The sequence below is a fragment of the Aplidium turbinatum genome, chromosome 7 (assembly GCF_918807975.1).
Source record: "Aplidium turbinatum chromosome 7, kaAplTurb1.1, whole genome shotgun sequence".
Classification (NCBI taxonomy): Eukaryota; Metazoa; Chordata; class Ascidiacea; order Aplousobranchia; family Polyclinidae; genus Aplidium; species Aplidium turbinatum.
The window spans coordinates 218,892-290,980 of NC_137478.1; the positions used below are offsets into that span (position 1 = coordinate 218,892).

At 37.8% G+C, this 72,089-nt stretch overlaps 1 protein-coding gene across 2 annotated transcripts; it reads right to left on the reverse strand.

The window, feature by feature from the left end:
- Window positions 1-10,862: 10,862 nt before the first annotated feature.
- LOC145774122 (uncharacterized) lies at window positions 10,863-57,990 on the reverse strand. Of its 2 annotated transcripts, none has more exons than XM_082585276.1 (12): window positions 57,907-57,990; window positions 35,305-35,387; window positions 34,687-34,741; window positions 33,733-34,247; window positions 33,276-33,330; window positions 32,885-33,038; window positions 14,842-14,888; window positions 12,687-12,814; window positions 12,458-12,587; window positions 12,145-12,384; window positions 11,452-11,554; window positions 10,863-11,249 (listed from the first exon to the last, which is right to left on the reverse strand). In XM_082585276.1, exons 1-12 carry the CDS (start codon window positions 57,926-57,928, stop codon window positions 11,210-11,212), a joined length of 1,572 nt encoding a protein of 523 aa, XP_082441402.1. In that variant the 5' UTR covers window positions 57,929-57,990; the 3' UTR covers window positions 10,863-11,209. The 2 variants fall into 2 exon arrangements, with proteins under 2 accessions (XP_082441402.1, XP_082441401.1); XM_082585275.1 differs by having other exon boundaries at window positions 11,452-11,557.
- Window positions 57,991-72,089: the final 14,099 nt, after the last annotated feature.

Consider the following 72,089-nt stretch of genomic DNA (forward strand, 5'->3'; position numbering starts at 1 on the left):
CAACAGCGTACAAAGAGAAATGGAGACGTTGTGAGCAGGGGCGGCGCCAGTCAAAAATGAGTGGGGTGGACAAAAATATTTCGAGATACCGGTAGGCTCAGAGATGGAGGAACCACGTGGGCCTCGTGGGCCTGGGCCTACCTACTTTATTTTCTGGGTGGGCCTGGCCCACACACTTTTGAAAGCCAAATTTCTTTGAAAAGGTAGTGAAAACGGAAAATTAGAGAAGAAGTTCCAAAAAAAAGGTCTTCACTTATTTGATACACACTAGTTTGATTGCACAAGCCAACAAACAAAATTTGGCACAAAAGGTGAGAGTCATTTTAGAGTATTTCAGGGCCCCTGTTTTCAAAAATGCACTTAGTTTTTTCGAATTTTTGAAACTACCAGGAATTGAATTTCGAATCATGATTAGGCTACATTCTTCCGTAACAAGGATAAAATTTTAAGCAGCTACTTTATTGAGCAACACAACTTTGTATTCTGTAATTATATAAATGGCCTTCGTACTTTGATGGGTGTTCGTACTTCGATGGGAAACGATCCGTTTTATAAATCACAAAGGTAGGCTATCAAAAATCACCAAAATTTTGGTGACATATCAAAATTCACTTCTCGCGGGGATGACCAATGTTTTTAAGACGTTTCATGAGGCGAAATGCTCCAATACATTTCCTCTATGGTCCATAGAATTGCCGACTACGATCTTGATATTAGCAAGTAGGCTATGTAGTTATTTCATGTGATTTAGCTGCTGCAATGTTAAGCGGCCTCATAAAAAATTTTTGGGTGACCCCTTAAAGAGAATTAAAAAAACCCTGGCTATTACCCAATAATACCCACAGCCATAGGTTAAGAATCACTGCACTAGAGTTTTATTTTGCGCTCGCAGGTCGGTTTAAAAGCTTCCACCAATTTTTGCAGATCAGTGTTATCGGCAATGTCACGCTCACTGCTGGTCTGCACCAGAAGTTCAAGTCTTTGTGATGACATGGCAGCTCGTAGATAATTGTTTATTATCTTAACTTTGCTGTGAATACGTTCACAAGATGCCATAGTCACGGGCAAAGTAGCAACAATAGCAATAATTTAAAACAAATCGCTGTAGCCTACAAATGATTAAGATCGTTTTGTCAAAACGATTTCAAAAGTGAAGGCAAACACAACCACGGGGTTAATCCATTTTGGTGCTTTTCAAGTTCTAGTTTCCACTTTGGACAATTAGCTGACCTTAAAAAAGAAAGATATTGCTGCCCAAACTGATTTTTATCGAATTTATAGAATTTGGCTAAATATTCAACTTTAGGCAAATTTGATAGAGACATGTGCGTGGGATAAAATGTCGTTGCACTTGACACTAATTCACAGGCTTGATCCGAGTAACGCTTTTTAAGTTCATTTAGCATTCTATTACGAAAGAGATCAAAAAAATCTCTTCCTAATATTTCTGAAATGGATTCAACTCCATGGAAGACTGTTGTAACCTGTCAATAATGTCTGACCATCTCAAAAATGGCTTGGCAGGTAGCGACATTGCTCAGCCGGCCTGTTGGTTTCACTGTTAATTTGATTTCGATCTGCAAACAGGGATGAGTTGAAAACCAATTTGTTAAATTCTTCCTCTAAACGTAGTGAGTCAAATGCTCTTGTCAAGTCGTTGATAGCAGCGACACCAGTGGTGATTCATTTCTTCACTTCGTAAATAATCTGAAGCATGTTTACTTAAAGGGGTACTAAAGGAAAAACCTGACTTGACGATTTTCCACGTTCTTTGTGTTTAACATGCTACCATAAAACGATTTTCAATAAAATTTTGCCCCATTGCGGTCTGACCACCATTGTGCGCGTGCTTTTGTCAGAGCTTTCAAAATGAGATTGGGCCTGAGCAACGAAGCGTGCGACTGTACAGTCTACGTAACAAAAGACTAGCAATCAACCGATCACGCAATAATTGTTACTGCGGGCGATTTGACTGTAGGTTATGTATGTATGTACATCAAAACAGCGCATTTCAACATCAAAACAGCAGACAGTTTGCTCAAAACATCAGATGTGGTAACGTGGCTTTTGTTATTGCTGTCTTTTATTACGTATTCTCGAGCAGTGTTTGCACGTTTTGGTCATTTTGAAAAAAATGAAAATAAATGAAACACTGGACTTTGGGCCTTGCCAGCACCATTGAAAACAATTTTTTTTGGGTAATTGTTTTTGAAATGTATTCTTGAATGTTCAGTTTACTCATTTTAATGCTTAATTCCGGTTTGAAATTTTCATTTAGTATGCCTTTAATTAAAAGCATTTATGAAGAATAAGACTAGCAGTAACAACTTCGATTTGCTTAATGCGGAACAACAAACCAGCAGCTACACCATCATCTTCGTTTGGCATTTGTTGGAACATTGACAGCAGTGCTGGATATATGATAACATCCAGATTATCTGAACGTGCAGACCATCTAGTATCAGATAGCAAATGCAATACAATTTTTCCAGACGTGATTCCCTCCTTTTGCAAATGCTCTACATAGGCTACAAAAAATGTCTCTTGGGAGTGCAGTCCATAAAGCGGTAGATGTCACCAATTTTTTCAAAATTGTTTTGACTGTCGCCACGTTTTCAACACTGTGCTCAAGCACAAGATTTAATCGGTGTGCAAAACAATGAAAATATACCGACAGTTTGGCACCCGCTGCAACTAGATGTTGCTGTACACCTTCATCCTTGCCTGACATGTTGGCGGCCCCATCAAAACCTTTGCTTGTTTGGTCTTTCAAAGAAGTTTAACATCACTCAAAACTTTTACAATGACATTCGCTAAATATTTTCCAGTCAAACTGGATATCTGGGTTAGGGTAACCCTACAAGCTTTAAACATCGTTCTTGTATTTGAACATCTGCCACATAACGTATTATAATAGACACATTTTAAGGATGCTTTTCTATCCATTCTTTTAGAGGCATGTGGTATTTCGACAGAAACTGAAGTTCTTCAAACAAAAGTTTCCCTTGTTTTTAGATGAGTTTGATTCGTCATGTCTTCGAGAAGCAATAATGTCCACGAAAGGCGACATTCTGCTTCGCTAGATGGCGTATAACGTCGAATATTACCTCCACAATATGACAATTTTTGTGCCTTTCTCGTTCTTGTCTCCACCTCGTCGCGAGCTGCTTCATTTAACTCAGGAGTTCTTAAACTTTTTTTTAACGCAGACCTCTTAAAAAAAAATTTGGTTTGCGTGGACTAGTCTTTGTGGCCTAGTCCGAGAAACTTTTTTGATCAGCATGAATTGGACATAACGCAATAAAATTAGAATGGTTGGTAACAAAATTTATGTTTTACAGTAGAATTCGCCTATAGTGACACTTCGCCTATAGTGACACCTGTTGCAAAGTCCCGTTTGCAAACCATATGTTTTGCATAGGAATGACTTCGCCTATAGTGACTTCGTGTATAAGAACACTTTGCTTATAGTGACGCCACATTTCTGTCCCTTGGGCTCAAAAATTTCCGTATAAGGACACTTTACGGTGTATTTCCAGTTCAAGTTGGAATCATATTTTGTCCTTATCAGCATTCGCCAGTTCCCAGCCAGCAAATCCATCTTTTTACATTGATTTAACGTATGCAGAGGTTGAACCATAAAGGATTGATTTGCTGACTGGGTTTGAATTAAACCAACATGGGATGCGCATGCGCAGATACTGCACAAGTGACGTTATCAACGACGTCATCATTCGTCTATAGTGACACTTCGCTTATAGTGACACTTTTTCCGCGGTCCCTTCAGGTGTCACTATAGGCGAATTCTACTGTATTAAATTTAGGAAATACCGAATGCAGATTGTTTTCAATATCTTCGATTTAATTTCATTAATGTGAAGGTGGTGCTGTTTGTCTTCAACAAGAACATGAAATTGTGACTTCGTCTTTGACAGGGCAACACGCATGTCATCCTTTGCGTCCAACTGGTTTCGATTCTTTGTTTTGATAGTTACCAAGGATGAAAATTCTCACACACATAAATATGTAGTCGCAAAAGGGATTAAAGCAGCCATGGCTCTCTTTACCAAAAGATGATAGGCTATGCTTGTGCTAACGAACTCCATAAATCTCCAATAGGCTACTTTTCGAATTGAAGGACATTCTTAATGATTCCATTGCCCTTAGTTCAATGAACTCATCTTTTGCAAGGTCCTCATTACTAAGATTCCAGTTCAACGAGGAAAGGGTAACGCATCCATGCTGTATTTTAAATAGGGCTATCCTCTGCGGCTAAGCAGTAACCTCTGAAAAAGTTTTGCAATGCTTCCAAATGTCTGTCAGAGAAGATGCAGAGTTGCACGACAATATTGAAAAAAGTAGGGGATAAATCGATATCCAAACAAAAAAGTAGAGAAATATCCGATTTCGATAGCCTCCCAAAGAAGCAGAGAATAAAGAATAGGCTAATCGATATTAAACGGCATTCAAAAAAATACATATCAAGTATCTGATTTTATACAGCCTACCAGTGTTCCCTCTAAGAATTTAGCCAGGGGGACAATCAACTGGCTGGGTTTATTTGCATAACTTCAAACAAAATGCTTATCCTTTCAACTCCGCTTGATCGGTATTGTAGCGATCCATTATTTCAACATATAAGTTTTCCTGCCTTTTACTAAAGTTTCTGTAATTTTCCATGCAACTGCTCCCAAAGAAAATAGAAAAAAGGGCGCACACAATAAAATGGTTTGTTCGTCCTTTGACGAGAGCTCTATCACATCAAACCAGCTCAATTAGACAAAGAGCTCTATCACATAAAACCAGCTCAATTAGACAAAGAGCTCTATCAAATCGGACTAGCTCACATCAACCAGCTCAGTTAGACCAGTTCAGCTCTCAGAAAAACATTAAATTGATTGTTTAGCTAAAAATGTAATGATTTGTAATAATGTTTCCCTGTTCCGTAATTTCAATAATGTTTCCCTGTTCTGTAATTTCACTATCCTGTAATTTCATTATTCTGTACTGTTTAAATTCAAATTGTGTTATAGACCTACAACATTATACGAACACCTTCTGATAACTTAAAATTACAATTCGAATAACAATTGTGTGGAAATTATTTCATGGAGTCAGATAGCCAAACTAGATAAATTAGATAGATAGAAATTTCATCAGGCAGTTAGACAGCCTTCATCTTAATTCAACTTATAAACAAAACATTCTCATACTTAAGCTTATACTTAAATAAGCTAAATAATATGTTACCACATTGGTTACTCCGCACGTAAGTAGGTTTTTTTAAAAAATAAAAAGTAAGTTTACCAAGATCACCAAACTATCAAGAATCTGGTAAGTGCATTATTATACAAAATTTTCATTTCTACTGTATGTCAAAAATAAAAACAACACGAGCTCATAATTATCTTTTAAAAACATGTCACCTTTTATCATTTCACGCGTTGGTTTGCCAACAATTTTTCTGCAGTTCATTGCAGACTACTTTTTAAAGCACCTTGCTGGCAATTTATTGCTTGTTAAACGTAACTGATTTTTGTTGTCCGATCAATGGATGTTATGAAGCGAATTGTTCCGCGGCAGACAGCCCATTCAGCAGCCGATGTCGACAATTTATTTCATTTTATGCCGAAGTGCCATTTGCCAATTTTAATGTTTTTAAACGTTGCTTAGATAAAGCCTACTAATTGCCAACAAGTTGCCTTTGCAGGGAAACATAATTATGTAATTTTTTGTAGATTTATCGCAGTGTCAAATGTTACTTAAATCCTTAGCTCATTTTAATATATATTTTTTTATTTTTGCCTTAACCTAATCATGCAACTAGCGTGCGAGATGGCGAGGTTCGAGCCTCAATCTCACTTTTTATACAGACGTACACGTGCAGGCACAGCTCTGCAAAGCGTTATGGTGTCGCTTCCAAGCAACCATCCATGAGTTTGTGCGTCTTTTTACTCCGACAAGGAGATCTCTAAATAGGAGAAATCATTGTGAAGACTTTGCTTCACAACTTTGCCACCCTTATGTTCTCAGCTGAAGCATCAGTTTGTATAACTCTGTGGCGCAAAGACAGGGGAAATTATGCGAAGCCACCCAAAGAGGTTGTACTTTTCGTGTGCCCCAATTTTTTTTAAATATTACTAGGAGCTAACATGATTTAAGAAACGTTGTTTCTGTTTTTTGTTTGCATTGCACTACTGTCTATGCACAGTTTTTTTTTTTTTTACCCTGTAATGGAATTTTTTGTGTAAGCTTGCTTGGCATTTGGACATATATATTTTTTTTTGTCTCTTGAGAAGGCAGAATCGCTGTCACGTGTTCTGGTGCTGAGATCGACAAAACAGCACTATCCATCACACTTAAACTTTTACTCAGCAAAACAATCCATTGATGACATCACTCGCCTCGACTCAACTGACACTATATAATTTCTTTCCGTCGTAATTGCGTATCGAAATATAGCTGATCAACGTTGGATAACCGTCTTGTAGCATATTGCTGAAAATCTTCCCGACAACCCATAGGGTTGACTGCAAATCTTAGTGTTCAGTGTTCACGTTGGGTGAACAGTTTTCGATGTTTTAGTTGTGTTACTGTATAAAGTTTTTTTTTAACAATGCTATTATCGCCACAAATGATGTCACATGCTGTGAACGACAGTGATGGACCTTCGAACCCCAGAAATGTTGCTAAACAACAACACAATCAATCAGTGACGTCATCCGCCGAACAGTCGACGGGCAGCTCATGTGATTAAAAGCTGCAAAACCTTGCGTTTACGTTGTATTTTAATATTGTAATTACGTAACTTTTTACTGTAGTGTTTGTGTCTTTTTAACAGCGCCAAGCTGTTGTGCTAAGACGAATGGTCTTAAGGATTGACCACTCCAGAATTTGTCCATTTGTTTATTTTACAGTCTGCAGTAATCGCAGAATTAGGTTATTTTTGTTTGTTCTAAATACATGTGACTGCTTAATCAACCATGCAGTTCCTTGCAGGAAAGTTGCAGCTTCTTCCAGTATAGCCATTTCAAGTACTTTGGAATGAGGTGCACCTCAGCCACTTCGGCAGTTCTTCGATGTCTGTCTATATAAGATGGCCTACCTGCGTTTCAAAAGTTCTTGCCTCCACTGCAGGTTATATAACTTCGTTGCAGGAAAAATGCAAATATTGCATTAATACGAAATCGTTGTCTTTTTCTCCACTGTCTGCATCTTTTCCAATGCAGATCCAGTGGTTGTCTATTTCAACCTTTCTCTCTTTATAGGTTGTCTGCTAAGCGTTTTTGTTTATTGTGTATGGTTGAGTATGACTGCAAGTCTGCAACTGAGCGTGTGGCATGCAAATGCACATATCTAACGGTTGGCATGGCATGTTACTAACCTATTTAACCTATGTTGGGCAAGCATGCATATGTCCACGAAACATTACTTCAGAAACAAATACTGCATGAAACAACCGCATGGTTTTGAATCATGTACTGCATCTTTTTTTATTTCTGTGTTTTATTTGCAGTTGCTGAACGACTGTTCAAACTTATGCACATTTACGATTTTGTGAATGGTATTTAGACCTGTCGATGCCTATGTTCTTTTGTTTTAATTAGTTTTGTTCGCCTTTCAAATCGTATCTTTACATTTTGTACAGGTCGACTTATAAACCAAGTCGCTAAATATTTCAAAGTTGAACTTGTAATCAATTTGCTTTGCCTTTTTCAGAAATCTTACATCATATTCATGAACACCAGAAGGACGTCATTATGCGTACTGCCGCCTGAAACGAAAAAAATGCTCCAGAGCCACCTGCACTCGACTCTCTAGCGCCTCTCAACGAATACAAAAAGCCAAATGCCAACAATTAAATGCTACGACTACGTCAATAATCTCCAACTGCGATGATCTCTAGCAAGCAAAAAGCAAGACAAGGCTACATTTGTATCAACTCAATCGGCATGGTCTGCTTTTCAACAGAAAGAGCCAGATAAACAATGAATGCCTGCTACGGTTTCCAACGGCGCTTACAAAACAATTAATGTTTCTACGAGGTGGACTCTTCAACACAGCACAAACTCAGACATTCCTTTGTGGAAGGCGGTGGAACCACGCAGAATCACTTCGCGACACGATATCACAATCACAACACCACATTATTATCATAAACACTAAACATAGCTATTTCACACTATGTCTGTTACAATTGTGTTAACGTTTTAACTCCTTGAATTTGAGCTAAACTTGGTACCCTTGTTTCCAATTTAGCCCAAATTTGGGGGGGCCTCTGTAGCGATCCATTATTTCAACATATAAGTTTTCCTGCCTTTTACTAAAGTTTCTGTAATTTTCCATGCAACTGCTCCCAAAGAAAATAGAAAAAAGGGCGCACACAATAAAATGGTTTGTTCGTCCTTTGACGAGAGCTCTATCACATCAAACCAGCTCAATTAGACAAAGAGCTCTATCACATAAAACCAGCTCAATTAGACAAAGAGCTCTATCAAATCGGACTAGCTCACATCAACCAGCTCAGTTAGACCAGTTCAGCTCTCAGAAAAACATTAAATTGATTGTTTAGCTAAAAATGTAATGATTTGTAATAATGTTTCCCTGTTCCGTAATTTCAATAATGTTTCCCTGTTCTGTAATTTCACTATCCTGTAATTTCATTATTCTGTACTGTTTAAATTCAAATTGTGTTATAGACCTACAACATTATACGAACACCTTCTGATAACTTAAAATTACAATTCGAATAACAATTGTGTGGAAATTATTTCATGGAGTCAGATAGCCAAACTAGATAAATTAGATAGATAGAAATTTCATCAGGCAGTTAGACAGCCTTAATATTAATTCAAGACATAAACAAACATTAGACCTTAAATAACAATAAACCTAAATATATATAACCACAGTATTGTTCAATTATCGTTTTTCTTGCATAAGCGTAAAAAATGCTATGATATCTTTGTCCGTCGCATGTTATTACGTAGAATTAAAGGCTTGAAAAAAGTCGCAAAACAATCAAATAAATAATATCGATTCAGTCAAAAAAAAAGTAAAGAAAAAAACCATATTGACGGAAAAAAGAAAAGACTTGGACGTAATTGATATTGAAAAAGTAGAGAATAGCGCTATCGAATAGCGATTTGGAACCGATACTTGCAACCCTGAGAAGATGGTAGAGCATTAGGCTACAAACTGCAGTTCCATGTTGAAGCATCAATTCTTCCAACGTTGAGAAATTAGAATAGTTGTTAGTTTCCAATCTCCTTTACCACAGAGATAACTTTTCCTGAAAAGCTTTAAGTTTTTCAGAAGCGTCCATAGTTGTAACGGCAGGGCCTTGAATAGAACGATTTACCTCATTCATATGAATAAAAACATCCGCCAAGTAAGCTAACCCTTGAATAAACTCTTCACTGTTAAACTGCTTTGAGAGTTCAATGTTTTTGTCTCTTAAAAAAAAAGAAACTTCCATTCTAAGTTCAAATACGCGCTTCAAAACTTGTCCCCTTGACAGCCAGCGAACTCCTGTATGAATATGATAGAGAAGAATTTCATGTTCCGCTCCCATTTCTTGACATAAACTCTTGAATATTCGATGGTTCAAAGCACGAGCTCTGATAAAATTATTACATTTTTACACTAGGCCTACCAGACAAAATTTCTTGGGAGAGTTTTCGATGCTAATGCATAGCGATGTAAAAAGCAATGAGTAACGATGACCTGAGGAAAATCATCAGCGTTGTTTGAACTTAATCTTTTTTTTTGAAAGATTTATTCCATTTTTGAAATTATAGGCCTACACTAAGATTTCCATTGGGCCTTTATGGACCCCAGTTTAAGAACCCCTGAGTTACCTGTACTTAAAGATTTCACTACCGGTATGTAACACAAGTTTTGTTTGGCTACTTTTTTGATGCCTCTTTATGTACTTTTGGGTGCTGAGTTCAAACATGCAGTTAGTTTTTTCGTACTATTGTCACTTTTTGAGATTTTCAATTTTTTTTCTTTTATCCGATGTAGCCGTAAATTGTGTTATACTCTTGCAGTTGATTTCAACTCGACATCAAAGTCCCGTTTGGTTTATTGAACACAAAATCTAATTTAAGTTCATAAAGAAGGCTTGAAGATAAATGTAATATAGTTTTGCAAACAGTAAGTGTCATTCAAAAATTTACTTTTGGGTGATCGTTTCTTTTATGACCGCCCCTGTCTCTTAAAACAATTGCTGCGCGGAAACAATCGGCCACCCCCACTAATGGGGAACAAACCGACGATGGATTGATGATGAATGTAGCGCCTGCGCCTTTTCTTACGTTTCCTTCTCATTGCCGTTGTAAAATCTGTGTTTGTTGGGAATTTGAAACGCTACCTAGAATTTGTACCACTTAGTAGGGTTTGATGTAAGTTATATATACGTAGCTTTACGTCGTTGCAGCGTTGTGCATCTGCCGCATTGCTTGAAACATTTTAATCACACTGAGCTTCCTTAAAATCAACTGCTCAATGTTAAACAAAAAATATCAGTATGGTTTTGTCAGTCAATTGGGTGGTGCGTTATTTTAGTCACTTCACCATGGATTCTTTTTCTTGGAAGTCACGGTGTCAATTTAGTTTTCATGTTCTGAATCAGTTCAATTCGTTCTATTTGTGATCAAGGCATTATTTGGCTGTAACGTTTGATCTGGAAGCTCGTTACTTTCCTTACAATAAACTCACAATCGCAGAAGAATAAGGTATCATTCTCAGATCATCCCCACTACCAAACTATACCAAACTGGAACTCGGGATGTTGCTGTAGCATTTACAGCTAGATATGGGCGAATGCTCAGACAATTCGACGTCCGCTACAAACAATAACAAGTTTGGAGATTTTTTTATTGACAATTTCAGCCTCAATTCTTCACTATAAAAGTGAAGTACAATAAGAAAATGAGTTTATCCCGGTTTGCAAAGGTAATGCTTATAGCGATGACGTAACTGCCTCCGTTAGGAGCCATCGGCTGAAATGTTCAAAGATGGCGGTTGGCGATGATAAAAGAGTGTAAAATGAAAACTGGCTTGTGACACCACATAGGTCAATGTCCTGGTAGAACTAAGTGACGTCAGCCGAATGGAAACGCGATAAACGCGCTCGATTGCATGGGAGGGGCAGGTTCAAAAAAGCCAAAAGTCACTGGTTCTCCGCAAGTGGTGACGTGATGCTTCAATAAGGACCAGGTCTTCCTCGGGATGATCCACCGCGCCTGTGACGTCAGTTTTTAACTTAAGTAAAATTGTAAGTGTTCTTCAGGTGACTGCAAACTACGCGACTACAAAATGTTGAAACTAATAACTATATTTCCGACGTGTTGTCAGTTAACAGGACTGATCTTAAAATGGAGGTTGAACAGGAAAAAATTATCAGTTCAGCAGCGAATACAAGACGTCTGCACGCGAGGTACTCACCACTTTCCTCCTGAATCTCTTCGATCACCTCCTCCTCTTCCACCGCGTCCACCACGATCAAATCCTCCTCTTCCCCCACGATCTCCTCCAAAACCTCCACGGCCTCCTGAAAAGAAACATTGTTTCCTCAAGACCACGGTTGCAAATCTCAGGACTTTTGCAATCCTACATCTTAGTTCAACACTTAACGAACAACGCTTATTTTCCATCATACAAAAATCAAAAGATTAAGTGGATCAATCGCAATCTACTTTTCCTTGCATTGATCAGAGTTGTAATTTCATTTTCAAAACCAGCAGTTTAATTTGTGACCTAGTTACAGACAATGCACATCGCATGTGGCATCACATTTGCAAGTGTAGAAAAGCCACTTCTACACAAATAACGTAACAACCATTGTTCCCGAACAATAGACTAAACTAAAACCGCAAGAACAAGCGCTTGGAGGTAAAGGCAAAAGTAGGCTGCTGAGTTAGTCAATAATCGTGACACAAGGTAAGGTGTTACCAACATTTCTGTTACGACTTGTACAATACAGCAGCATACTAATGCAACAACCTATCACCCCTTGGAGAATCTTCATGCCCCCCAGTTTAAGAATCACTGGACTAGATTAAACATTTGATAAATTGGAAGCCGCTTCTCTGTCGAGTTAACTCAAACCACTTTTGAAATCTAAAATCAAGATCCTACCTCCACCTCTTCCTCCTCTGAAATCTCCACGATCTCTTCCACCATCGTCACCCCCATATCCTCCTCCAAAACTTCTCCCACCACGATCTCCTCCAAATCCTCTTCCTCTTCCACGATCTCCACCACGACCTCCAAATCCTCTTCCCCCTCCTCCTCCTCCTCTACCTCGTGGAGCCCCCAACCCCCCAGGACGCTGTTGCGCGAAGCTGACACTAAGTGATGTCCCATTGTAGTCTTTGTCTGTGAAAAGACAAGACCGGTATGAAGCGTTGATACCAACGAATGTAACTTGCCGTGGGGTGATGGGACTCACTGTTAAACCAGCTGATGGCTGCTCGGGCCGACGGGGGATCATCGTACGTCACAGTGCACTCTCCCTTCGGCTTTTGGGTGACCTTGTCCTTGTACACGAAGATTCGAGGTTCTTGGGTACGTTTGTCTTTCTGGAATGAAACATTGGAATCGTGTCATGTCTTTCTGGAACCAAACATTGGAATCATACGTCACTTGCAACGAGACCAGAGGGAATCTTCAAGTCTCACCTTGATGATCCCGATTTGGCCAAAATACTCGGCGATTTTTTCCTTTGTGATGTTCTCTCCGAGTCCCTGAACAAAGATCGTGTCACTCTCCGGCCCAGGAGTTGTGTCCACTGGAGGAGCACCGTAACCTGCAAGAACGAAACTTCAACAACAAAGAACAAGGTTCTAGATCGTTTATATCCCTCATGTCGGCCCAATTCATCATGATTCTTCATATCCCTCATGTCGGCCCAATTCATTATGATTCAACAAAAATATTTTTCTGGCGGGATATTCCGAGGAATAACCCTGTCGGAGGTCACCGAACTTCCAGGCGTACAATGATCTCAATGCATCCCATTTCATGGCAAAGCAAATTTTGTAATTGCCTAACCCCTATTTTGTTACGCACAAATTAAGATAATTGTGAGGAGTCTGCAAATTCTTGCAACATTGCATCTCACGAAGCAATCAAATGAAGTTGGATAGTGCAGATGGGATTGTTTCTGTGGGAACTAAATCTTCCTCTCAGTATCAAATCTCACAACGGGTGACTAGATTTGGTGACTCGTTAACTGTATAGCCTTGCTGGGGAATTTCATTATAAAAGAATGAATTCAATCCCAATCATTTAGTAGTTTGCAATCTTTGTTAGATGTTACAATGAAACATTAGGGGCTTTCCCTGATATTCAAGGCCGGTAGCACTTGGGATAAGACAACGATGCAATTTGTAAAAAGCATCTGTGCAAGTGCCACGTAAGATGAATTAGACAAAATTGGGGTTAGTTGTGGCACAATAGAGAAAATTTGCATTTATTTTTAACAAAAGTTGTGCTCCTTAGGTGTGTGGACTGTGGAGGCACCTTCGGCCAGAATCGTCAGGTGGTGCAATTTATTCAGAACAAACATTCTCAAACTATTATCGCTGAGCAATGACCCGTGTTCACCCACCGCGCTGAAGCGTCTCGCCAGCAACACTCAGCACTGTTAGGCGATTCAACTAATCAGAACAAATACCAATGATTGTCCGGGATATTTCTACAGTCACCGTCGGGGGCATGAACAAACGGGTAATATAGAAACCAATTCATAGGGAAAGTCCCGCACTCATTACCATCTTTATTTCTTATTTTATGACATTCTTCATTTGGGGACAATCTTTGATAACGATGCGATATTCATAATCATGGAAACAGCTTAAAAAATCTTACACATCGGTATTGAACATTGAGTACGTTGCCTTAATTATAATGGTAGTAAGGCTTCTTTCATGGTCAGCACCATTTTGAACAATTGTAACATTGGTCATATCGAGTATAGCAAGTTGCAAGTGACAAGAACAAGTGTGAAAGTTTGTTTCGATTTCATTTCAAAATGAAACTCTGCGTTGTTAAAATCTCGACATTCTCAATAGCTGCAACCGCACGAAACCCTACGAATGAGCTAGTGCCTGATCCTTGTCATGGGCAGGCAGCTCCCCATCGATTTACCGACGTTTCAACGACGTAAAGATCCCAAAATAAAATTGATTGGGAATCATCTTAACAGGTTTTGTCTCATAAACATTAAAATGTTGAGTGGCAGAGGTCATGGGAGTCTGTTCAGCGCTGCAAGCCGAACGTTTCACACAGCAGGCTGCAGTGTGCCAAAGAAACATAAAACCACATTTCCAATAAGTGATGCCCTGTCGCATGTAGCATTGTAGCAACTAACCCTAAGAGGCCACAGGTGCCAACAAACTTGTGATTGGCACCAAGATAATGGGAATCAACAGACACCTCAATACAAACGAAGCCCTATAAGGACCGGTCTGCATAGCGACCGAAACATCACCCCCTCTGCACGCGTTATGACGCCATTAAAGCGTAGACAAAATTCAGTGAACTTATTTTTATGTCATAGGCCTGTGCTTCATACGTCATAGAACTTGAACACTTGTTATGGGATTTGCTTCAATGACTAAACATTATCACCAGCATTGCAAAGTTTCTACATGTATATATTTTTTACCCTCGACATCAAATAGTCGCTCAAAGCAAGTTGGTGTTTCGGTACATGGGCAACAATTTGTTCTGGTGTCGACTACTAATTATGCCAATGCAAGCAGATAGTTTAAGGATTTTATTCCAGTAGAAAGTAAGGACCTGGTCGTCCAATCAACAAGCGGGACTTACCACCTCCCCCGCTTTCTTGTGGCTTGAAGCCTCCATCGTTGCCTCTTCTGTAAAGTAGTTGTTACTCCAATACCTTCTTATGTAATATCAATGTACATCCAATAATCATAATACCAAGGCAATCTTGTAGATATTAATGGGACACTTTCTATGGGTGAAGGTAAAAGTAACCCGATCAGCTTAAATCACAAACTTTATTAAATCTTTAAACATAGCGATATATATTTGGCAAACACAATAGGTGGCGGGCGCACTGCAAATACATAAATTAAAACCAAACCACAATGGTCCTATAACTTCACCAACAGGCTCATGGGTTGGCGTGCGTATTTATAACCTGCAGGTCGTTGCAGCAACCGCTTGATATTGTGAGCGTCTTTCTCGAAACTTACTGATAACTTAAGTAAATTAAACGAGCGACTTGCTTAGACGCAGATTAGCCGGAATGGCCCGTTTCGGTGAGTCCGATTTGGTGAGTTCCCTATTCGGTGAGAGCCTTTTTCGGAGTTCCCTATTCGGTGATTTTTTGATTTTTTTTTTATAAAATTATCGGGTACCGTAGCCTAATTATCATTGCCGTTTTAGGGTTAGGCGTTAGGGTCTTATTTTAACGTTTAGCGACGTTAAAACGATGTAAAATCGGCAATGATAATTAGGCTACGGCACGCGATAATTTTCAAAAAAAAATTCAAAAAATCACCGAATAGGGAACTCTCCGAAAAAGGCTCTCACCGAATCGGACTCACCGAATAGTAGCAGACCCCAGATTAGCATAATGGTTTGGTCTCTGGAATTTGGGAGGTAATAATGTTGATGACGTGGATTTGATTCCCACCACTGCCATTACTTTTTTTTCTTTAATTACTAAACAAAGTTCAAAGCAAGAATCCATTCTCTATCTGAGTGCTAGTGGGGTCACAAGGACTGCAGTCAGCTCGTTCATAGAGAAAATTGTGGTATCTTTGAAGTGTCTACTGGTCAAAACACTCCATCTGCTGCAGCGACCTACAGATTACACATACGAGGTCGGTGAGACCTGGCATAAAATACATTGCCCGTTTCTTTTAGCATTTCACAATATGACGCAACAAGTGCGTAGTTTGTTAAAGCATATCCTGTTTCAAACGTAATTTCTATGTTAAGTAACTTTAATGACATATCCAGCTTGGGCAGCAGTGACAAAATCGTTATCATCTTCAAACTTGGCTTTAGTTCATCTATTACAACACTAGATGAAGCCCTTGATGAAAACAATGAAAGTAATGACGCGGTTTGTCTGGAATACTGAACATGACGTATAACAGCTTGAAGATGGGAAAACTATTCAATGACAAAACGACCGAGAAATTTATATACAAAAGCAGCAATTAAAAAGTAGTGAATTTTTGGCAACTGCTCACTCGTCAGTCATCATCTGTGGGACTTCCTGCAAATTGATTAAGGAATTCACACACTTTGCAACAAAGTCACATTTGAAAATTACTGACTAAAACCCCACCGTGGCTTTCTTATCCATACAATGCTTACGTTGACAGAGAGCAATCGCGCTGCAAGCTAAACTAATATCTTCTCATCACGGTATTGGCCGCACCGGTCGTGAGTTACCTTTATACTTCAACCAGGGCTATAAGCAAAAACAAGTCACCAACAAGGCAAACTAGTCTCGGGTATGCCCCATTCATTGTCGTCGTGTGAGCCTCTGGGGCCCAGGGTCTATCCTTTTACCACCCTACCCTAGATTCACGATGTTCCCGAACTACACTGGAAGGCTACTAGAGAGCAGCCTGTCTTTGGTTTCATTATCTAAAACGCGCTGAAATTCCACTCCGTTAAGTGGCTTGAAGACGGTGTAGTCATTGATGTTCTGCGGTCTGTTCCCCAGCACTATATTTAAAAGAGGATTAGGCGATTCCCCATTGGTGCAAGGTTGGCCAAGGCCATGCCCCATTGGCAACAAACCAGCTATGTTGAGTTTGCTCGGATATGTTGGATGAAGCTCACAGGGAGCTATGACATACAAACAATACTTAGTGTGAACACCACCACGGAAAGAGTATTTTTCCACGCAATCTGCCCTGGAAAAATTCTGTTTAGTACATCGCTTGTCGCTTGAGTTTACTGGCAAGAGGCCGGCCCGTTGGTCAATGAAGTTTACCTGAAACTCGTATTTCACCTAAGTTGCTAGTGTGGTGGGCCAACACGCCACGGACCTGTTGCTATTCAATGTACAGTGGACAACTGAGTTCGTTTCGTGTTAATTTTGAGATAAACAAAAGTTTTCTTTGCTATGCACAAAAGTTGAATAAAGCCAACCATAGTATTTCAACGGGATGTTTGTAGTCCTTTAGGCTATCCACAATCTCGGTTTTAAAATGTGCTACTTCGTAGGAATATCACCAAAGAACAAGAAATCAAAGAGATACTTTTTACTTCAACCCCAGGGTTGGATATGTCCTATGCCACATATTAACCCTTTGCAGCACGGGTCTGCTACTATTCGGTGAGTCCGATTCGGTGAGTTCCTAACCTCTAACCCTAACCTTAAAACGGCAATGATAATTAGGCTACGGTACCCGATAATTTAAAAAAAAAATTGAAAAAATCCCCCGTTAAGGGATCGAACTCATCGAAACGGGCCATTCCGTTGCAGCACATCCCCATTTGCTTAAAATATTTACTACCTGTAACTAATTGGAACAATCTCAGATTATGGAAGTGTACATATTTAATTTAGTTCAAGTGAGCAGCTTGTAGTAACAGTAGTAAAGCACCAGTAACAACATTCAGAACAGAAGCAAGGAGTCGTTTAGAGCAGTGGTCTCCAACCTGTGGGTCGCGACCCCATGTGGGGTCGCCTTAACTTTTCCTGGGGTCGCCAAAACTCACCATATTCAATTTATTACCGAAAAAAAAAAGACTACGATGCTAGTTTAGATTAACTTTTTGTATTCATGGTGACTCTAGAACAGTGGTTCCCATTTTTGGCTGTTACCCTAATCTCCACCTAGAAGTGAGCCAATTACCCCCACGACCAATTTTCAAAAACAAAAGTGTTCATTGCTACGTATTTCAAAGGGCTAACTGTGACAATCAAAATGCAATGCAATACTGAATACAAGATAACAATGCGTTGTAAACATTCAATGCGAAGGTTGGGCTTGGACTTCAGCCGCCAGCTTTGTGATCCTGGGCTTTGTGGTAGGCTACTGAGGGCGATTCTTGTGTCGCTTTCGGCATCCTGGCGATTGCGCTTTTTTGTCTTCATTCCCAAGACAGTTAAAAATCCTTGTTCACAGCGATACGTTGTTGAAAAAGATGTCAGGATATTTAATGCCCGTGTCGCTAATGTTGGTGTGTCCTGGAGTCTGCTAAACCAGAAGGGTTCCAATCCAAGCCTTTCCCCTTGAAATCAATTTTCAACGCTTTGTTCATTGATTCGGAGAGTGATAAGTTTTTCTTTGGCCGGAAAGTCGTCATCATCCACCTGGCTGTCATCACATGTGAAAGGCTCAGTGCACCATTGGAGACCAGCCGTGTTCAAATTCGGAAAGTAGTTGTCCATCTTCTTGGCCAGCTGGCCTAAGTGGTAAGCTCAGCTATGTCCTCCTTCAACGCCCCTGTCAACTCAAGTCCATTACCTTCGAGATACATGTCATGCGTCTGAAACTGCACCTCTTCCAACTCGCTTGTTCCACAATTTAACATTTGCGATAAATGCTGCTCTGGGTACTTTGGTGTCGATCACAGTTACATTCTTGCCTTGAATTAAAAGATTGCCTTAGTTCAATTCACCAAAGATATCAGCCAGGTAGCACAGTTGGGAAATCCACTGTTGGTTAGAGAAGTATTCAGCCAAGTCGGAATTCTTTTCTATCAGAAAAACATGGACAGCCTTACGAAGTTCGACCAGGCGGGTTATCGCTATGCCACGAGACAGCCATCGTACTTCTGTGTGGTACAGTAATACTTCGGATCTATAACCCATCTTCTTGCACAGTTCCTTGTAAAGACGGCTATTCAATTCATTCGCTTTTATAAAGTTTACAACCTTCACTTGCTTCACTGTTTCTAAATCGGGTCTCGTTACCCCCGGAAAATAGGCAAATTACCCCCTGGGGGTAATTTACCCCCAGGTTGGGAACCACTGCTCTAGAACGAGCGAATAGTTATTTATGCAGGTGTAGTGTGCAGACATTTCATCGGCTGTTTTCGGTTTGCTTTGCAGTTAGTACGGTAATGTTAATTTGTAGCTAGTAAGAAAAGCTAAATATTACATAAAAATGGCAGCATAAAATACCAGAAAAAGATCATATGACGAGGCTTTTTTAAAACTTGGTTTTACTGATTCAAATCGCAAACCAAAGTGTCATAAAGTTCTCGCAGAAGAATCGACGAAGAAAAATAAACTTAAATGTCATTTTGAAAAAAAAATCATCCAGGTTGCTTGCATGGATAAACCATCTGAGTTTTTTGAACGTTAATTGCAATCTCTTGAATTCAATTTCACTATCAGTATAACGTAGGATTGAAGATATACCCAATGACTTTTTTGACCAAATTGAAACCATCGCACAGTGCAAATTAAATGTTGAAACAAATTGATAATTTTGTGTTCGGGAAATCACGTTCATGTGTTATGTGAAACTTCTTAAAAACAATCATTTGGAATACTTTTGTGTAGCCACATTTCTCTGTAATTGTGCATACTTACTCGTATTAGGCCTATTTAGTTTCAGCATTATTTAAAATATTTTTCTCTGTATTGGAAAACAAAATGGGGTCTCATGTAAATGCTGATTTCGTTTTCGCTTAAATTGGGGTCGCTTCTTAAAAAGGTTGGAGACCACTGGTTTAGAGCAACTCCATCCGGAGCTTTGAAATAAAGTAATACATGTATCTGCTTCATAAAATCAACTTCAACAGCCAACTAAAAAGTTTGTTATAAAGCACTCATATAAAGGGCGTTTTATGAAAATGCTTGGAATCCTTTAAAAAGGTCCATTTAAAGGAAAAGTTTGGATTAGATTTCATATTTGGAAATGTCAGGACGGTTGATTACAGGTTATTCAGAGACAAATTGCTGTGATTGGTAAGAATAACATCATGATCGTGAGATGATACTTGATTAGGATCAATCTCCAATTGCTCGCTACTATCGATCAAGTAAAAAGAAGCTGTAATGAGTTTAAAAAAAATATATGTTAAGCTTGCACACTGCACAGCACATACACCTCTGACATGACTGAAACCACTACAAGATCTAGTTTGCCTATTAAAAATGACAAGAGGCGGTTCATCACTAATAATACACTAATGCAGTGTCATGTTCATTTTGTGAGATGATATCGTGCCGTAACAAACATATTTCACAACAGACAGAAAGCAGCTAAGAAATCATGGAGTTAGCTGCTTCTTGTCACTGATGTAAAGCTCTGGATTATTGTATCAGTGTGCCTGAAACTAAGTTTTAACCAGTTTTATAGTATCAGAAATCGCTCCAACTTTGCTTCCACACCTTTCTTGCCTAGCCGGTCGCTGCAACGCGCTCCATAGCTCACCAGGTTGAAGATAAAGAAATCTCTCAAGAAACCCCTTTGTTGCTCAAGCACAATCCTTCCTGGAACGTAACAAGAGTGCTGACCCTCAATGTGGAATGTAACATCTTGGACCATTAACGCCTGGAAAGAGGAGTGGGCACACACTTCCATAGTCCACCCTTTTTTCTCCAACACTAGACCCATGCCACCAGTGTGCAATGTGCATTGTGCATGCATAAATAGTTGCTTTGGCGGATTTAAATTTACAGTTTCGGACCAACTATTTAGTGTTGGCGATCCGATAACCGGGTTGATTGTGTTATTAAAACTGAATACAGTGTAGCATTGCACCAACTGTACTATAGAATATTTAGGATTGCGCTGAAGTGGCCATGATAACGGTGTGGTCTCGTAATTGGGGTTCTACCGTGGTTGTAGTTAATTCTTTTGTACTCACAACACGTTCATCATTATTCCTGCATAAAGCTAACTGACAAATCACATTCATTTGAACGTGGACAAAGTTTGACATACCAAGCCTCACTTGAACCATGGTGGCCTTAATGTGCAGCAGTCGGGACCAAGTTTAACTGCAAACATCACTCTGTACTGAAATGAGAGCGGTCAGTTATACTGATTGGGCAATGGGCATGGATGAAGGGCAACTGTATATTACAGAAATAGTGATTACAAGATCCAATGGTTACATTTCAAATTTCAAGGGAAAACATTGTATGAGGTAAGCACCTTCATTGTAATACAACAAACATATAGTACGGTGTAGTAAACGGGGACAATGAAAATCAGAAAGTGCAAACTTTGATATAAACTATGCTGGGAAAGTTGAAGGCCGCTTTACTGTAAAGGGAGTGTTCTTCCTGGCTATCAGCACAAGGCTGAGTACATTACATAAGATGCAAAAATATCAACTTTACTAAACCATACTTGTGATGACTTAAACAATAATATGAGGAATACTATCTCAGCAATCAGATTACAACATCTGAGAATCAACCAGTTTTGACTATACGTACACTCGTACAGGCCATGAATTATCCTCATGCTGAGGGTGTGGCCTGTCTGTCTGTCGAGAGCAAAGTCTTTATCTCCATACCTTGCAGTTAAGAAAAATGCAAACACTTTCTGCACTGCAATCACCAGTTTAAATATATAACAATCTATCAACTTCCAATGTGATTTTTAATTCAGGTTTTACTGGTGGCAACATAACTTCTTACTCTTGTGTTGTAATTATTTTTCTTTCGGAAAACGTCACAATTAAGGCAATGTGTCTTTACTCAGTTGCTTGCCGATTGACTTCCAGTAAAGTTTGTAGTTTGCTAGGGAGACTTATTGATTATTATGAGGTAGACTGACTTAACTTATGTGTGTTAATTTGTTGGCCTTGCATCTATGTATTGCTTGATGAGTTATTAAAAACACTTGCAATGATAAATACAATCCACTAGGGCTGGTGATTTTATGATGGACTTGGAAGATGAACATTAATAACTTAACGCCTTTCAAATTCAAACTTTATTGAATGTACATTCTCATAGTAATGTGGATCTTTGACAAGTGTCACTGTTTAAAGCAGGGGTGCCCAAGTGCGCCTGTTAGAATAATATCTGCAGCCCGTCTGAGCTCATATTATATTTAAGTTATATCGCTTATTACAAGGGCCATTTTTATGACCTAAAACTTGAAAAATATGACTTTAATTTTTGAAATATATGACTTTATTTTTAGAGCATCAAACTGATGCTAGTCTCGGCAATTAATGATCCGTATGCAGTTTTTACATGTATTTTGAACAAAACACTTCTGTTTTGCTTGAACAGGGGTCACCAAACTACGGCAGGCAAGCTGATTTCATCCAGCCACGTGCTGCGGAAATAATTTATACCATTTTTCCACCAGGCAGCCGATATGTTGGTGTTCTGTTTTCATCATTAAGCCAACACAAATGGGGACAGCCTAGGCCAAATTTGGAAAGATTTAATGTTTTTTCAAGAGCACGGTGCCCTGTAGTGTATCACGTCAGGGGATAACTTTTCCAGCAACCTTTCGATTTTCATCACAACTTTGCTATTCCACTGCTTACTTTTTTATTTATTGTGCTCAATTCAAATCAATGGAGATTCTAAATAGTTGTATATCTTTTCACAATTTGCATCTGGCCCGCAGCTGTTAATCTCGCAGCAATCCGGCCCTCAGAGAAAAAAGTTTGGTGACCCCTGCGCTTGAAAATCACTACAAAAATTCAAATGTCTAATGCATGTACCTACCAAACCAGCTACTAAGTAATAAGAGTCAAAGCTCTGAGCTCGAAAAGTACCCTTGGCTCTTAAGATCACAGCACTGGCTGATCTACTGCAAGTGTTCATAATATTCAGAGACTGGAGTGTGTGTTGCAAATAATGTGTCAAGATGATGTCACAATGCAAATTGACATCAAACAGCAAGCGCAATTACTAGGCTACAGAAAATAATGAAAATGTTGCTTCCAATGTTTCGGGAAACTCAGCGCGAGAACTCTCACTGCCTCCCCTATCCACAAATTATCAAATTTCAATGTCTACAGGAGCTGTTTGAAATGCATTTACAAAGTTACTAGGGTTCAATCTTTGCATTTAAAAGTAAAAATGAAAAGTCATATTTTATGATCTAAAAGAGAAAATATAACTTTTTAATTTGACCCCACAACAGCGTCATTGTTGTTTCACTGTTACTGGTTTGACAACTGTTTTACTGGCCATACTTATGACGAAGTAAATTTAGTAGTTGTGAGCGGATTTCCAGGACATTTTTGAATTTTTTGAGTTGAAGCGATATGAATTCCAAAATTTGTAACCCAATACAGTATAAAAGTACTTTATTAGCCTGCAAGACCAACATGTTAAAGTAATCATCCTGTCACAAAATTATCATATAAAACTTATATAATTAGTTAGGCAATCGAGTTAGGCTGCAGTACCCTACAATCTTAAAGCTCAGGCCAAGTTTCAAGGACAAAAATAAGTTCATTAAGCCCACAGTTAATAGGACCATAGGCGTCGATTTTTTCTTAGAAGAGAGGAATTCTGGGTGGGCGAGAGTTTTCAAACAGATTTCATTGAATGTGTATGTTCGCAAATTCGCAATGGTTAGTCTTTCTCACAAAGACTGCGTTTAGCGTCGTTGCAGCAATTAAGCTTTAATAGGTTTGATGTTTGCTTTCTTGCGCCTTGATCTTATGAGCGCTATTAATCTAAACAAACTTCTTTTATGTTTTCCTTTGAGACCTAAAAAGCGCGTGACTCGTGACCTGTTATCTTTAAAGTGGCGTCTTCGGATTTGCCGCAAAATGTTTGGACAGGTGACTACAGTAACAAGTACCATCAGGGTTAAGACGCAGGAAAATAAGCTTCCTTTGCAACACACGACCTTCCCGAGCCGGAAGCTGATCCGGCAGCATGCTAAAGTGAAATGGAGCAGGCAGAGATCCATGACTCATGCTGCTTCTACAACTACCGGTGCATTGCCTGAGACATTCACTTCACCACTGTCCATCCTTGAAGCACTGCTTTCTTCATCAATGTCATCTCTACGTTCATTCGTGCTGAATATGGCTTCTTCAGCGTTATCATCTCGACGCCTTTTGAAAGCTGGTTTTAAGAATGCGCGAATAGATGTTTGACTTTGCTTCTTGTTTAACTTTTCAATAAATAATGAAATGACAACATCGCGCGGGGCCCCAATTTATACCCAGCAACAAGTTTGTGAGGAAAGATTTGTAAAAAGCGATTGCTTCAGTACGTCTTTAGTTTGTATCGGTTATTTTATTGTCATGTTCATTATGATGTCATATTCATATTCCCTTACGCTGACCCGGAACTGAAGTTTGATTATGACGTACGGTAACGAAAGTGAGACCATTCGGAGAAAATATCAAACGTGGCTTTCTCTCACCAGGAATTGCCAACGTGTGGCAGTTGCCGTAGCAACAACAATAAAGTGAGTAGGCTGCCGCCTTTTTTCAACGCAGCGTTGTTGCAAAATTGCTTTATTCTGTCGCATACCTAGCGAGAGACATAGCGTAAAACAAGAAGTTGCGCTGCAGTTGGTTGGATAATTCAGCGTTTAACAAAAACTGAAATAATTGTAACGAACACTTCATAAGTGTCATGAAAACAGGGTGGGCGAAACATATTTTGCCCACCCTCGTTTCACGGCAGGGTGGGCGCCGCCCACCCGGCCCACCCTATTTCGACGCCTATGAATAGGACCACCAACTTATTGAGCCCAATTTAGTCCGGTCATGAATTGCTTGCTATTCATTCCCGTAATAAAAAAATGCTTAATAAGTTCAAAACCTTAAAAGGCTAATTTTCGATTAAATTTGCTTGGAATTGTGAAAAAATGCAACACAATTCAATAATTTCGTCATGTTTGCTTACAATTTCACGCTTTATTACACTGCTTACTCAATTCTTAATGTTTTGTGATCGTTGGGTTGTACAAGACACTGCTCATTGCTGACATAACTCGCAAAATACGCTATTTTCGGCATGACACAAAATAGTATGGTGTATAACAGGAAAGAACTCATAGTTGTGTCTTGTGTGCAGTTGTTAACAGATTTAGTAACTTTTATAAATAATGCAGTCGGCCATAGTCAATTAGTATTACAGTTATAAGAGTGGCAGAAATCCGTTCCCACGCTTAATAAGCCCAAAATTGTCCAGCCCCGAGGTGGGCTTAATAAGCAGGGACTAAGTGTATTTAAAAATCCATATATATATATATAAAATAAATCACCTAAGATATCGTCAGGGACAGGCAGTTGGGGCACCTTTAACAAGTGGATGAAGAACATTTCGTCAGAAAAGTGCAAAAGTAGTGACTGGGAATACAAGACAAAACCTGAGACAAATCTGTTAAAGATCAGCCTAAGATTAACCATATACTGAATAATGCAAATAACCGAACTATTATGGTAAAATGGAAGCGTTACTGCAGAAAAACTCTTCTTTTATGGTCGCACTTGATTCCAAGCATTGACTGCCTCTTGCATGAATAGTTTCCAAGATTCTCTGTTGTTTGCTTTGTGTATTAGGTGTAGGCTATGTTGGTGTTAGTTTTGTCGGTTTGTTGGTTTAAGTAGGTTAATCTTTGTCTGCCTGGGCAATGGGCACTAGGGTGATGACTAAATTTTTTTTGAGGAAATCGAAAACGCCTATATGGATGAACTTTTTTATGTGTACCAAGAATGTGAAATTTTTTTTTGAAAATTTTTCAAAAACCTCGGCGACTAGGTCGTCGAGGCGGTGTCAAGCGCATTTTCGGCTTAATTTACGAAGAAACCCGAGACGTGTTGAAGGTCTTCCTTGAGAACGTGATCCGCGACGCTGTCACCTACACGGAGCACGCAAAACGAAAGACCGTCACCACCCTCGATGTCGTTTACGCGCTGAAGCGCCAAGGACGAACCCTGTACGGTTTCGGCGGTTAAAAGACTCATCAATGACAGCAACAACAACCTTTTCGTTGTTTCCAGCTCTTATAACACTACGCCACACTGCGATGGAGTAGGGAGAGTAACCCCTTTTTCATTCAGAGTGGAGCACACACCCGATGCTTTGTGCGTGGACAAAGAATGGCGAACCACCATTTTTGTTGCTGACAATGTTGACAATCTCATCTTCTTTTCAAACCCATCTTCTTCTAATATTGTGCTCTCAGAATAACTGGAGGCCCTGTCACTTTCAGAATCGCCATCTTTGCTGGACAATTCAGCTATTGTTGAAGCAGGAGGAATTTGTAACTTTAGCCTTTTTGAAGGGTGTATTGCAGAGAGTGGGGAAGGTTTCAGAGTGGTGTAGCCAACTCTTCCAAGTGACTTAATTTGCTTTTTGTAAAGCTCTTTATCTTCATTTGACAGCCACTTTCCATCACTCTTAGTAATATCAAAAATGATAGGTAAGTCTTCTTTAAATTTTTTTGTTTGGCCTTCGTTTAGATTTTTCGTATTGTGAAACCAACTTGTCTAAACGGGCAATGATTGCCTGTTTACTGAGAACTGGAAAACTAAATGTTTACCACAACTGGGTCAGTTCTTCTTGCATTGTTGCCATTCTTACTTTTTTTTAGCTTTTCAGCTTCCAGCAGCACATGACATCGACCTAAAACCTGGTGATTTGATGGCAGCCGAACACAGGTATTCAAATTCTCCATTCTTGCCAGGTCTCGTCGGTTGGTGTAGCTGGAGGAAGGTAGATTTGCAGCCCAAATTCCTTTGTTCTTGGATACAGCAGTATTCGATTTCAAAAACGACATATTTTTAAAAGTATGGTATAGGTTACAGACAGGTAATTCCTAACAAAACTAAAAATGATAATCTTTATGCCATATAATTACGATATTAACTGCTCTGGACCACATTTACAGCTAATTAACAATCTATAGGCCCATTATTCAATTTCGTAACAGTTGCATGGACAAGGATTAACGAAACATTGGTTCACCATGTTTATTACCATCAAAGTACATAAAGAATGAGCTATCGCACAAATGAAAAAGGAGTGGCAGAAATCTATCTCGCTCATGATATGCAATCCAAAACAACCAGTTAAGCACCCCCAACTCGGTAACTAAAAAACTAACCAGATAACTACGCTAATTTGAATTCAATTGCATGATATAGGCCCATTAAATAGACTAGGCTACACTTTCAAGATTTTATGTACAGTACAACAAGCTGCTAATAATTAATAGATCAAATGATTTCAATTATTCTTTTAAATTAGTAGCAACTTCCAATGCTATTAAAAACTCTTGTCTGGTCTAGCTTTATAGGCTATCAGTTCAGATATAAAGCACTAGTGCCCTCTAGTGACAAAAAGATATCAAAATAAAGTAACAATAAACCTCCTCAGCATTCAAAATGAGCTTATTGACAAAACAATTTACCGAAATCGCTTAAGAATTCTTGAAGTTACACTAATTAAAAATTTTCCACTAGAGGCGCTGTTGCGAAAAATAATGACAAAAAGAGTAAAATCTCAGAACCCCCTTGACTTTTTTCGACAATTTTTTTTTCAAAATCTTCACCATACTGTGGGCCACCTTTTTAGTATGGTAAGGAGTCTGTAACAAGTTTAAACAATGTATGAGGAATAAAAAAGGAGAAAAATATGCCTAGGTGACGTCAGAAATATCAATTGGTGGGGGAGGTTTTTGAAAAATTTTCAAAAAAAAATTTTACATTCTTGGTACACATAAAAAAGTTCATCGATTCCCATAGCAGGCAAAAAAATTTTTTTTTAGTCATCACCCTAATGGGCACGCTTCTCTTCAATTTTGCTTGTGAGAGAGAGAAATGTTCTAATTTTCCTTTTCTCAGCACGTGTCCTAAAAATTGAAGCTGATTTTCTTTGCTATTTTTAGTGGATTCTTTGTTTGACTTGGTTTAAAACAGTTTGGCTGCTCTTTCTGTCAGTGCAAGAAATCCTCTGCATTTTTCGAAATGCACACATTTCAAACCCTTTTATTCTTTTATTAGTTGGTTTGGTAATTGTCCAAGTTTCTGAATTATATTTAAAAATTGGATAAATGTAACACTTTAATACTCTGTATCTCGTTGAGAAAGATATGTACTTGTTGTATAATATTGATTTCATTTGCTGGAAAGCGGCTTTTGAGAAAAACCCTATAACCCTTATTGATTCGGGATGATGTTCACAAATGGGATGAACAATCAGCACACAGAGGGTTAGCGGGGCTTTGGCCTTGTCCGTTGTATACTTTATCAGATGTGGGCGGCTCTCAACGGTTTACAAAGAACAGTTTCAGCGTAACCGTATTTAGGGCCAACTCTTCAGGTCGTTGGAATGTCACAGCAACGTAACGTATACCGACTAAGAGATGGTCACTCTATCCACTAAGTCAGAGGTTCTCAACCTTTTGAGATTCAAGGACCACTTAAAAAAATTGTGTCTCAGTCACGAACCACTACTTCCCTCCCCTTCCTCCTCCCCTTGTACCAAACAAATGTCACTTATTGCTTGCTAAGTCATAAACAGTACTGGTAGTTGGTTTTAGAAAGATTGCTACATTTAGTGTGAGCCTTGAGCTTGCACATTTGAGCACAGTATATCCAAACGAGGTATACTACTATTCGACTTCAAGTCGAGAACAACACTTTGTTTTTATTGCAACCAATGCAGAAAATCCACATTCTCAAAGATAAGATGTCGCAAATGGTAAAATTATTTTCAAAACTTTCTGAGACAGTTGTGGATACTCATGTGAAGTTTGTATCCAAAATTTTATCAAGCTCACTCTCAGAAGGATGCAACATTATTCAAAGTAGTGCCACTGGCCAGTTCACGGACTGGAAACCCATGAAAAACTCTAAACGTTCAAATCACCAAAGTAGAAGTTAAATTGATCATGCAGTGACTGAGTATGGTCAGAAATAAAATTCGTCAACAGTTGTTTATTGATTTCAGCATTTTCTGGTTTCTCAGTGAATTCGTACAATTGATCAAATATGTCAAAGTTGCCCTGCAATAATCTTGTCTTCCAAGATTTTTTTTTCGTAAAAGCAGACACTTTATCACCGAGGGTACCGTAATTAAATTTATCTGCTTTCCTTGCAGCGATGAATTAAGTTTATTCAGTTGTTTAAAAATGTCAGCCAAATAAGCCAGAACAGTATGATAACCCAAAAGCTATCATTGAAATAAGCAACAAGCTTGGATTTTTTCTCCAAGAAACTCTCTCGCACCATCACTTAACTCAAACAGTTTGTTAAACACTTTTCCCCTTGATAACCAGCGAACTTGAGTATGCATCAGTAGCTGTTCATGATCAAGATCCATACTCGAACATAATGAAGCAAAGAGACGACAATTTAGTGGATGAGCCTTGATAAAATTAACAATTTTTATGCAAAGGGTTAAAAAACAACAATTTCAGACTTTGCTAGCGGACCACCAGGCAAATGCCCGCGGACCTAGTGATCCGCGGACGACAGGTTGAGAACCGCTGCACTAAGTCACAAGAGGTTCATACAACGAAATGCAGCATTAGTTACTTGCTATCCTGCATTTTGAGATGCTCTCATATCTTAACAAATAGTTCCAACACATTTCACCATTATTGGCAGGCTGCAAGACTATCATAGGCTAGGCTAGCTAATTGTAAGCTCATGAGTTAAAAAAACTTCTTTGTGTGAACTTTTTGATTGAAATCAATTTTTCTCTTATTCCAATCACTAACAAACAGCGTAAATACAAATGAAATTTCAGTGCATTTTTAAGTTTTGTTATTGAAGTCGGCCACCTATTGGTGCCATTTAATCAGTTGCGTGTTGGACTGTTGGTACAAAATGCCAAACACGTTAAGTTTGAGTTAAAGCGAGTGAAGCATTACAAAGAAATTTGGAACGGAATATCGCATGTTTACCATAGTATTACAATTAATGGCAATAACTAGTACTGTTAGTCACAGACCATGCAAAAATTGCATGGTCTGTGACTTGCAATAATTGCAAAGGAGCAAGACAAAATATGTCAGTTCTTCTGGCAATGTGGCATTTGCCCATGAGCATAGGCGCCGGGTTTTGAAAATTGCCGGGGGGGCAAACTTTCCAGCCGACTGATTGCTTACATTCAAAATGCTGATGTTTGTTTGTCGGCATTGATGTTTGTTTGCATCTATCTGCCATTGTATATCGCCAAGCTTTATAAGGTAGGTTCAGGCCTCGAAATTCAAGGCGGACATGTCCGTCGTCACAGCATGTGATGTCCGCGGGAAGTACCATCTAGATCGGTCATATTTGTCCGCCGAGAAATAACACAGGAACTAGCGATATAAATCGTCATTGCATAGCACGAACAATTGTTGCAATAATATATTTTCCAGCGCATTCTAGCGCGCATCTAGAAAATGTGAATACTGTATCCCTTAGCTTCCATTCAAGGAGGAAAACTTTCAATTTTTACGTTGCTTCAACGATTGATGACATTGAATCAGCGTAACAAAGGTGAATACTTCGCTAAGAATCGATAGGAGTACAGGTACTTCTACACTAATCAGTTAATCACGCGCAATTTAGTTCAAGTTTTACGTCACATATTGTCTGGCTTTGATCTCCGAGTAATAATGATACGGCAAGTTTGGTTACTAAATTAGATTATACGAGTAGGCTATTACAGCAAGATGCAACAAAATTTGTTAAGTTTTGGTATTACAGTAAGAAAGAAAAGACCCAAGGAAAATTCACTTTCGCTCACATGACACGCAAAAATAAACTTAAAGAAAAAAAGCCTAGTGAAACTTTGCACAGCAGAAAATAGTAGCGTTGGTGTAGAAATTTTCCGACTCCTGCCCAGAGTATTGTGACGCAATAAGCCACACGACCTCGTTCAGGGGAAGTTAATCAGTTATGTGACGTATTGACCAGCTACACGGCGCTTTGACTCTTCAAGCGCAAGTCGTTGGTCTGATGAAAGCCTTTCAGAGTGACTTTTCTGATTTTTTAAAAAGCCTTCTAAAACCGTAGTTATAGTTCTAAAATGGCCAAGAATTATTATCAAGATAAAGTGATTAAGCATGACGATCGACGGCTAAAACTGGTGTGTCCGCCGTGAGACTTAATTTGTCCGCCGAGATAGCTGCTCAGACCGGACACGTTTGTCCGCCGTCAACAAAAACGAATTTCGAGGCCTGTAGGCTACTTCGAATTATATCCTAGTCACTTTGAACTTTAGCTGTTAATACGGGTAGATACTAAACTGAGCAAACTGCACCTCGTTATTGACACTCCCAAGAAAAAACAAAGTGGAAGAAATCAAGAAAAACGTTTTTCAATCATTGTTATTATGCTTCAACGGCACCATGCTGGCGTTTATCAGCTACCGTACTTCTGTTTCTTTTGTTATCTTAGGAGCAGCGCTCTTGTTGCAACAAGTAGATCTTTTAATTGAGATCGATCCGCAATGAAGGTCAGACTAACGCAAATTTGAACTTACAAACATTTGCTTTAGGATTTAAAAAAAAAAAAATTTGCAGGGGGGCAGCCACCCCGAGCTAAATTCACGGGGGGGCGCCGCCCCTCCGAAGTCGGCGCCTATGCCCATGAGACAACATCACAAAATTCACAAGTTTGATAAAAACAAGTTTAAAAATGATACAAAAGCACAGCAATCGTGCTGCTGCATGTACTTTGCATTTAAGTATGTTTCACACTACACCAATGCTTTGCCAACAATGATACGCCAATGCACAAACTACGATCTGACCGAGCTTGTGACCAACAAGCAACGAACAGTATAGAAGGTGTAGTTTCACAAACAAGATGAGAGAATGGCGAGCAGTGTGGTGACGTCAATCATCATTGAAACCTCAGTAAATATACAAAAAGACGCTTTCGTGGTTCCAGGGTAACGGCGGAATCGAAGCCATAATTGACAACGCTTTCTCGGACTTCATACAAACAAGGCCATTTCATGTTTTGTTAAAAGTACCGTAATAGACTTTGTAAAATAATAAGATATCATTGCCATTCAAGAAGGAAATATAATTTGAAAGTGAAAACACATAAAGTGTTAATTTAAAAATAAATGAAGTAATGGTGATATACCAACTGAAGGCAAATTATGATCTTTCCAAAAAATTTTAAAGTTGGAAATAATCTTATCCGCCGACATCGTAATTGCCACACACCGTGTGTTCCAACAAGATAAATAATGTTGGAGATTTTGTGCTTGTAGATATTTTACTGATCCCAACATAATACAAACTCAATATTATATTGAGTTAATTTCTACTCTAGTACATACCAAGATAATGTTCTCTTCACAACAATCTTTTCCAATTAACGTTTGAAACTACAACTTTCAAAACTGGGATTCCTAAATCAGGGGTTGCTGACCCAGCATACAAGCAACCAATTAAACAGAACAAAATTTCGATTAAGCATTTCCAAGGCTATAGTATTCCCTAGACTACTGGTCTTGTTTCAATGACCCTAGCACCCTAAACCTGCCTGTTCATTGTTCAAGTTGTGAAGTTTTAATTAGCATCATAACAAATTAAGTTAAAGGCTTGTACATGTTTTATTAACCTAAACCGTTTAGATTCTTAATGAAGACTATCTTCCAATCACAGCAAGCAATTCTGAATTTTTAAGCACTTTTCAATGGTAGACTGAAAATATATAAATTCAAATGAAAGGCTATGATTTGCTACGCAAGAAACTCTATTACACTTAGCAAGTGTGTTAATTTAAGCATTCGTGAACATATTCATACTGTGTCTGCTCAATCCTGAACAATTGCACTAGTCTCAAGAGTCTATTACATTAGGAATTGCTATCTTCGATCAACCACAACATCTGCGCATCATCACCACCTTAAATTTCTGAGGTTGGGTCTGGTTGTGCCCATTTGCCACCCATGATAAATTGAAGGGTAAACACCCATTCCACCGGGTGATGTGATAATTGGAGTAAAAATTACCTCATTGAGTCACCGCCACCTCGACCTCCACGAAATCCCCCTCTCTCGCCACGATTTTCTCCAAAACTTCCGCGGCCCCTGTCGGAACCAGCTCCACGACCCCTGTCACCCCCATAGCTTCCGCCCCTACCTCTGTCACTCCCATAGCTACCACCTGCAATAAAATGTTAATTTTCTAACGATTTATTGGAAATATAAAATTTTAAGGTACCGTACCGTAATTTTCTTAATAAAAGTATTATAACTAATTGAATTACTGAAGCAGATTTTTAGTCTGAATCATAGAATGAAAATTTCATCATCAAAACTTTGCCTTCAGCACAAGCAAAATTATACATTGGTATGGTAAGAAGCGGATAAAATTATGTCGAAAAGCAAACTTTGGCTTTACCTTGATTGTTGTAGCCTGTACCGCCACTTGGTTGATTCCAATCGTTGCCGCCAGCCTAAAGAAAGCACAAGAATGTCAACAAACATCGGAATACTTCTAGGGCAGTGGTTCCCAACCGTTTTGTTGTCACGGACCCTTTAGACAAATTATTAATTCTCTGGACCCCTACCGGTACAGTTTATTCTCGCGAGCTTGACACATTTGCATTTAAAGAGAGAAATGAAAAAATCGCTTTACTTTTTTTTCTCCAAAATTCATCAAGGTAATCACGAACCCCCAAATGCTTTCTCACAGACCCCTAAGGGGTCCGTGGACCCCAGGTTGGGAACCACTGTTCTAGGGTGATAAGTTATAAACAGCTGACAAGTAAAAATGTTTAAAAATGCTTTCGATTCTCAGCAGAAAACGAAAAATGACAAGTTAAGTGATATACAACAGCAGCTTTAAAAAAACCGACCTGTCCGTACTGGCCACCTCCTTGTGTGCTTTGTCCTTGTTTGTAACTTCCTCCTTGTTGCTGCCCATAGCTTTGTGGCGTCTGTCCATAACTAGACGGTGGCTGCTGGCCTCTGCCTGCCCCACTTGGTTGTGTTTGTCCATAGCCAGCACCTTGTTGTTGACTTTGCCCATACGAACTTGTCTGTTGTGTCTGCTGTGTCTGCTGGCTGTATCCAGCCGTTTGTGGCTGGCTGGAGCCACTTTGCGGTTGTCCGTAGCTGCTCGACTGCTGGCCATACGCAGATTGTGACGTATTCTGTCCATATCCACCAGCACTGCCACCACCATATGATGCTGACTGAGATGTCGCCTGGTTCTCATACCCGCCAGAACTAGGCTGCTGGGTCTGACTATATGAAGTCGGTTGTTGTGTTTGTTGCTGCCCTGAGTATGCGTTCTGTTGGCCATATTGCTGGCCATAACCTGCAGCTTGTTGTTGCTGCCCATAGCTCCCATATTGTTGTTGTTGTCCACCTAAACATAAACCAACCACAACTTGATCTAAAAGTAACATTACCTTTGGTCTGAAAATAAACTTATGATCACTTAAACATTTATTTTCTATCACTATCTTCTCAAATTCCAAGCATTTTACAATTGAAAAGCTGATTATGGATGGAAAGTACTCAAGTCACAGTTTGGCTGTAACTGAGTTATCGACTTCCTTTGCAGTCCTGCACCCACCTAAATTGGTTCTAAAGGTGAGTTGTATCTAAGTCCTTCTATGGCACAGGTATTCAAACTGGGGTTTGTTGCCCCATTGGGGTACGTGAGATAGTGTGAAGGGGTCCGATAGTGAGTGTCTTAGCATTGGCTGCATGTAACTACTTTAAATTTCCTTGTGTTTTCAGAAGACCTACAATGTTTTAAAAGCTTTAAAAGTTCAGTTTTCAAAACAAATAAATGACAAAACCTGATTGTTGGGGATATTGTGAGTACCCAGTGTAGCCTCCGGATGACGGCATCGTCTAAACATGCATGTGATGTTAGAACTTACATACAATATTTAATACAACATAGCATAACATAAAATTCACAGTAGCATAACATGAGATGCAAAATTTAAAAAAATAAATAAATGCATAACAGAAAATACAGAATGAAACTGTTCACCAGCCATTTACATTGGGAAATGGGAATAGACCTGTTATCACTTTCAACACCTTGTGGTAGTTTAGTTAGCAGAACTCAAGAAACTATTTTATATAAATACCAGGCCCAATAAACTTAATTTCTATCACTGGTGGATGAGGTTAAAGCAAGTTCCATAAGAAAATTGCCATTCGGCTCTTGATTAGCTTCCCAGATGGAAATCCACAGTTTTGATCTTCAGTTGGCGTTTGTCGAGAAACCGGTAAGCTGCACTGGAAGTCTGCTCTCAATAACTCTAGCCATCTCATTTTTAGTTTCCCAATCTAACATTTGCTGCAATGTGTCCAATTCCTTTATATTGCCCAGACATCATCTAACAAGTACCGTACCTTTTTAAAAAATACTTAAAAGTTAGAAGCTAGAAAGCAAAGGGACTTACTCCTTGTTGTTGTGTTCCTCCTTTAGCAGCTTGCTGGCCGTAACTGTACTGTTGTGCCTGTCCAGAGCTGTATGACGATTGTTCTGTATAAAAGACATTATAAGCTACTTTAAATGCAAAATGAGCAAAGTACAGTGTATGTTTTAAATATTATTATAAACTTCAAATAACCATTGCAAGTGGTGAGATGTGGCCAATATGTCAAAAATGATTTCCCAGCTCATCACTATGTCTTTGCTACAGATTAATCTAATAGGGTCAGGCTTCTAAGCTCCCGGCGACTATGGCCACCGAAAAGTCCTTATATGGCCTCCAAAGCAAATAATATACATTTATGGTCTATAAGATTTGAAGTTTTACCCATTCTCTAATAAACACACTTATAACATATATAATCTGGCCATTTTCACTTTGTGCGGAACACAAAAAAAAATCATAACAAATAAAAGTGTAGACAATTGCACAATCTGGCCAGTGGCCACTGGCCAGGGACTCTATTTTCCTGATATCGATAGACGAGTTTTAGAAATACACTACCGTGGCAAACTGTAAATTCATGTCAGCAAGTAGGCTGGACTGTTTCTAGACCTTGTAAGCTGATGTCTGGAATAGTAGTTGTATGTATATGTAAACTTTGCTGTGTGATTGAATCATACTTGGTTGGTGCAAACCTCACTCATCCAACAAAAACAAAGTCTACATCTACTATGCTGATCTACTTCTTACCACACAAAACCAAGCTATTCACATACAGTGGCGTAGCCAGGAAAAAATTTTGGGGGGGGCCAAATATTTGATGAATTGAAGAGAATGACAAATTGTTTGATTTAAGACATCGCCACCTGATGTGCAGTGCAGGGATATCTAAAGAAGGGGATACGAAGGCTTTTATTACGTCTGACAATAGAAGGGCTTTTGTTTATCGTAAATAATCTGTGTTTATCGTAAAATGACAATTGGCACCGATAGTAGTTTAATAAATTTTGTTATGATAACTTGCATTGCGCTATTAGCATCAGGCCTGGATATTCACAGCATGCTCATGGTTGCTTGTTAATTCAACTACCCATATACTTGCTTTACATCTAGCCTACTGCGAAGGCTTTGTTCAAAAAAACAGCTCACTGGTAACTTTTCAACTGTCTTTGTAAGCAAGTATTCTTTAAATATGCTCTACGTAACATTTGCTAACTGTCTCCTGTAGCTCACTGTACCAGCTGCACTACAAAACATTTTACGATTTTAAAAAGAATCACATGTTTAAAGTACTACAAACTACCGCCCTGGTAGTGTCAAGAGAATAAGGCAATCGCTGCGAGCCTTCATATCCCCTTCTCTAGGCATCCCTGGTGCAGTGGCGTATCCTGGTGGCTTGAGCAAGGGGAAGCAATGAAACTGGTGGGGGTTAGAGCGTGCCAAAGGCACGCGCATTCTAGGGGGGTTCAGGGGCATGCTCCCAGAAAAATTTTTGCAAAATTACGCTTCAATAATGGATTATTGCGCTTTCTGGAAACACTTTTAGGGTAATATTTGTATGAAATTTATTAGCAGATAAACAGCTATTAACTTATTAAAGGTAGGTCTTACACACGAACGGGCAAAATCTGAGGCTAAAATTAGAGAACACCAAAAACTCAGCTACACAAAAACTCAACAGAGTAAGCCATTCTGAAATTGATTCCACAAATTAGTTAAAAGAAACGTAAATCGAGTAAATTTTGCGCGATTTACAATTTGCAAAATTTATTGGTGTCTTTCTGTGTGTCTAAAACAAGTCCTTGGGGTGTTAATAGCCAGATGTCTTGGAAAACGTTACAAATTTCTACAAATTTTATTATATTTTCAACAAAGAGCTCAACTTCGGAATCCAAACTTTGAAAATTTGGGGGGGGCCATGGCCCCTTTCGCTACGCCTATGTGCACATTGTTTACTTGGCTTGTATTGATAGTCTCAAAGCAGTCATAACATAAATATTCAAAAAATAACAACTAGTTTTAGTAAGAAATAACCAAGTCTCGCAAACCCATTCGGAGAGCTGTCAAAAATATGGAAGATCATTGTTCACATGTGCTAAAAGAAGATCGCAGAATTAACTGGTTAGAAACAAAAATTTTGAAAAATGAAAACCACCCAGATTGCAAAATCCTTAATTTTTACATTGATGCAACATCAGCAGACATTGCATCAATGCAAAAATGACGGATTTTGTTGCCAGGAAAATTACTATCAACCCACTGGCAGAAACAATTGATAACGTTTTCGTAATTCAATTTCGTCTCGAATTTCTGTTGGTCTCAACTGCTTTGACTTTGTTTAATGTTGGAAGTTTTCATGTGGAAAGTAACCGCTCAAACACATCGTTTAGTCAACCTTTAAAATAATGCGTGTTTCATTTTTTCTATTGCTTTCAATCGCACTGCAGCATCTTCGTAAATTTTATTTTGTATGTTTTTTGCTCTGAGGATGCACATTGCCATGGTGCGACTGCGCAAAACGTCAGTGAAGCAATTAATCAACTTGTTTGTTGTAGCTTTTACTTTGATCAGATGAACGTTGCAACAAGTGCTAGAAATGATAATGAATGATCCTGATGAACACTCAAACTTTTTAGTATTCATGATAATACATGTCCAAGGTTTGAGTCAAACAAGCCACGACATGCAGTGATAAGGACAGTATTCTGGGGACGCAATAGGTTGAATTCTTGGCTTTAAGAGGCATTCCATTATAATTCAACAAATTTTAGAAAGAAATGTAACCACTAGGTTTCAAAAGGTGTTGGTTTTGATATATTTTGTTGTTTTCAAAATTTGAACTTGGGCAAAAAAAATTTTTGAAAATCAGACAAGTGGTTTTTGAGATATCGCGTTTTGAAATTTTGTTGCTGCCACTAGGTGGCGCTGTTGATGTTCCCAATGTTTTTGATTTTAGGGTTATATTTGGGGTAGAAAGTTAGTTGAAGCGTCTATTCCACCATTTTTTATATTGCAGAATTCAAAAATGATCTCAATTTTAGTATAAAAGCATTAGCTAAGGAGTTATGGGGCATTTAAAAAAATTTGGGGTACCAAATGCGGGTCTGCTACTATTCGGTGAGTCCGATTTGGTGAGTCTGATTCGGCGAGTTCCTAACCTCTAACCCTAACCCTAAAACGGCAATGATAATTAGGCCGTAGACGGTACCCAATAATTTTTAAAAAAAATTGAAAATATCCCCCGTTAAGGGATCAGACTCACCGAATCGGACTCACCGAAACGGGCCATTCCGACCAAATGCCAACCTTAAATTGTCATGTGGGTAACGAGATATCCCGAAAAAAAATTCTGTTCTTGAAAGTTGCTTGCATATACTTCATGATAGTATAATATTTTTTATGAGACTTTTGTCCTTTTTGTACAATGCAACCTTATATCAAAGATCTATTAACGCAATATTTGAATGATGCTTGCTTATGATGTCACAATAACAAATTACAAATTTCCCCAAAAAACTTTTTTTCATTGTGAAAATTGCCCGGGAAAACAAAATTTGACTGCAATTTTGAAACAAGGGCTGGTTTTCCCGAGCAATTTTCACAATGAAAATTTTTTTTGGGAAAACGTGTAATTTGTTATTGTGACATCATAAGCACGCATCATTCAAATATTGCATTAATAGATCATAAAACTTCTCATGCAAATCCTTGATAAAAGGTTGCATTGTCTTGTCAGTCCTTGAAATTAGCGGCGGCACACGGCAATGGCCGTGGTAAATGCTGCCGCAAACGTCATAATGGCCATTCTGCTACGGCAATAAAAATGCCGTCGCAAAATGAGCATTTAATTCGGACAAAAATTGTTCAAAATTTCTTCCTGTTTGATTTACTCGCAGCGTGAGTTTAATCAGCAGAAACATCGCACCAAGACCTCACCTCGGACTATTTTACTTGCTGTGAACACTCACACAGTCTTCAAAATTAGCATATTTTTACTTCGCAAAAACGTTGACGAGGCCAAACGGTAAAAGTTCAAATTGCCTCGGCAATTGCTGTGAACGTTTATTACGAAAAAATTGTACCAAAACATGTAAAACGAGAAGAGAAAAAAATAATCGAATAGTCTATCACGACCGCACTGTTTGACGAAGCAGGACATTAAGGTGCGAACAAAACGGCGCAAAGACAAAATGGCGCAGAGGCAAAACGGCGCCAAAGTCATTGGGAAGCACGAAATAACATTATTGTAAAGAGAAACTACCGTGCAATAATATCTAATTTGTGATAACTAAATGAGTAATTATCGAGCTGGCAGAAGTGCGACCACAGTGCTTAGACGTGAAAATTCGGAAACAACTGTTTGCTTGAAATGTAGGCAGATTTGGCTACAGAATTAGCATGAGCAAGTCTTTTAGGCGCTGGTCTAATAGGCGCGCACACTGTGGCGTCTGGATATTTAGGTGCGGAGCACTGTGGCGCCCGGTCATTTAGGTGCTATTCCTAGTAAAGTCTGCAGATTGTATCAGCTTGGCAGGTAGGAGCGTAGGGCAATGCTTTTCACACAAAATGTTATATTGAACAGAAAAATATATTGTTGTTTTATTGATTTATTATTGTTTTATTTGTTGTTAGTCCAGGTTTGCGTTGGTAAAAGCTTTATCAATAAATTATTCAAGCTTCCGAACATTATTGAGTTCGAATAGTCGCAGCTGCCATATCAATCTTTGCTTTATGATGTAGCAAACTTACCAAACTTTTCGGTGCAAATGAAGTGCTCAGATCCAACATCGGCTTATATCACCAACATCACCTTATAAAGCCTTCGCCGACGCAAACCTGAACTAACAACAAATACATGCCGAACACGCGCATTAAAAAACAACATATTTTTTTGTTCATTATAACATTTTATGTGAAAATCATTGCCGGTTTAAGCAGCTTCACTCACGGAAGCCATGACATATTTTTCTGTTTAATATAACATTTTGTGTGAAAAAGCATTGCCGGTTCAAGCAGCTTTACCCATATATTTTTCTGTTTAATATAACATTTTGTGTGAAAAAGCATTGCCGGTTTAAGCAGCTTCACCCATATATTTTTTCTGCTGAATATAACATTTTGTGTGAAAAAGCATTGCCGGTTTAAGCAACTTCACTCACTGAAGCCATGACCAACAACGCACACGCATTACCAAAACAATATATTTTTCTGTTCAATATAATATTTTGTGTGAAAAGCATTGACCTACGCCCCTACCTGCCAAGCTGATACAATCTGCAGACTTTACTAGGAATAGCACCTAAATGACCGGGCGCCACAGTGCTCCGCATCTAAATATCCAGACGCCACAGTGTGTGCGCCTATTTGACCAGCGCATAACTGTCAGCGCCTAAAAGACGTGGACCCGAATTAGCGCACGTGACAGTTCAGAGAGATGGGTGTCAAACCAGACGGGTTTTATTTTTTCTGTTTGATCCAGTTTGGCTAATGGTATAAATACGGACCGGCATATGTCATTTATTGAGAGCTAGACAGCTTGATAGATTTTGTTTTATTCGGTTTGTTATTATCGTCATCGGGCATGAGACTACAAGAGAGAGATTATCGTCATCTTGTTTGTTTATTTTGCAGAGGAAAAGTTTCGATAAGACTTTAAAGAGTTTACTAGTTCTGTGGAACACTACGCAGTATGTTCCAGTCAGCAAAACTGGTCCTTTTTACATTGATTTATTGTCTGCAGGCGTTGAATCAATGTAAAATGACCAGCTTTGCTGACTGGGAAAGCTTATTGTATGATCAAAGCATTTTTCTGCAAACTGCTGCAATCAGACTTCTTTTAATCTCACCGATCTCTGTGACGTCACAACGCGAACTTTGACGTTGAAGTTTTTGATTCAAGCGTGCTATTTTTAGCTCGTACCAGCACATTGTTGTTTTAGCTTTGATTTATTATCATCATGGTTGAATCAATGAAAATGAAGTAACTCGTGAGTATAGACTGCGAAAAGTCTGTAACTATATATTTTTGCACTACGTTTTGTTTTGCATCTGTTTCTGCAGAAACGTGGCAAATAAACAATTCCTGATTTCGCTAATTGAATCGTTCTAAACATCGGCAAACCGTTGCAATTTGTACCCAGCTCAAAAAGTAAAAATAAAACCCGTCTGGTTTGCCTTAGATTCCGTCCAACTGTGATATTGATTTGCATCCTATCTTTGACACCTATTTCTCTGAACTGTCAAGTGCGCTAATTCTGTACTACAAAGCAATTATCCAGGTAACAATATCCGCCATTATAACTTTGATTGAACGTTGCCAGACGTTGAATCAACATCAATGCAAAAACAATGGAATTGTTAGCTGTGTAAGAATATAATTTTTGCGGCTTGTAGCCAAATCTGCCTACATCTCAAGCAAACAGTTGTTTCCGATCTTCGCATTTTTCAAAACAAACAATTTTTACATCTAAGCACGTGGTCGCACTTTTGCCAGCTGGATAATTACAAAATAAATAGTTTCTTGGCAGTTGATAAGCCGTCACGGTTGTTAGTGTGAGAGACAGAACACAAAGTGTGATGCGGGAATATTAATCGCGCCGTATTTTGTCTTGAAAATGATGCGACATAATCTTTGAACTTATTGCAAACAAATTTACGCTGTTTCAAATTGCTCCCCGACCAAATGTGGTCTTTACTTCCCGACTGAACTTGACTTCGAATATAAGGAGCAACGCATTTGAATTAAGAATGTCATTGAGTGTTATTGAACTCATTTAATTATCACAAATTAGATATTATGGCACGTAGTTTTTCTTTACAATAATGTTATTTCGTGCTTCCCAAATAAACTTGAAGTAAGCAACGCGTTTGAATCAAAACTATTATTGATCAACTATAGCGCTTGAGTTAAGTATTTTCAAATAAAAAAAATTGTTACGTTGACTTTGGCGCCGTTTTGCGTCTGCGCCGTTTTGTTCGCGCCTTAATGTCGTGGACCGACTGTTTGATTTGTTGTGATGTAATAATACCAAAAGTAGCGATAAAGCAATCAACGCGATACGCACACTGTTACGGTGATTCACGTTATAACTCATTGGAGGGAAAAGTAAGTTAATTTTGGGTTGATTCAACGTTCCAGTCAGCACAAATCGATTTAATTTTCCCGGCTAGTTATATAGCGTAACAACAATGCCCAATAAGATATTTACGTTTGTTTTACATTAATTCGACATCTAGCGACATTAAATTATCATGAAATAACGTTAATTGCTCAATCAGGTATCGATGACAAATCAATAGCTCCCTGCGAGAAGATTGCCTCGATTTACGTATAGTCGTATAGCCTACAGTACACTAACATAATTTCGGCACAATTAGGATACTGCGAGCAACACAAAGTCTGTTGGATAAAGAACTAGTCAGAATCGGAATCATCGGAGGATGAGGTTGTCGCGTCGTCACTGGAATACTTGAATACGCAAAACTGCCCGTTCATGAACGCGCGATGCCATATGATCGGAAGCATTACTTTACTGCCGAAGAACCATTTATCCAATTTTGTACCACTTTTTATATTCGCAATGACACCGGTCAAAAATAAGCATTCGGTGAAAGAATAACTTTTGCGTAACAATTAAGCCAGTATTTATAAGGTTGCAAACTTTTTACAGTTCACAAGAGCATTGTCAGCGCATAAAATAGCGTGCGTGATGCTCTGGGCTACCGCCGTGTGACACACGATGAAGAAGAAGCGCATAAAATTTATTTTGATTAAAGCATACGACAATTACCGCCGCATCCCAAGGTTTGTTGATTTGGCGACGGCAATGTTTTTGCCGTCGTAGAAGGAAGCTAATTTCAAGGGCTGCATTGTGCAAAAAGGACAAAAGTCTCATAAATAAACAGTATATTATTATGACGGAATGGCCCGTTTCGGCGAGTCCGATTCGGCGAGTCCGATTTGACTAGTCCGATTCGGCGAGTTCCCTATTCGGCGAGAGCCTTTTTCGGCGAGTGCCCTATTCGGCGAGTTTTTGAAATTTTTAAAAGGAAATTATCGGGTACCGTAGCCTAATTACAATTGCCGTTTTTACATCGTTTTAACGTCGCTAAACGTTGAAATCGTGCAGAAAGAAATAAAAAGAAAATGTTTGAAGTATTAAATTAAAATTGGTCATGTCAGTTCAGTTGTTTTTATTTTTGACCATCATATCAAAAACGATACACGTCAACATAGCAAAGCTAGAAGAGACAAAACGCGAGCGTTAAAACGTGCTTGAATACGTTATGTCAGTTCAGTTATTTTTATTTTTGACCATCATATCAAAAACAATAGGCCTACACGTCAATATAGCAGAGGTAGAAGCGACAAAACGCGAACGTTAAAACGTTCTTGAATTCGTTATGTCAGTTGAGTTGTTTTTATTTCTGATCATGATATCAAAAACAATTCACGTCAACATAGCAAAGGTGTAGAAAAAGGTAGAAGCGACAAAACGCGAACGTTAAAACGTGCTTGTGACCGAAGTAAGTTACTGAGTTGAAAGAAATTTGGCAAGGTTGCATCACCTTCAGTAAAATTTAAGATATGAAGGAAAAATAAAACGAAAAAAATGTTACAAAAAAAAATAATGTTTATGTCTATAAGTCAGTACTTTTGAATAGTTAAAATCATAAGCGCCTAACTATTTTTTTGGCCGTGGGGGCAAAAGCGTGTTTCATCAGCAGCAAGGTAATTTCGGCGAAATGTCACGCAGATGGATGACGTAATTATGTCGTCACACTAGGATTGCTTTTATTGCCACACTCGGAGTTATCGCTACGTTCGACCTACCGTTAATTATTATAAACAAAGCTCGACCAAAACACATGCTATGCGTCTGCGTTGGCTAGCGGTTGATGGACTGCTACTCTTTAAGCTAAGCACAACATAAAGTTTAGCAACGAACTAGATTTATTAGCATGAAACAAGAGACGAAAAGGTTTACTAAAAGGTATACTGTAAATGGAATGAAAATACTAACTTGATCATACGCTTGAAAATATACCTGTTGAAAGCAAAATCATTCATGTTTACATCAATTCAACAGCACGTCACCTTTATAAATTTAAAAGTTGCTGACATCCGTAAACAGCCCTTGAAAAATAGTTACAGAAAGACGTTTGATTAAGTTTTCGACTTGACATTGCTCCCTTTTCACTACAATATCGCAACTTATGGCTGACCAGCTTTCAAGTTTCAATTCGCTGTAATACGCCCGTTTTCGTGTTGCAGATGAAACAAAAGATGCGCATATTTCCCGCCTTTGATCGGGTTTCTATGGCAACGGTCGTGTGTGCGCCATGCAGTTTGCGCGAGTCCGTTGTTGTATTGATTATGCCGCTTGTGCGACTGTGGGCAGTGCGGTTTGTACCAGCCCTTGTTACGTTGGTTAGTGGTAACCTCGGGCCGAGACTTCAAGTTCATTTTCACAGCAACCGATTCACTGCCGCGACAATTCTCTGCAGAGGTTTCGACTTTCGAAAGCGACAGCGAGGCTGTTTGCAAGCGCATTAAGTTAAACGCACGCTGCGTCAACGTAGCAAATTATGTTGTTTTTAGGTGCATTCAACATCTGATGACATTGAATCGACGCTAAATGGTAGATTTTTGCTATGTCACAGGCAGCAAAATCAGTCATTTTTACATTGATTCAACGTCTGCAGACGTTAAATCAACGTAAAAATGACAGATTTTTTTGTCTGGGGTGGGATTGTAGCATCGCTACTCGTTCTAGTGATTATTTACTGCGAAGCTGTTGCGGTTTGCATTTAAAAATGTTTTTCTGCTGCCGATCGCTAGTTCATCTATTGTTTTATGTATCAATGCCGCATAAAAGGTTGCTCCCACGCGGAAATATGCGTGGGGGCCTGGCCCCTATGGCTTAGGCGTCTATGGTTAAAATGATTAGTTTGGATTAACAAATGTGCGACCTACACTCCTACAGCTTAGATTGAAAGGAAATTATCGGGTAGGCTACCGTAGCCTAGTTATCCCGACCAGCAAAAATTTGTTCCAAGAACCCAGTTAGCCTAACAGTTCATTTTTACATTGTAGTAACAGAATGAAAAGGCTAACCAAATGTGTGGCCTATCGTTTTAACGCCGCTAAACGTTGAAATCGTGTAGAAAAGGGTGCTTTTGCTGACTAGGATACGTTGAAACTGAGAAACATTCACAGAAGCCCTACGATACGTTGCATTTTTAAGATAATGTATTCAGACGTTGAATCAATGTACAAATGAAATGTTATGCTAAATGGGTTCTTGGAACAAATCGTAGGGCTTCTGTGAATGTTTCTCAGTTTCAAAGTATCCTAGTCAGCAAAAGCTCCCTTTTCTACACGATTTCAACGTTTAGCGACGTTAACACGATAGGCCACACATTTGTTTAGCCTTTTCATTCTGTTACTACAATGTAAAAATGAACTGTGTTCTTGGAACAAATTTTTGCTGGTTGGGATAACTAGGCTACGGTACCCAATAATTTCCCTTCAATCCAAGCTGTAGGCCACACATTTGTTGGTCCAAACTAATCATTTTAACTATTCAAAAGTACTAACTTATAGACATAAACATGATCTATTTTTTTTTTTTTTTGGAACATTTTCTTTGTTTTATTTTCCCTTCATATCTTAAATTTTTTTGAAAGTGTTGCGACCGTGCCAAATTTTTTTCAACTCAATAACTTACTTCGGTCACAAGCACGTTTTAACGTTCTTGTTTTGTCGCTTCTACCTTTTTCTGCACCTTTGCTATGTTGACGTGTATTGTTTTTGATATCATGATCAGAAAGAAAAACAACTGAACTGACATGACGAATTTTAATTTAATAGTTCAAACATATTCTTTTTATTCCTTTCTGCACGATTTCAACGTTTAGCGACGTTAAAACGATGTAAAAACGGCAATTATAATTAAGCTACGGTACCCGATAATTTCCTTTCAAAAACTCGCCGAATAGGGCACTCGCCGAATCGGACTAGTCGAATCGGACTCGCCGAATCGGACTCGCCGAATAGTAGCAGACCCTTATTATGAAGTATACGCAAGAAACTTTAAAAAACAAAAAAAACTTTTGGGATATCTGGTTACCCACATGGAAATTTGGGGGTTGGCGTTTGGTCCCCCAATTTTTTTTAAATGCTTTATAACTCCTTAGCTAATTCTTGTAGACTAAAATTGACATCATGTTTAAATTCTGCGTCATGAAAAATGGTGGAATAGACACTTCAACCGACTTTCTACCTCAAATATAACCCTAAAATAAAAAAACATTGGGAACATCAACAGTGCCACCTAGTGACAGCCACAAAACTTCAGAACACGATATCTCGAAAACCGCTTGTCCAATTTTCAATTTTTTTTTTGCTGAGATGCATTTTTTACATACCAAGACATATGCTTTAGTCATCAAAATTGAAGACTTAGTGGTTATTTAGATTTGTTGAATTATAATGGAATGCCACTTAAACATTTCTAACTCTGACGTCATTGTACATATGTACAACACAAACAATAGTTGCGAGAATATAATTTCCAGCGCATTCTAGCGTGCATCTAGAAAACGTTAATACTGTATCCCTTAGCTTTCATTTAAGCAGAAAAGGTTTGGATTTTTACGTTGCTTCAAGGATTGATGACATTGAATCAGCGTAACAAAGGTGAATTCTTTGCTAAGAATGGATGGGAGTACTTACGGTACTTCTACACTAATCAGCGCAATTTAGTTCAAGTCTTACATCACAATTTCTGGCTTTGATCTCCGAGTAATATTGATACTTAGGCAAGGTTGGTTACAAAATTAGACTATGCGAGTAGGCTAAGTTTTGGTATTACCGGTACAGTAAGAAAGAAAAGGCCCAGGGAAAATTCTATAAGTGAGAATGAATACGATGAAACCACTTGCTCTTCATCACTTTCGCTCACATGACATGCAAAAACAAACTTAAAGAAAAAAGTCTAGTGAAACGTTTGACTCTTCAAACTGGGCCTGATTGGATAGAGCGTCACTTCTGGAATGAAGAAGCTTCAAGATCAAGCGGCGTTGGTCCGACTCTCGGGGTGTGTGCTTGAGAAACGCACATTAAGGACTGCTCTCCATTCAGCGGCATTTAATGGATGGAATAATTTCCAGGCATCAAGACTTCAACAATCGAAAACTTCACTCTGTCAATCTCGGTGACCGGGCCTGTGTCAGTGATTCAAAGCCTCTACAATTATGCGAAACTGCCAGGATTAAGCTCTGCAAGAAGCTGTCCCAGTCTGAGGATAAAGATTCAATCAATCAATCAAATGCAGGTTGTTGGTCAGATGAAAGCCTTTTAGAGTGACTTTGATGAAATTTTAAAAAGTCTTCTGAAACGTAGATATAGTTTAAGATAAAGTAATTAAGCATGACGATTGACATTAAAACTGGTGTGTCTGCCGTGAGACTTAATTTGTCAGCCGAGATAGCTGCTCAGACCGGACACATTTGCCCGGTGTCAACAAAATCAAATTTCTAGGCCTGCAACCTATTTCGTCCCTGAAATCATCTAGAGAAATTTTGAAATGTTTGCGGCAACTCTGATTAGCGACTTCGACTCTGTTGTATTTTTTCTTAATCTTTTCAGGGTACGAAATGGGGGTACGGAGTGTTCAAGGGACAAAATAGGTTGCACCCGTTTGACAGAATGTCATGTAGGGCCTACCCTTTATGGAAGGTGCTTTGGCTGCTTGATAAGATACGACTAAAAAATGTGAAGAATAAAATAGTTCAATGACATCATGTAATGCAATAATGAGTTTTGCTATTAGCAGCATGATCAATTGATCATTGCTTACTTCAAAGCTCATAATATAGATATTAGCGACTTGTTTTAGTTCGCTGTGGTAATAGCGATTTTTTTTGTTTTTAATTTACGGTACGGTAGTAATTTCATTTGCCACGGGAGAAATTCAATTTTACCACTTAACAAAACAAAGATGCAGCTGCCACTACTTCATTTGTTGCTTTTTAATCTTAATGGACATGTCTGCTTGGAACTCGTACAGTACTAATCAGAAACATTTGGCAAGTGTAGGGTAAGTCTGGCTTCCCACAATTAATCGGTGCTGGTTTAGGATCGGCCGCCTTGGTCAGTGACGTCACGAAAATCTGTGACGTCTTGCAAAAAAACGCAACTACTTTTAGGAAGGGTGCAAAAACACGGAATAGAAGAAAAAGCGGAATGCCTATTGATTTTTAAATACAGTATTTGTAGGCATTATATTGATCTAGCGCTAACTTAAACTGTTACTATTTTGTACCAATTCTCAGCAATTCATCCACAAAGCGAGCAATCGTTGTTCAAACGTAACCGCTCGACGAAGCTTTTTACCAAAACAATGCAAACACAAAGCGATCAGTTTCGAGTGTTCATTACAAGCCGCCCACAGTTTGATGCGATCGGTGAATAGTGCCTCCACCAAATATGCTGTAGCTTTCTCATTTCTGCTCGGATTTTAACAATTTTACTATCGTTGGATGACATTATGCTTCATCTACTCGAATGGATTAATTGCCAATCTAAAGTAGGCATTACATTTATGTAGCGCTAACTTAAACTTTACTATTTTGTACCAATTCTCAGCAATTCAATTTTTACAATAAAAATACCAAACCAACACAAATTAAAAGAGTATGTCTTGCTTTATTCATATGTTAACTTTCACATTTATATCTAATCCACAAAACGAGCAATCGTTGTTCAAACGTAACCGCTCGACGAAGCTTTTTACCAAAACAATGCAAACACAAAGCGATCAGTTTCGAGTGTTCATTACAAGCCGCCCACAGTTTGACGCGATCAGTGAATAGTGCCTCCACCAAATATGCTGTAGCTTTCTCATTTCTGCTCGGATTTTAACAATTTTATTACTATCGTTGGATGGCATTATGCTTCATCTACCGCATGGATGAATTGCCAATCTAAAGTAGTCATTATATTTATGTAGCGCTAACTTAAACTTTACTATTTTGTACCAATTCTCAACAATTCAATTTTTACAATAAAAATACCAAACTAACACAAATTAAAAGAGTATGTCTTGCTTTATTAACGTAACAACTTTCACGTTTATATGTCATCTACAAAACGAGAAATCGTTGTTCAAACGTAACCGCTCAACGAAGCTTTTTCCAATGCATTTTTCAAGGCGATTCGATCGTGGTTCAGTATAAGCCGCCCATAGTTTGCTGTGATCGATGAATAGTGCCTCCACCAAATATGCTGTAGCTTTCTCATTTCTGCTCGGATTCTAACAATTTTACTATCGTTGGATGACATTATGCTTCATCTACTCGAATGGATTAATTGCCAATCTAAAGCAGGCATTACATTTATGTAGCGCTAACTTAAACTTTACTATTTTGTACCAATTCTCAGCAATTCAATTTTTACAATAAAAATACCAAACCAACACAAATTAAAAGAGTATGTCTTGCTTTATTCATATATTAACTTTCACATTTATATCTAATCCACAAAACGAGCAATCGTTGTTCAAACGTAACCGCTCGACGAAGCTTTTTACCAAAACAATGCAAACACAAAGCGATCAGTTTCGAGTGTTCATTACAAGCCGCCCACAGTTTGACGCGATCAGTGAATAGTGCCTCCACCAAATATGCTGTAGCTTTCTCATTTCTGCTCGGATTTTAACAATTTTACTATCGTTGGACGGCATTATGCTTCATCTACTCGAATGGATTAATTGCCAATCTAAAGTAGGCATTATATTTATGTAGTGCTAACTTAAACTTTACTATTTTGTACCAATTCTCAGCGATTCAATTTTTACAATAAAAATACCAAACTAACACAAATTAAAAGAGTATGTCTTGCTTTATTAACCTAACAACTTTCACGTTTATATGTTATCCACAAAACGAGAAATCGTTGTTCAAATGTAACCGCTCAACGAAGCTTTTTCCAATGCATTTTTCAAGGTGATTCGATCGTGGTTCAGTATAAGCCGCCCACAGTTTGCTGTGATCGATGAATACTGCCTCTACCAAATATGCTGTAGCTTTCTCATTTCTGCTCGGATTCTAACAATTTTACTATCGTTGGATGACATTATGCTTCATCTACTCGAATGGATTAATTTCCAATCTGAAGTAGGTATTACATTTATGTAGTGCTAACTTAAACTTTACTATATTGTACCAATTCTCAGCAATTCAATTTTTACAATAAAAATACCAAACCAACACAAATTAAAAGAGTATGTCTTGCTTTATTCATATGTTAACTTTCACATTTATATCTAATCCACAAAACGAGCAATCGTTGTTCAAACGTAATCACTCGACAAAGCTTTTTACCAAAACAATGCAAACACAAAGCGATCAGTTTCGAGTGTTCATTACAAGCCGCCCACAGTTTGATGCGATCAGTGAATAGTGCCTCCACCAAATATGCTGTAGCTTTCTCATTTCTGCTCGGATTCCAACAATTTTACTATCGTTGGATGACATTATGCTTCATCTACTCGAATGGATTATTTGCCAATCTGAAGTAGGTATTACATTTATGTAGCGCTAACTTAAACTTTACTATTTTGTACCAATTCTCAGCAATTCAATTTTTACAATAAAAATACCAAACCAACACAAATTAAAAGAGCATGTCTTGCTTTATTAACCTAACAACTTTCACGTTTAAATGTTATCTACAAAACGAGAAATCGTTGTTCAAACGTAACCGCTCTACGAAGCTTTTTCCAATGCATTTTTCAAGGCGATTCGATCGTGGTTCAGTATAAGCCGCCTACAGTTTGATGTGATCAGTGAATACTGCCTCCACCAAATGTGCTGTAGCTTTCTCATTTCTGCTCGGATTTGAGAAATTTTACCATCGTTGGAAAGAACGATACTGCATCTATCCGAATTAATTGGTTGCAAGTTTAAAGTATGCATTATATTGATCTAGCGCTAACTTAAACTTTACTATTTTGTACCAATTTTCCGCAATTCAATTTTTACAACAAAAATATCAAACTAACACAAATTAAAAGAGTATGTCTTGCTTTATTAACCTATTAGCAGCTTTATATTAGCTTTATGAGCAGAAATGAGAAAGCTACAGCATATTTGGTGGAGGCACTATTCACTGATCGCGTCAAACTGTGGGCGGCTTGTAATGAACACTCGAAACTGATCGCTTTGTGTTTGCATTGTTTTGGGAAAAAGCTTCGTCGAGCGGTTACGTTTGAACAACGATTGCTCGTTTTGTGGATTAGATATAAATGTGAAAGTTAACATATGAATAAAGCAAGACATACTCTTTTAATTTGTGTTGGTTTGGTATTTTTATTGTAAAAATTGAATTGCTGAGAATTGGTACAATATAGTAAAGTTTAAGTTAGCGCTACATAAATGTAAGGTGCTGGTTTAGGATCGGCCGCCTTGGTTAGTGACGTCACAAAAATCTGTGACGTCATGCAAAAAAACGCAACTACTTGTAGGAAGGGTGCAAAAACGCGGAATAGAAGTAAAAGCGGAAAGCCTATTGATTTTTAAATATTTGTAGGCATTATTATTGATCTAGAGCTAACTTAAACTGTTACTATTTTGTACCAATTTGAATTTTTACAATAAAAATACTTGCTTTATTAACGTAACAACTTTCACGTTATATGTTATCTACAAAACGAGCAATCGTGGTTCAGTATAAGCCGCCCACAGTTTGCTGTGATCGATGAATACTGCCTCCACCAAATATGCTGTAGCTTTCTCATTTCTGCTCGGATTCTAACAATTTTACTATCGTTGGATGGCATTATGATTCATCTACTCGAATGGATTAATTGCCAGTCTAAAGTAGGCATTACATTTGTAACAGAAGTGGCTAAATAGACTTAAACTTTACTATTTTGTACCAATTCTCAGCAATTCATTTTTTACAATAAAAATACCAAACCAACACAAATTAAAAGAGTATGTCTTGCTTTATTCATATGTTAACTTTCACATTTATATCTAATCCACAAAACGAGCAATCGTTGTTCAAACGTAACCGCTCGACGAAGCTTATTACCAAAACAATGCAAACACAAAGCCATCAGTTTCGAGTGTTTATTACAAGCCGCCCACAGTTTCACGCGATCGGTGAATAGTGCCTCCACCAAATATGCTGTAGCTTTCTCATTTCTGCTCGGATTTTAACAATTTTAATATCGTTGGATGGCATTATGCTTCATCTACCCGAATGGATTAATTGCCAATCTAAAGTAGGCATTATATTTATGTAGCGCTAACTTAAACTTTACTATTTTGTACCAATTCTCAGCAATTCAATTTTTACAATAAAAATACCAAGCCAACACAAATTAAAAGAGTATGTTTTGCTTTATTAACCTAACAACTTTCACGTTTATATGTTATCTACAAAACGAGAAATCGTTGTTCAAACGTAACCGCTCGACGAAGCTTTTTTCCAATGCATTTTTCAAGGCGATTCGATCGTGGTTCAGTATAAGCCGCCCACAGTTTGCTGTGATCGATGAATACTGCCTCCACCAAATATGCTGTAGCTTTCTCATTTCTGCTCGGATTCTAACAATTTTACTATCGTTGGATGGCATTATGCTTCATCTATACAAATCAGTACTGGAGCCATTAACTGATGGTTTAAACTTTACTATTTTGTACCAATTCTCAGCAATTCATTTTTTACAATAAAAATACCAAACCAACACAAATTAAAAGAGTATGTCTTGGTTTATTCAAATGTTAACTTTCACATTTATATCTAATCCACAAAACGAGCAATCGTTGTTCAAACGTAACCGCTCGACGAAGCTTTTTACCAAAACAATGCAAACACAAAGCGATCAGTTTCCAGTGTTCATTACAAGCCGCCCACAGTTTGCTGTGATCAGTGAATACTGCTTCCACCAAATGTGCTGTAGTTTTCTCATTTCTGCTCGGATTTGAGAAATTTTACCATCGTTGGAATGCACGATACTGCATCTATCCGAATTCATTGGTTGCAAGTTTAAAGTATGCATTATATTGATCTAGCGCTAACAACGTCAGTAAAATTGTCAAAAAAGGTTCATTCATCGAGCGGTTACGTTTGAACAACGATTTCTCGTTTTTTAGATAACATATCAACGTGAAAGTTGTTAGGTTAATAAAGCAAGACATACTCTTTTAATTTGTGTTGATTTGGTATTTTTATTGTAAAAATTGAATTGCTGAGAATTGTTACAAAATAATAAAGTTTAAGTTAGCGCTACATAAATATAATGCATACTTTAGACTGGCAATTAATCCATTCGGGTAGATGAAACATAATGCCATCCAACGATAGGAAAATTGTTAAAATCCGAGCAGAAATGAGAAACCTACAGCATATTTGGTGGAGGCAGTATTCATCGATCACAGCAAACTGTGGGCGGCTTGTAATGAACACTGGAAACTGATCGCTTTGTGTTTGCATTGTTTTGGTAAAAAGCTTCTTCGAGCGGTTACGTTTGAACAACGATTGCTCGTTTTGTGGATTAGATATAAATGTGAAAGTTAACATTTGACTAAAGCAAGATATACTCTTTTAATTTGTGTTGGTTTGGTATTTTTATTGTAAAAAATGAATTGCTGAGAATTGGTACAAAATAGTAAAGTTTAAGTTAGCGCTACATAAATGTAATGCCTACTTTAGATTGGCAATTAATCCATTCGAGTAGATGAAGCATAATGCCATCCAACGATAGTAAAATTGTTAGAATCCGAGCAGAAATGAGAAAGCTACAGCATATTTGGTGGAGGCAGTATTCATCGATCACAGCAAACTGTGGGCGGCTTATACTGAACCACGATCGAATCGCCTTGAAAAATGCATTGGAAAAAAGCTTCGTCGAGCGGTTACGTTTGAACAACGATTTCTCGTTTTGTAGATAACATATAAACGTGAAAGTTGTTAGGTTAATAAAACAAGACAATAAGACATACTCTTTTAATTTGTGTTGGTTTGGTATTTTTATTGTAAAAATTGAATTGCTGAGAATTGGTACAAAATAGTAAAGTTTAAGTTACCCGCTACATAAATATAATCCCTACTTTAGATTGGCAATTAATCCATTCGGGTAGATGAAGCATAATGCCATCCAACGATAGGAAAATTGTTAAAATCCGAGCAGAAATGAGAAAGCTACAGCATATTTGGTGGAGGCACTATTCACCGATCGCATCAAACTGTGGGCGGCTTGTATTGAACACTCGAAACTGATCGCTTTGTGTTTGCATTGTTTTGGTAAAAAGCTTCGTCGAGCGGTTACGTTTGAACAACGATTGCTCGCTTTGTGGATTAGATATAAATGTGAAAGTTGTTAGGTAAATAAAGCAAGACATACTCTTTTAATTTGTGTTGGTTTGGTATTTTTATTGTAATAAATGAATTGCTGAGAATTGGTACAAAATAGTAAAGTTTAAGTTAGCGCTACATAAATATAATGCCTACTTTAGATTGGCAATTAATCTATTCGGGTAGATGAAGCATAATGCCATCCAACGATAGAAAAATTGTTAAAATCCGAGCAGAAATGAGAAAGCTACAGCATATTTGGTGGAGGCACTATTCACCGATCGCGTCAAACTGTGGGCGGCTTGTAATGAACACTCGAAACTGATCGCTTTGTGTTTGCATTGTTTTGGTAAAAAGCTTCGTCGAGCGGTTACGTTTGAACAACGATTGCTCGTTTTGTGGATTAGATATAAATGTGAAAGTTAACATATGAATAAACCTAGACATACTCTTTTAATTTGTGTTGGTTTGGTATTTTTATTGTAAAAATTGAATTGCTGAGAATTGGTACAAAATAGTAAAGTTTAAGTTAGCGCTAGATCAATGTAATGCCTACTTTAAACTTGCAACTAATGAATTCGGATAGATGCAGTATCGTGCTTTCCAACGATGGTAAAATTTCTCAAATCCGAGCAGAAATGAGAAAGCTACAGCACATTTGGTGGAGGCAGTATTCATCGATCACAGCAAACTGTGGGCGGCTTGTAATGAACACTGGAAACTGATCGCTTTGTGTTTGCATTGTTTTGGTGAAAAGCTTCTTCGAGCGGTTACGTTTGAACAACGATTGCTCGTTTTGTGGATTAGATATAAATGTGAAAGTTAACATTTGACTAAAGCATGACATACTCTTTTAATTTGTGTTGGTTTGGTATTTTTATTGTAAAAAATGAATTGCTGAGAATTGGTACAAAATAGTAAAGTTTAAGTTAGCGCTACATAAATATAATGCCTACTTTAGATTGGCAATTAATCCATTCGAGTAGATGAAGCATAATGCCATCCAACGATAGTAAAATTGTTAGAATCCGAGCAGAAATGAGAAAGCTACAGCATATTTGGTGGAGGCAGTATTCATCGATCACAGCAAACTGTGGGCGGCTTATACTGAACCACGATCGAATCGCCTTGAAAAATGCATTGGAAAAAAGCTTCGTCGAGCGGTTACGTTTGAACAACGATTTCTCGTTTTGTAGATAACATATAAACGTGAAAGTTGTTAGGTTAATAAAACAAGACATACTCTTTTAATTTGTGTTGGTTTGGTATTTTTATTGTAAAAATTGAATTGCTGAGAATTGTTACAAAATAATAAAGTTTAAGTTAGCGCTACATAAATATAGTGCCTACTTTAGATTGGCAATTAATCCATTCGGGTAGATGAAGCATAATGCCATCCAACGATAGTAAAATTGTTAAAATCCAAGCAGAAATGAGAAAGCTACAGCATATTTGGTGGAGGCAGTATTCATCGATCACAGCAAACTGTGGGCGGCTTATACTGAACCACGATTGCTCGTTTTGTAGATACAGTAGCGTAGCCAGGAATTTTGAAAGGGGGGGGCTTTAACCACCCAACGGCGGGGGGTCTGGGGGGCCTCCCCCAGAAAATTTTGAAAAGTTACTTTGAATTTGGTGCATTCTGAGAGCATTTTCAACAAAAATGTGGGTACGAATATTCCTGTAAAATGGTGCTGTCCGGTAGCATAGCAAAGGATAAGATCATGTTTTCTTCGGCATTTGTCAAAAAAAAAGCTAAGTCTCTGTGTTTTCTTGTTGCTAATTCCTGGCTGAGATGTTTGAATGTTTGGTATTGGCTAAACTCGCTCTTTTAATGCAATTTTGTTTAAAATTAGGCAAATTTTTTTTAGACTGAAAGCATCATTCTCAATATCGTGACGTCACACGCGTGCCAAAGGGGGGGGTTGTAACCCCCAAAACCCCCCCCTTGGCTACGCCACTGTGTAGATAACATATAACGTGAAAGTTGTTACCTTAATAAAGCAAGTATTTTTATTGCAAAAATGAATTGCTGAGAATTGGTACAAAATAGTAACAGTTTAAGTTAGCGCTAGATCAATAATAATGCCAACAAATATTTAAAAATCAATAGGCATTCCGCTTTTACTTCTATTCCGCGTTTTTGCACCCTTCCTAAAAGTAGTTGCGTTTTTTTGCATGACGTCACAGATTTTTGTGACGTCACTAACCAAGGCGGCCGATCCTAAACCAGCACCAAATGTAATGCCTACTTTAGATTGGCAATTAATCCATTCGAGTAGATGAAGCATAATGCCATCCAACGATAGTAAAATTGTTAGAATCCGAGCAGAAATGAGAAAGCTACAGCATATTTGGTAGAGGCACTATTCATCGATCACAGCAAACTGTGGGCGGCTTATACTGAACCACGATCGAATCGCCTTGAAAAATGCAATGGAAAAAAGCTTCGTCGAGCGGTTACGTTTGAACAACGATTTCTCGTTTTGTAGATGACATATAAACGTGAAAGTTGTTAGGTTGATAAAGCAAGACATACTCTTTTAATTTGTGTTAGTTTGGTATTTTTATTGTAAAAATTGAATTGCTGAGAATTGGTACAAATAGTAAAGTTTAAGTTAGCGCTACATAAATATAATGCCTACTTTAGATTGGCAATTCATCCATGCGGTAGATGAAGCATAATGCCATCCAACGATAGTAAAATTGTTAAAATCCGAGCAGAAATGAGAAAGCTACAGCATATTTGGTGGAGGCACTATTCACTGATCGCGTCAAACTGTGGGCGGCTTGTAATGAACACTCGAAACTGATCGCTTTGTGTTTGCATTGTTTTGGTAAAAAGCTTCGTCGAGCGGTTACGTTTGAACAACGATTGCTCGCTTTGTGGATGAATTGCTGAGAATTGGTACAAAATAGTAACAGTTTAAGTTAGCGCTAGATCAATATAATGCCTACAAATACTGTATTTAAAAATCATTAGGCATTCCGCTTTTTCTTCTATTCCGCGTTTTTGCACCCTTCCTAAAAGTAGTTGCGTTTTTTTGCAAGACGTCACAGATTTTCGTGACGTCACTGACCAAGGCGGCCGATCCTAAACCAGCACCAATTAATCTCGTTCCTGGCTGCTTCAGGAACAACACATTCTAATTGCTATACTTAAGTTTATGCTTTGAGATGCAGAGAAGTAACTTAGTGGTGAGCATCTTTACCAACAGCAAAGAGAAATATGTAAAAAACTTTTAATGTCAACTTACGTGAACTTCCGTTGGCTGCCATATCAAATCATAAATGACTTACAGTACTAAGCAATTACGTACTTTCCTTGATTAAAAAAGACTGCAATAACATGAAAACCATGGCAAAACACAATAATGTACAATCTTACACCAACAATACTGTGTGATGTAGCCATAACTAAAAAAGGAATAAAATAATCGTGGTCCAAATATGAGTGACATGCAGGCCTGTAATGTTGGTCAGAAAAGTCAGGCCTATAACGGGCTGCGATTTTTTCTTTCTTGTCGAACGACCAAAAATTCTGCGTTTGTTTGTAGTGCATTGCTTGAGCTCGCACCCAGAGAATTGAACCAGCGTCACCTGATCTTACCATTTCTGCGTTTATAAAGTCAAGAACTACACTAAATACCTATAAAATCCTACACTAACCAAAATTTTAAACAATCCAACCAACCATTGAAAATTTAATAACGCGACTGACAGGCGCGGATTTATGGGGGGGCCCAGGGGGCCCGGGCCCCCTCCGAAATTTTGTGAAAAATTGTATGTTGCCGTATCAAATGGTTTGATATGCTTCTAAACAGCTGATATTAGTCCCTCGGCATCACAATTGATGAAAATGGTTGTTTTAATGTCTATTTTCTAGCATATCGTATGTCGTAGTATCATTGTTCATATCTGTTTAGCTTTTTCTTTCTTTTTAATTGATTTTCAAATTTTCTGGCCCCCCCCGAAAAAAACTCTTAGATTCGCGCCTGGCGACTGATGGTAGATTGACAAATACCGTACAGTATAAACCTTAAATTGCTGGCAATTCATAAAACTTTTTTTTTCTGTCATAACACGAAAAAATTTTCGCTGCTGGAACCCCTTTGAATTAAGATGACGATTCACATTAATTTGCAGTCCGCATCATGCGGCATGTGGTAATTGAAATAGAGAATTACAGTATATCCAAATCCAATCCATTCATTTAGGAATTGACCATTTTTCTTTCATGAATTCCAAAATCACATATATTTCCAGCGTTGCCAGACGCCACCAAATAAATTTCCATACACTTGCTTCGAAGCTTCAAGAATTCCTTTGCTTAGTTCAGTATGATTTCTAAACAATATTCATCATCTTCATTTTATTTCTCATCATTAACGCGTCTGGAACGAGAAAGATACTACTAATTACAATAGTTGATATAGGCCTACGGGCACGTCAATGAACGAAAAAAAAAGGCAAAACCTTGAAAGGTTTAAAACGTGCCTGAATAGTAGATCATGTAGTAGGCTATATGTCTGTAGTTAGCACAGCCACACAACCCAACAAATAAACAGCAAAAAATAAAACCAAAACAAAGAGTTGCACTCATGTAAACACAAACAAAGCACTGCAAACATTACTCTAAGTCTAAATGACTGTCTAATTAAAAGTGTTGTGCATTGAATTTGCTAGTTTCAATATTCATGTAGATGAGTAGTCATCATAATAATAGGATGGAAAAAGAAATTAAGGAACATAAAAGAAGCCCATTTAACCCAATCGCAATTTTTGTCACCAATGGCCTTTGAATTTTGCAAAATGTGGAGAAAATAATTGTCTGGCAACTTTGCAGTGTGTTTGGAGATTGGTGTGCGCAGCATAGTTTAGTCTACAAGCAGACAGTTTTGCAAAATCATCTCAAATGAATTGAGAAAGGGAAATATTTTCTGATTGGTAGCCTACATATCTTTTAAAATTTTACTTCACAGTGTAGATTCAAACGATCTGTTATAACCTGATGCTATGCGTCATAGCACATGACTAGGGAACTGTGTTCCGAAAGCTAGTGTAATTTGATATTGCCAAAAAGAACCCGCAGCATCAGGCTATAACAGATCGTTTGAATCTACACTGTGAAGTAAGCAACGATCATGCTGCTAAAAGCGAAACTCATTCAACTCTTTTAAAATTGTTTTGTATCAATCGAATTGTATATTACACTGATATCAAAGAGCCTAGCCCTAGATGTTCGTTTGTTTTGTTTGAAAAAAAGTTCCCGCGCTTTTCAAAGCAAGCAGCAAAAATTTCTCTCTCCAGGCCCAAATCAAAAAATGGACTCAAAAAAATAATTAAGGCCTGGAGAAAAGCTAATTCTAGAAAAAGCAAGAAGAAAATTTGATTGTAGTCATATCAACACCAAAACTATCAAAATCAACCAGGAAGTTGCAGAGATAATTAAACTTGAAAAGACCTTCAGTTAGGCTAGCTAAGAAGTCAGCAGTCATTGTTTGTTTGTTTTTTGGCATTTACGAAGATAATCACAGCTGCCAGTAAAATCCTCAAGTTTAGAAGACAAAGTAAGTTAAAAGGACTCATTTTTGACTTTCTTACATTTTCTAAACCCAGCCATTATTTTTCACCCAACCGTTACTAATAACCTTCAACCCAATCAAGACCAATTTCAGCACAAGCTCAACCATCAACACCAAAGAGGTTAATTTATTGGAAACAAATCAAATTTCAGAAGAAAAAAAGATCAAATCTGGACAGTTTATTGTACGCTACCACTCCATTTTTTGTTTAATTTTAGTTTGTTATTCTATTAATTTGTAGTTCTACACAATTTTGAAGTACAGTAATCAGATTCAGCTAGGTCAAAACTGACTAATATTTTTCCCCTAAGTTTCATCCTTTGTGACGTAATAATAATATTTTTGAAATCTTCGCTTTCCGAACTCGTATTTTTTTTTCTCGTACTGTATTTTACATTTCGTATTCCGACATTGATCGATATCATAAACCGACTAACTTAGGCTACGTCTACGTAAGTATATCCATTATCCTCGCCAGTCTTAATTCTCTTTTTAAGCTGCATATTTTAATCAGGTCATTTTAACACAATTCATTTGATTCTATATCACTGCTTGACGGAATTTTGCCCTGAGTTACCTTTCATCAACTAAAGTACCGTAATTTAATTTAGTTCTTAGTTTCAAATTAAAATTATTACTTAGTCAATTTCCAAAATCCTTGCTAAATTAAATATTTTATAACGCAATAATAGTGTTTTGTTTATTTTCTAAAGTGTTTCTTACACCACTTAAACCAGACTTGTTATTTGTTCTTTTTCGGTGCTTGTTAGACACCGTCCTATTTCGTCACACAAAAGTGAATTCTTTGATTATCCTGACTACAAGTTATAAATGCAGGTGTCGGTGATTTTGCTTTTAATCTGTTTTGTTGCAAAGTCATTTTGTAATCTTTCGTGTCCTGCGTTATTGGTTTTGTATTCATCTGTTGGTCATACTTTGTTTGTGGCAATGTCTGCGGATTGTAAAAATTTTTATTCAAAAAACTCCTTCTCTTTAACTAACAATATTAATAGGAACCAGCTATCGATTTTACATGTAAACATGAGAAGCCTAGTTGGCAACTTTGGAAAATTAGAATCACTGCTTGTCGAAATGCAAGAAGCACCGGACCTTATTGCTGTGTCAGAAACCTGGCTGAATGAAAATCGATTGCATTTTGTTAGCTTGCAAGGCTATAATTTTGTCCACTTTAATAACAAACAAACTGATGCTAAAATACAAGCAGGTGGTGTCGGGCTATACGTAAGCAGTTCAATAAAGTATAATCAAATTAATAATTTAAGTCTAAACTTACAGGAATGTGAAGATCTCTGGGTGGATATTACTTTATCAAACAATAGACAGTGCACAGTTGGTGTAGTATACAGGCATCCCAAAAATAAGTTAATTGAGTTTCAAACCAAATTCTGTGAGTGCATTGATTCGTTAAATAATTTCAAAAAACAATATTACATTTGTGGTGATTTTAATATTGATATGTTAGCAAAGTCAAAAAATTCTGCTGTAAAAAATTACTGTGATGCGTTTCTCTCTTTAGGCTGCAATCAATTAGTACAATCCCCAACCCGTGTAACTTCCACAAGTTCAACTTTAATCGATCATGTATACAGCAACGACCAATCAAATAAAATTCAATGCCATGTTCTTATTCACGATGTTTCTGACCACTTTCCTATTGTAGTTGTGATAAACTCTGTAAAACCAAAACAAGAAAAATATACACAAAAAGTAAGGAACATGAAAAACTTTGTTGCTGATGAATTCGTTTGTGATCTGGAAAATAGCTTGACCAACCAATACACAGAAAGGAATGATTCAGTTCATAGCAAATTTAATCATTTCATCGACACTTTTAATGACACTTTAAACAAGCATGCACCTTTACGATTGTTGTCTCGAAGAGAAAGAAAACTCAAGACCAAACCATGGCTAACAAAAGGAATTTTGAACTCCATCAAAACTAAAAACAGACTATATCACTTAAAAATAAAAGACCCAACAAACACTTCTGCACAAGCAACATACAAAAAGTACAGAAATGTACTTACTCATACCAAAGAGCAAGCAAAAAAAATGCATTACAGTTTTCTTATTACGCAAAGCAAGCACAACACTGGAAAAATATGGAAAACCATAAATGACATCATCAAGTACAAACATAAGCACACAGCTCACATACCAGAAGAAATAATTAGCACTGACAATGAAAAAATATCTGACCCTGCACAAATAAGTAACTGTTTTAATGATTATTTCACAGAAATTGGTCCTTCTATGGCATCTAAAATCCCTCTACCGTCTCCTGGCTCATTATTGAAATTGCAAAGTGTCCCATTCTCCTTTTTCCTAAAACCTGTCAATCAAGAAGAAGTATTAAAACATCTTAATAATCTTTCTGTCTCTAAAAGTACGGGACATGATGGAATACCTATAAGATTTGTCAAACTATCCTCACCAATAATCGCCCCTTTCCTCACCAACTTATTCAATGAGTGTATCGATAAAGGTGTATATCCTGATGTACTAAAGGTCGCTCAAGTTACCCCAATCTTCAAAAGTGGCTCCAGGAAAAATTGTTCCAACTATAGGCCCATATCACTATTGTCCCCCTTCACCAAAATATTCGAAAAATGCCTGTATGAACAAATGTACAATTATCTAACAAAAAAAGACCTGATCACACCACATCAGTATGGATTTAGACCTCAATATTCCACTTCGTTAGCTGTGTCAAACGTTTGTGATAACATCTTAACTAACCTAGATAATAAAGATACAACTTGCTCTGTATTTCTTGATTTAGCTAAAGCCTTCGACACAGTTGATCACACTATTCTCATACAGAAACTGCAAACATACGGTTTTCGGGGCCTTCCATTACAATTGTTAAAAAGCTATATCAGCAATCGTCTACAGCACACGGTCGTCAATGGAATCTCTTCAAACTCAAGACAGGTTACCTGCGGTGTTCCCCAAGGATCGACATTGGGACCCCTTCTTTTCTTACTCTATATAAATGACTTACCAAATTCAACAAACATGAATGTTAAACTATTTGCTGACGACACCAATCTTATGATGAGCGACAAATGTGAAATAAATTTGCAGAACAATGTGAATGCCGAAATGCAAAAAGTTTACAACTGGTTGAAGCTTAATAGATTACCATTAAATTTCTCAAAAACTGAATACATGCTAATAACAAATAAAAAACACATAAAAAATTTTAACATTAACATTGGTAACACAAGCATTCAACAAAAAGATCAAATAAAATACCTTGGCGTTTACATAGATAACAAATTAACATGGAAATATCACATAGATAAAATTTGCGGAAAAGTAGCAAAAGGTTCATGGGCGTTGCTTAAACTCAGAAATTATGTCAACACAGACACTTTAAAAGATGTGTATCACGCTTTGATTTACTGTCATTTGCAATATTGTATTTCAAGCTGGGGAAAGGCCTGTGACAGTGCACTGGATCCATTAATAAAATTACAAAAAAAGGTTATAAGAATAATTACGAAACAAAATTACTATGCTCACACAAATTTTTTATTTTTCAAAATGAACATCTTGAAACTAAAAGACATACATAACATTGAAATAAAAAAACATATGTACAAAGTTCATATGAATGAGTATCCGTCTACGTATTGTGATTTATTTACAAATGCTTCATCTATTCATCAGCATAACACAAGATATCAAACAGGCAACAATTATTTTATAAACAGATCAAACACAGAATTTGGCAAGAAGTCCATGCAGGTATTGGGACCAATGCTCTGGTCAGAGGTTCCAAGTAGGCTAAAAAACTTATCATTTCATTGTTTCAAAAAAGAGATCAAAACGTTAATTTTACAAAGCTACAGTGCATCGTAAGTGATATGTTATGGAAACCAACTTGTCAGTTGCTTCGAAAACTTTATTATTCTCTGCTTGCTTCATGGAATTTTGTGTTTTGGCCTACGTTATCATCAATATGTTTTTTTTTGTGCGTATGCTGTTATTGAAGCGCGGGAACGTTTCAATTATTATTTTTCTCTTGTAAGCTTATTTTAAATGGCAAAATCGTAATTTCCGTAGGGTGGCAATTGACTAATAGACCGTATGGTCGTCTCGTTGTCTCCCTGTCGGTATGGGAACCTGTGTAACTTTTGTACTGTGTATATTGCATATTTCAAACATGTACCTATGTTCCTGTTACTGACAAATAAAACATTGATTGATTGATTGATTGGTTTTTCACCAAAGTTTGGTTTGTTCGATTGTTTTTCATTCAAGGTGTGGCAAAAGTGCCATATTTTAAACTGATTATCCTGCGTTGATGTCATGCACGTTATACGTCCGCTTTTTGTAGCTTCCACCTTTTTCTAAACCTCTTAGTATGTTTATTGTCTTTTGTTGTGATGGTCAAAAAGAAATGCTGATCTTTTTGCCAAGCACTTTCCAAATTTGTCACCCATATCAATATTTTTAAATCCCGCAAGAATAGAAAATATTTATAGATTTGTTGACATTTATATAATTATAGACATTCCGTCCCTCACAGGAAGTACCAGCAACAATCCACCTTTCATTAGCTATATGCCTACTAAGAATTATATCTTTGCATGCACGTGTTCCATTAGCCTACGGTTTTGCAACTTTGAGGGCCCAGTTAGCTTAGTGGTTAAGTAACCGTCTCAAGATCAAGCGGCTGGGTTCTGCTTTCGGGATGTGCACTTGAGCAACACATTTCAGGACTGTTCTCCATTCAGCGGCACCTAGTGAATGAAATAATTCTGTAGCAACAACTCTTCAACAATCGGAAACTCCGCTCTGTAGCGGCACAGGTTTGGATTTTGAAACTTTATCCTTGGACTGACAAAGCCTTTGCAGGGGTTTAAGGTTTTATTTATATTAAATGTTTATAACCCCTTAATGACAGCAGAACCGCTGCTGGCGTAACAAAGCTTCGATGGCGTAGAGATAACACAATGAGTCTCAAGTTCTTTTATTCGTGAGTTCGAGTTCTCTGTTAATTTTCAGTAATATTATGAGTCTCTGTAATATTATGAGTCTCTGTTAAGATTGTGAGTCTCTGTCTGAGTCTGAGTTAAAATTTTGTGCAGAGGTATATAAAGCACTTTCAGAAAAAGGAAAAAGAAACAGTTTCGTAATTTAAAATTGGCAAATTCCAGCAATGTTTACGGACTAGGTTGAACTCCTGCTAGTGAGATTCCATTGCAGAGGTGAATCGCGGATATACTGAATAAGCAATAAATGGCCATTTTAACAGACTCACTTGAGAAAGCTGCGGGTGGTAGGTTATTTGAGTAAAAAATGATCCATCAATATTATCTCGGTGCACAACAACTGAGTTTTCTTAAGAAACGCAACTAGCCTAGATTTATTCTCACTTTTGGGTTCAGTGAGTTTTTAAGAAACGTAAATGTTATGTGAGAATTACATTTTGTAGAGAGCTAAAAACAATGGAAATTCATTCGGGTCCCTACAATCACTCCCTGCAAATTTTAAGACCGTGGGATCGAAGATCACACGTCTTAAAATTAACAAAAAAGTGAAAGTAAAATTAAAAAATAAACACGATAATTGATGCAATAATGTGGTTATGCAGATCATAAAAATCGGATTGAAAAATCCTTTTAAAAAAGCATGAAGAAATGGCGTTAAATGATAAGCAAACAAAGGCACAAAAATATAGAAGCGTGTTAAAAGTAATCGCAAGTTTCATCGGATGAAAGTCTGGCGCAAGCAAGCCTTGACTTGCCATGTTTAATTTTTATTTTTTTATGTATATATATATATATTTTTTTTTTTAAAGAGAAATCATGCGAGCGTGGCGTGTGTTCGTCTTTAAGTCTCTGGCTTGATTCGGATAATGTTTTTATACTTCAGAGTTCATTGTGAAGCATCCATATGATTAGGCTTCTCACTTCATCAGAGTGTTCTGTTGCGTTTCGAGCTTTCCGAATCGAACCAGGCTTTGTGCGTCACTGCCAGTAAATCTGCTCTGGTGATTTCTCCTGAAAGTAATACAAATACAAGGTGCAGAAATAATGTGTTATAGCTAAAACAGTATATAAAAAACGACATCAAAACAATGCAAAGCGAATGAATTCACGCAAGAGCAATTAACAATAAAAGCAGCACTCACTACAGGACTTCTTATCCCGAAAAAAAGCAAACAGTCTAATTATGGGTAGCGAATTAGAGATAATTTAGAAATGCCGTCTGGGATGTAGAAAAAGGTGAAGAAACATAGAAAAGGTCGCAAGATAACGTTGAAAGAATGTAGAGGTAGAGTATTGAAACAAAGAGAGAAAAAAACACACACGCATTTGGCTAACGCGATCGATTGACGAGAACCAAAATATCTGACCACAACTGAAGGATGGCACTGTGCTGAAGTTGAACTTCGTTTATGAAGTTGCAAAAAACTTCGGCAAAAAATGCAGCCAGCGATTTAGCTTGAGCTGCAAAAAAAACCTGCTATAGTTGCAGTGTATCGCGATGCGATTGTAAAATGCATTTGAGGACCTAAACAATGTTGTTTTATAAATGAGAATAGACTGTGCTATTTCTCAGGCTATGTCAAAACATGCCCTTCAACATGCCAGGTTGACCTCGATAAAAAGTAAAACAATGCTATGTGGGGACCGTATTTAGGTACCATTAGCCACATGCTTTGAGAGGGTACGTGGGGGCCAAGTTTGGACTCCATTAGCCACGTTGCTCAGACAAGATTGCGTGGGGGCTTGATTGCTCCATTAGCCACGCTGCTCAGACAATAAACAAAAAAATGTTCAAGCATACAATAGCTTGTAAAAATCAGTGCTATCAAAAAAGCGTTATTACGTCAGAAATTTTGTCCCACGTCAACAAAATGCGCCAGCGCAAATTTGTATGTATTTAGAAAAAATAGCAATTTATTTATAGTAAGAACTATGCCGAATTTATGTAGAACAGAGAATAAAGATAAATGAGAGAAAATACGACAGAGTTTAACGCGTACCAATTCATTATACTTTCCAAAAGGCTGTCAACAAAAATACTACGTGTTCATTCATTCATTCATTCCAAAAAGCCATTTTGCTAGCGCATTGTGATTCGAAAGCTAAAGTCGTCAACAAAAATTATGCGTTCCTTTTGAATTACAGGCATTTGTCTCTATCGACGATCGACGCGGAATTACGTTGTTTTTGCGAAATAGGCAAAGGCGCTTTTTGCTTTAACGTTAAAATGCAATATGAAGGACAGTGTGCGAGACAAGCATACAAGTTAATTATCAACATACTTTCTACAACGTCTAATAGCGTTGTAACTGAGAAAATATTTAGCAATACGAGATAAAACATTATCGCTTCCATTTGAAAATTGGGCGGTTGATAAAAGGCAATAGATAGATTAAAAAACAAAATGAAAACAAGCACTCGCCGTTAGTTGATTTCTTCAGTTCGGTAGCAGAAAGTCTTTGATTTTCGATCTTTTTCGGCTTGAAGTTGACTATAAACTAATATTCCCTTTTGGTTGAATTTTCTTGTTCTCTTCTTACTTCTTTCTTGCCAAGGAAACACTCGGAAGGCACCAATGCAGGGGTTTAAGGTTTTATTTATATTAAATGTTTATAACCCCTTAATGACAGCAGAACCGCTGCTGGCGTAACAAAGCTTCGATGGCGTAGAGATAACACAATGAGTCTCAAGTTCTTTTATTCGTGAGTTCGAGTTCTCTGTTAATTTTCAGTAATATTATGAGTCTCTGTAATATTATGAGTCTCTGTTAAGATTGTGAGTCTCTGTCTGAGTCTGAGTTAAAATTTTGTGCAGAGGTATATAAAGCACTTTCAGAAAAAGGAAAAAGAAACAGTTTCGTAATTTAAAATTGGCAAATTCCAGCAATGTTTACGGACTAGGTTGAACTCCTGCTAGTGAGATTCCATTGCAGAGGTGAATCGCGGATATACTGAATAAGCAATAAATGGCCATTTTAACAGACTCACTTGAGAAAGCTGCGGGTGGTAGGTTATTTGAGTAAAAAATGATCCATCAATATTATCTCGGTGCACAACAACTGAGTTTTCTTAAGAAACGCAACTAGCCTAGATTTATTCTCACTTTTGGGTTCAGTGAGTTTTTAAGAAACGTAAATGTTATGTGAGAATTACATTTTGTAGAGAGCTAAAAACAATGGAAATTCATTCGGGTCCCTACACCTTGATTGGTTATTCCTGGTAGTTTTGCATACTTGTAGAGGCTCTTGACGCAGGGCTGGTTACCGAGATCGGCAGAGTGAAGTTTTCCGATTGTTGAAGTGTTGCTGCCAGATAATTATTCCATTCATTAGGTGCCGCTGAATGGAGAGTAGGCTAGTCCTGAAAAGCGTTGCTTAAGCGCACACCCCGAAAACCGAACCAGCGCCGCTTGATCTTTAGCTGGGCGCGTAAGCACTGAGTTAACGGGCGGACCGGACACTGAGCTAACGGGGCAGGCACAGCTGCTGATAGTAACCTAGTAAGTTATAGGCCACCCATATTTTCTTCACAACAAAATAGGAACAAAATGTTTCGCAAACAAATAAAATAAATTTAGATTTTTACGTTTGAAGAATTATTTATACATCTTGGACTAATAAAAAACAATAAAAGTTTTAGTTAAAAACAAACTTATTTGTCAGATTCAGCCCATAAATATTTTTTGTCCTCTTAACTTTTTTCAATATAAGGAAGAATCAACTTTAATGAGATCATAAAATTGCTTCCACAGAATAAGATAGCCTAGAAATGAAAAAAAAGACCGAAAAAATGAGTCAGAAATCATGGTTGTAGTTAGTTAAAAAGACCCTAGTTTTAATTGGAAAAAATGCCACTGTAAGCATTGCAATCGCTAAACACAACCACACACTGTAACATAGCGGCTAATCTACATTTCTAAGCGAGACAAGGGATTGCGCTAAAATCCCGCGATATTTGTACAAATCAAATGGATTCCAGGAATCCAGGGTTCTGACGCGACGCCAGTGGAGCGAAGCAGATGACGTCAGAGAGAGTTGTAGGGCGCTACAGACACACGCGCAAGAAGACAAACGGGGCGAGCAGTTTGTGAAACATGATGCAAGAAAATGCACACAATATATGACACGGCAATGTCTAGAACGAAACGGAAAACAAGGTGAACAGAATGGTGGGGTCGGATCCACTTCGCAAGGCTCGAGCGCTAACAGTCAGGGGCTTCGAGAGGGGGGAAGTCGGGCAACTTTCCCCCTAGCATAACATTCTAAAGGGAAAACAAGTAGTTTTTTGTTTTTTCACTTTTGAAAGGGGCCCATTTTTGCTCTTAAAATAAAAATGTATGAACTTAAAAATGAATAAATTTTTGAGTGAAATGTTTCAAGTACCGTATATTTTTCGATCATTGTAGATAGCCTACTACAATCAAGAACAAATCGTTTTCGTATTAAAGTAGGTTATGTTAAATTGCTTCAAGGTGTAAAAGTTTCTGCTGTTAAACCTATTAATTTCTATATCACTGAACAGTTTCTGTTGTTTTAACTTAGAAATTGATGCTACTTTTGTTAAGCGTGTACGGTAGCCTACTATTTTTGCTTGATCAACTGAATATTGACTTCAAAAGCTGCGTTGGCCAGGCATATTGATCTAACATGTTTGGCAAGGTAAACGATGTTCAAGCAAGAATAAAGGAAGTAAACCCTTTCTGTTTATTTTCTGCTTATGGATGGCATTGCTTAAATGCTTAAATCTAGCTGGAGATCATAGTGTACAGTGTTGTCCAGATGTCATATCAATTTAGGAGTAATTGTTCGACTGTAAGCTTATGTCATTTTCAATAGTAACCCGGCCAGATAGGAAATTCTAACGAAAGCTGTCCCATTGTCCAAGTTGACTACTCTTGAGCTGATTAAAATCTATGCTTCTCTACACGAACTGGATTACAGTCCCAAAGGAGATTAACTCGACCAGGGATATCTAGAAAAACGGGATTGCTAACTTTGCAAATTTCGATAAAGTGATGGACACTAGAAGGGTCAGCGCTGTTAACGCCCAAAAATGAAAAAGGCGCGTGTCAATTACGCTGTTGAGAAGTCGCCTTTTCTAGATATCCCTGCTGTGAAGCTAAAATAAGGTCTTGAAAGTGGGCACTCCTAGGCATCTTCCCTAGCAACGCCCATAACAGCAACTAATGGCTGGCCTTGTTTATAACTTAAGATCATCATTTTAAAGCAAACTTTTGCTGTTAGTCATCAAAGACTATTGAGTATTAAACACAGCTTTAGTTTTCATATTTAATTGATTATTGCATCACTTTTGGGCAAGTTTTAGTCATCAAAAATAGGAAATAAAAAAAAAACATGACAAAAAGTAAGAAAATTCAATTTCGTGGTATTGCTAAACAAAGAAAGTTGGATAAGGTTGGTTGTAAGTCTAACAATGGTGGTAGACTTGATAAACTGTTACTGTAACACAAGTGTAACCTTTCTTTCTGTTACTGTAACACAAGTGTAACTGTTACTGATATACTAGTTAACTAAACTGTTACTGTAACACAAGTGTAACCTTTCCTGTAACACCAGAAAGCCATCCAACAATAGAAGATCAAAGCCCTTTTTGCCCCCCTCCTCATTCAGCAAAAAAAAAATTAGGAAATCAAGACAGTGGCAAAATCTCTGCATATTCAGAAATCTGCCAAATACTCGACAAGTTTTGACTTGACAAATCAAGAAAAAGAAGCTTTGACACATCCAAGGCCAGGAGAAAAACATTAAAAGCACTTAAAAAAAAATTACAAACCCAAGCAGAGGCAAAAAAGGGTCTACTTATGATAAAGAAGGCTTTAAGGTGTTGAAAATGTTTATTGTTGTTTTTCGTAAAATGTGATTTTTGACCAAGTACCAAATTTTAATCCCAAATATCTCTTTTATTTATTTGCATCCCTGGCCAATCGCTTTCAAATTTTTAACACTATCAGACAGAGTAAACATGCAAAACCTGTGGTCAAAGAATTTTGGAAATTTTGTCCATGATGCTGTCGGCACCCATTTGTTTCATGTCCGAAGATTAAAAATTTTTGAAAAATGCAATAATTCGAATAACTTTTTATTTTCTCAAAATATCTTCATTTCCTTCCATAAAGCTTCAGTCTTGATACTTATAAACATTCTGTTAAAATTTGATTCAAATCCAGTAAGTGGTATTAAAAATATTTGTGTTTAAAATTTGTGTATTTTTCACCACTTGGTGGCGGTTTGGGAAAAAATGGCCACATTTTCATTTTTTTTTTTGCTTTTTTAAAATTATTTCGTCTTCAAGTATCATTTTAAAAACAAGAAATGGGTTGTATGTTGAGATATCCACATTTTAGTTTGTGCAGTAATTATGCAGTAACCCTCCTATTGTCCACTTCAAAACAGAGTCAGCAATCCCGTTGTTCTAGATATCCCTGAACTCGACTAATCTATTCATAGAGCGATAAAGAACTGTTCAATGGACAACCAGATAAATATAATGAAATTGTAGGAAGATGTAATCAAAGTTAGAGAAAGCTGAAAAGAGTTGGCTGGACTTGGCTGCTCGCAAGCGTAAGTTCTTGTAGGAACTATAAAATGAAAAGAAAAGGATTTTCTTTTTCTGGTGATAGAACTAGGGATTGTAGATCATAGGGATGCGAAACTTCATCCGCTTTTGGCTTATCCGCAACACTAGAAGGGTATGGACTTTATATTACGGGACGCGAAACTCCGCTTATCCGCCAACACTAGAAGGGTCACTGCACAATTTAAGTAGATACGCAGTCACATCGAACAGCACCATCAATTTTGAACATATGAAT

Bases quoted from the DNA above. Each gene is read 5' to 3' on its own strand.
- LOC145774122 (XM_082585275.1), bottom strand. From the start codon at position 57,928: ATGGCAGCCAACGGAAGTTCAC. The intron at 12,815-14,841 runs GTAAGTCCCGCT...TCGTTCTTGCAG, and splicing joins ACAAGAAAGCGGGGGAGGTG to GTTACGGTGCTCCTCCAGTG. The intron at 12,588-12,686 runs GTGAGACTTGAA...GTTTCATTCCAG, and splicing joins GCCAAATCGGGATCATCAAG to AAAGACAAACGTACCCAAGA.